Consider the following 68,480-nt stretch of genomic DNA (forward strand, 5'->3'; position numbering starts at 1 on the left):
GGGCGCCCGAGGCTCTTTGTGCAATGTCTGGCCCAACCGCTCCCAGTCTGCTAGCTTAAGGGTTCCGGCTTCAGGGTACCACGGGCATTGGGCACTCACCTCCTGTAGCAGGAGAGTGAGTTCTTGAGTGGGGCAGTCATGCTGAGCCTTACGCAGCAAATACTGTAGCTCATTGCGGTGTTGCACTTGCAAAGCAGAGAGGGAGCTTTCCATACTTACCACAATGAAAAATACTCACCAGGATCCGCGAAGCGGATGAGTGATGAGTCTGAAACCCTTGCCGGGCGAGGTGAGTGCTGAGGGCCCCACGTTTGGGCGCCAGTTGTTGTGGTTCAAATACAAGACAGCACAGAGCTTTAAGCAAGCAAACAGGCTGGTCTGCCAATGGACTGGTCCTGTCAGCTTTCCACCCTCTCCTTTATTCTTTCTCTCCCCCCGCGCATTACATTCTCCAACAGATAAAAGGAATACACTGGCTTTGTTTAACATTCTTATTTACCAATTTCTATCTACCGCATTCCTTGCTCTCGGGCCTTGAGCCCAGTCCTGGGAGGCTTCCCACGGTTCATGTCATCTGGGCGAGATTCCAAGGTTCATGTCCTTGAGAGGAGCTGTGTGTGCACAGCTCCTACACAACACTCCAGGTGTGCCCTGAATGTTGCTGAGTGCCTGAACCTTGTATGAATCCTACAAGGTTCCATGTCAAACTTAGCCAAAATGTGATGTTGAATGTTTCTGAATTAGGGGTGTGGGTGTGGAATCTTGTCCTGATTAGGAAACTCCAATTTTTTGAGGTTTCCATCCAGAGCTAGAATCATGGAAATGTAGGGCTGGAAGGGACCTCAAGAGGTCCTTTAGTTCAATTCTCTCTGCAGAGACAGGACCAAGTAAACCTAGATCATCCCTGACAAATGTTTGTGCAACTTTGTTCTTAAAACCTCTAATGGTGGGGATTCCACAGCCTCGTTGGAAACCTTTCCCCAGGCTTAACTATCTTTACACTTGGAAAGCTCTTCCAAATACCTAACCTAAATCTCCTTTGCTGCAGATTAAGCCTGTTTCTACTTGTCCTACCTTCAGTAGACACAAATGCCAGTTGATCTCCATCCTCTTTATAACTGCCCTTAACCTATTTGAAGACTGTTATGGATCCTTGCTTGTGCTCTTTTTCTAAAGATTACACATGCTCAGTTTTTAACCATGCTTCAGAGGTCAGGTATTCTAAACCTCTTATCATATTTGTTGCTCTCCCCTGGACTCTCTCCAATGTAGCCATATTTTTCCCCCCTTCCTAAGTCCAAAGTACTTCATTGGTTTCTATTGAATTTCATCTTTTTGATTTCAGACCAATTCTCCAATTTGGCAAGGTTGTTTTACATTCTAAAATTGTCCTTCAAGGAGTTAGAAACCCCGCTCAGCTTGGTGTCCTCTACAGATTTGTAAATGGATATTCTCTATTCCATGATCCAAGTCATTGATGAAAATTCTGACTAGTACCTGATCAGGACAGACCCCTGTGGTATCCTACCAGATAAACTTTTCCAGTTTGAGGGCTAACCTTTGAAATGTACCCCTTGAGTATGTTCTTTCGACTAATTTTGTACCCATATTATAGTAATTTTAATCTAGACCACATTTTCCTTGCTTCTGAGAATGTCATGTGGGACTGTCAAAAGCCTTACTAAAATTTTACACTGTTTCCCCCATCCTCTGGGTCAGTAGAATCATAGAATATCAGGGTTGGAAGGGACCTCAGAAGGTCATCTAGTCCAACCCCCTGCTCAAAGCAGGACCAATCCCCCAACTAAATCATCCCAGCCAGGGCTTTGTCAAGCCTGACCTTGAAAACCTCAAAGGAAGGAGATTCCACCACCTCCGTAGGTAACACATTGCAGTGCTTCACCACCCTCCTAGTGAAAAAGTTTTTCCTAATATTCAACCTAAATCTCCCTCACTGCAACTTGAGACCATTACTCCTCTTTCTGTCATCTGCTACCATTGAACAGTCTAGATCCATCCTCTTTGGAACCCCCTTTCAGGTAGTTGAAGGCTGTTATCAAATCCCCCCTCATTCTTCTCTTCTGCAAACTAAATAATCCCAGTTCCCTCAGCCCCTCCTCATTTTTGTTGCCCTTTGCTAGACTCTTTCCCATTTTTTCCACATCCTTCTTGTAGTGTGGGGCCCAAAACTGGACACACTACTCCAGATGGGGCCTCACCAATGCCAAATAGTGGGGAATGATCACGTCCCTCGATCTGCTGGCAATGCTCCTACTTATACAGCCCAAAATGCTGTTAGCCTTCTTGGCGACAAGGGCACACTGTTGACTCATATCCACCTTCTCATCCACTATAACCCCTAGGTCCTCTTCTGCAGAACTGCTGCCTAGCCACTTGGTCCCTAGTCTGTAGCGGTGCATGGGATCCTTCCGTCCTAAATGCAGGACTCTGCTCTTGTCCTTGTTGAACCTCATCAGATTTCTTTTTGGCCCAATCCTAGATAAATTGGAGGTCCCTCTGTATCCTATCCCTACCCTCACGCGTATCTACCACTCCTTCCAGTTTAGTGTCATCTGCAAACTTGCTGAGGATGCAATCCATGTCATCCTCCAGATCATTAATGAAGATATTGAACAAAACCGGCCCTAAGACTGACCCTTGGGGCACTCCGATTGATACCAGCTGCCAACAAGACATGGAGACATTGATCACTATCTGTTGAGCCTGATGATCTAGCCAGCTTTCTATCTGCCTTATAGTCCATTCATCCAGCCCATACTTCTTTAACTTGCTGGCAAGAATACTGTGGGAGACTGTATCAAAAGCTTTGCTAAAGTCAAGGAATAACATGTCCAGTAACCTTGTCAGAGGGGAAATTAAATTGGTTTGGCATGGCTTGTTCTTGACAAATCCATGTTGGTTATTACTTATTACCCTATTATCTTCTGTGTTTACAAACTCATTAATAACTTGTTCCAATATCTTTCCAGGTATCTAAGTTAGGCTGACTGATCTACAATTCCCCAAGTCCTTTACCTGTTTGGATTGATTCAGCTAGTTCCTTAAGTACCCTAGATGAATTTCATTAGGCCCTGCTGACTTGAATATATCTAACTTATCTAAATATTCTTTAAAATGTTCTTTTCCTATTGTGACCAGATGCTTAAAACAATTAACCTGTTCAATGAAGACTGAAGCAAAATAGGCATTAAACACCTCAACTTTCTAGCGGTCGTCATCGTTATCTCTCCTTCCCTGCTAAGCAGAGGACCTATACCTTCCTTTCTTTCTCTTGCTGCCCATGCGTTTTAAAACCTCTTCTTATTGTCTCTATATTCCCTTGTTAGGTGTAATTCATTTTCTGCCTTAGCTTTTCTGATTTTTGTTCATCCATGTACAATATTCTTTTATATACTCCTCCTTAGTTATTTGTCCATGGTTCCATTTTTTTTTAAAGGTCATTAAAGAGCTGCTGATGGAGCCATACTGGCCTCTTCCTATCTTTTCTCCACATTGGGATAGTTTACTGTTATGCCATTAATATTGTTTCTTTCAGAAACTTGCAGCTCTCCTGAATTCCTTCTTTCCCCCTCCCCCCTTCATATATTTTATTCCCTTGGGACCTTGCCCCTACCGCTTGAGTTGGGATGAAATGTGGAAGTAGCAAAACTTTATAGGACTGAAATTCCAATTTTTTGTCCTCTCTACACAAATCACTTAAACATCAAGTGACCGTACAACAGAACAGGTGATATCTATTCTTCATAAACTCTCTCTTTAGCTGTGTGACTTTCTGAAGTCTGAGTACCTGGAGGAGCAGGTGAAGGCCATCAAGCAGCTGGGAGACCATGTCACCAACCTGAAGCTCTTGGGAGTGCCCCAGAATGGCACCGGAGAGTACCTGTTCGACAAGCACACCCTGGGGGAGAGCAGCCGAACTTCACTCCAAGATACTACCTAGCTTGGTGACATCTATGTGCCCAGAGAAGATAAATTGACTGAACGCTAAACACTGTGAATAAAACATGGCTTTGAGTTGAACTCGATGTTTTTTTGGCCTTATTTTGTGAACTGGCTTACATGTATAGCTTTGCTGTACTTACAGGCAATAGAACTCAAAATACTGTCAGTGCTCTAACTACTACACATTAATAACATGCGTGCGCTTCTTGACTTTGCCTACTTCAGCAGGAATCTGAAACGTAACACTCAATCATAGTTGTAGGCTCAGTCACGTCTTGTCTTATCCCTCAACCACTACCCTAAACAGATTCAGAAACTACTGTTCGTACAAATGAGCTTATTTCCTTATAGTCACTTAATAACCAACTATCTCTATCTTCCACTCAAGTCTGCCACACTGTTGGCTCTCCAGGCAGTATTTCCACACCAGTGAGATTCCGTCTCCCCCATCACTGTAGGTAGTGGGTGAAAATCTCTTACCGCTAAGGCATAGGCGCCAACTCCGTGGATGCTCCGGGGCTGGAGCACCCACCGGGAAAAATTAGTGGGTGCTCTGCACCCACTGGCAGCCACATGCCCCACCCCACCTCACCTCCTCCTTTCCCTGAGCGGGCCGCATCCCCGCTCCTCAGCCTACCTCCCAGCACTTGCTGCTGCCAAACAGCTGTAGCAAGCTCCGGGAGGGAGGGGGAGAAGCGGGAACCTGGAATGGTCAGGGGAGGAGGTGGGGAAGAGGCAAGGTGGGGATTTGGGGAAGGGGTTGGAATGGGAGTGGGAGCACCCACTGGCACCAGTAGAAGTCAGCACCCTGTGCTATAAGATTCTGATTAAGCAGAATGATGCCATGTACTAGCTTGCCCAAGAAAGCAGTCTAGTGCCTCTCAAACAGAGCTTTCCAGGTAACCTCTCACAAGAGGACTGTTCTTCTGCCCCCTGACTTCTATAGGCAGCAGTTTGCAATTGGCAGAGATGTTATTTTGTCAGAAGCTATCTGGAAAGCTGTAGTTGATGGGAGGGAGGAACCCTTCCTAAGCACAGTTGTATCCTTCCTGTTTACAGGGCTCTGGCATTGGATTTCTGAGAACCATGGTTCCAGAGCTCCTTGAGAATGAAGCCAGGTACCACGCAAGGCTGAATGTGTTCAAAGGCCATCTCTTCAATGTTCTCTTAGCACTGAGCTCTCCTTTCTAAAAAGGCACCACAGAGCTGGTGAAAAGAAGAGTGAGAAATGGTCGAGTAACTGTATTTAAGGCATCCGATGAAGTGAGCTGTAGCTCACGAAAGCTTATGCTCAAATAAATTTGTTTGTCTCTAAGGTGCCACAAGTACTCCTTTTCTTTTAAAGATAATGCCGTTTAATGAGTAACTGCGATAGCTAAAAATCTGCACTTCTAACTCCTATTTGTAATCCTCCTGCAGCTTTGTGACTTTCTGGAGTCTGACTACCTGGAGGAGCAGGTGAAGGCCATCAAGCAGCTGGGAGACCACCTCACCAACCAGAAGCTCTTGGGAATGCCCCAGAATGGCATGGGAGAGTACCTGTTTGACAAGCGCACTCTGGGGGAGAGCAGCTGAACTTCATGGTGTAGAACCAGTCCACGGTGCTGGCTCACCAGTGCATAGATGTATTGCCTTATTTGCAATGTATGAAAATAAAACATGGTGTTCACCTGTGGCTCATCTGACTTTACTTACAGGGTGCTCTAATTAAATTTGTCAGTGTTGTGAGCCCCTGCCAACAGGGGCTGACATAGAAATGACTGTATGCTACATAATGTATGGATGGCTGTTGGCCATGCCTGGTTCATTACAAGCCCAAACTATACTTAAACTCTAAAATCCACTTTCTTGTGCCGCTGCCAGTGTATAATATCAAATCCTCCTGAAGTGACCCTATGTGCATAAATGGCAGCTGCATCCCACACCAGGCACATGGGCCATTTAAACGTGTAGTTTGAGGCCATTATTGCCCCACAAAGAGGGATAAGGAATATCCCTATTCAGGATATTCACCTGCTGCCATACAAGTGTTTCCTCTACCCATGTCCTTTGTAGCTATAAGCCTGGTGCTCTAAAGTCAATGCATTTGAATGATACGTCTCTGTGAGGATGACTACTAATAATAGTGCATCACGAGCTATTTGGGATAGTGGGGTGGGATAACTGGATACTGCTCTGGGTGTGTGTATGATAAAGGAAAAGCAGAACACCCCCTCTTCTGCTGAGGAGCTGCACTGTGAATGAGTGGGGTAGACGTCCAAGGCAAGAGTGAATAATACAAGAACACTGCCATCAATCATCTGATGTCAAACTGTAATTGTGTGAGTAGTGGACTGAGCTTCCCGATAGCTGAGGAATTGTGCCATTAGTATGACTAGGTTTAGAAATCCCCTGGTTGTGGGCGCACATGTGACCACCATAGAATCATAGAATATCAGGGTTGGAAGGGACCTCAGGAGATCATCTAGTCCAACCTCCTGCTCAAAGTCGGACCAATCTCCAATTAAATCATCCAACAGATTTTTGCCCCATATCCCTAAATGGCCCCCTCAAGGATTGAGCTCACAACCCTGGGTTTAGCAGGCCACTGCTCAAACCACTGAGCTATCCTTCCCCCCACTTACTTGAGGCTAGACCCACTTGCTGTTGCATATACTTGCTACTCAGCCTGAATCAGGAAATCTCTGTGCATGTGGGTGGGTCTCTGAGATCTCTCCTGCATAGACCATCCTCTCATTGGATACTAGATACATATATTGGCTATGGCTGCAACCTACTCACCTGCTTCAGGCTAGTATTGTATATACATGTCAGGAGGCAGAGGTGCAATCTTGCTCCTTTGTTCTGTGGCAGGATCACAGCTACAGAACTCCTTGCCGGGGTAAATGAGATAAAATAGTACTTTGAAAAAAAAACGGGGGGACGGGGGACGGGACGGACAAACACTCAGGGCATCTGTCCTCCAAAATAGGGGGAGGAGCAAGAGAGAGAGAGAAAAAGAAAACCTAGTTTCCATTTTTTAGGGTTTTTTTCTTGGCTTAGTAGGTACTATGGTGATAGGTGCCTTTGGAATAGCCTCTTTCTACCCAAAAAGAGCTGAATTTTGAATATGACATGAAATTATCTTTGTTGAGAAGTTAGAGATGGGGCTGATGCCATTTGGTTTATAGAAGGTGCAACTGAAGATTTAAAGAAAGTGACAGCTTGAAACCTGTTTGTCCTCAAATATCCTGCATGGAGTAATACAGCACCAGAGAGCTACATCTACGCAGAGGCTGTTAATAAACACAAGGTTATTGAAAGCTGGGCTCTGTGTAGTCTCGTATTCTAGCATAGTGATAACTGGAAGAGTAGCAGGGCCAAGTGGCTGTCAGTGTTGCTCTTTGCCTTTTCTACTGCCCCCGCCCCATGAGATCTGGTACCAGCAGCTGCGTTCAAGGTCACTGATTTTCTACAACTCATTGCTCAGTGTCAAGGTATATTTTGCGACTCCCAGTCTCTTTGAAGTTGCTTGACAAAGGGAATCCTGCTTTAAGTCTATGTTTAATTTGGGAGGAACAGATTTCCAAGATGGCTTAATATGTGAGATATTCTATGTAAATGGAGTATTGCCCTTACAGACTATTCAGGAACTCCATTCTTTGACTCCCACATCCCACCGCTGCCTGCATTATCCAAAGGGTCATCTGTTGCTTTCTTCTCTGATGCGGCTCTGGTATGCAGCAGGATCCATTCCAGATGCTAAGAGCTGCTTCCTAGGAATGAATGGAAGAGAAGACCTGTCAGTGTGTGCTTTTCAAATTTTGTTTTTAAATTTTGTGGTTAAGAAATATGGATGGCAGAGAGAGGGATTTCCCAGTGTCCCTGAACGTGTGACCCTTTGAGGAAAAACTGGATCCTGCAGCCAGGGGTACTGGAACAATTTTCACAGTGCGGGTGCTGAGAGCCATTGAACCAAACTGTAAACCCGGTGAATAATGGACTCCACATCAATCCAGAGGGTGCGGCAGCACCCTTAATTCCAGGACCTTTGCCTGCAGCTGGGTTTCTGAGAATTCAGTCATTCCTTGCAATGCTGTCAGACAGACTTGCTGCATTGACATTAGCTGGGAGGAACAGACCTCTGTAAAACACGTGGGATGCAGGGTATTCTGTTTTTGCATTGCCACAAGAATAGTTAGATGGCTGTTCTTGTTGGAATCATTGCCATTTTCACACATGTTGGCTGCTCCTGTCCATGTCCCCTGGGCTCCTCTTGTGTCCCTCCAGTTCCCTTAGGTCTCCACTGCTCTGCTTGAGCTGTCCTCTTCCGGTTATACTTTTGCTGTTATTATTTTTTCCTTTGTAGTGCCCATAATGAGCTGGGTGCTACACAAATATGAGGGAAGGCACAATCCCCGTTTACACTCCATTGTGATGCTCCAGCCTTTGCACTTTCCTACCACAGTCTCTCCTGGGAGAAACCCCAGCCTGTTAGAGACAGATCTGAACAGAGAGGGGATTTCAGAGTTCTCCATAGAACAGAACAGGGAGTTGCATTAAGCTGCATTTCAGACATCTGAGAGGCTTTGGCGTTCCTTGGGAAATGTCACAAGAAATGGGAAGCCATGTGCAGGCCAAGGAACATGTATCTAATCTCATGTGTATCTATTCTGTGTGGGCATTTATATAGCCTCTATTATCATAGTGACTCAGCAGCTATATAAACATTCCTCCAGACACCCCCTAACACCTCTGTCCTTTCCTTCCTCACAGGGTGTTATTGGATTTATTTGCTGAACTTGTCACTCTAGCTCAGGCTGCCATACACCAAATAGGTTGTCATGGTAACAGGTCAAGTCATATTACTGAATCATCCCTTCACCTGTGGGAAGTCAGGAACAACCCCACCCTGCTGCTCATTGGTTCCTTGATGCAAATGAGATTTCCATTGGGCAGCAGCAGCTGGCAATCACACCCACATGTGACTCTGAAGGGAATTAATAGCAACTGTGAAGGCATAGGCTGTGGTCTTGGCTTGGGAGGGGTTGTCTAGAGCTTGGTTCTAGAGTTTGTGGGTAGCTAAACTGCTGAATGGAGTCTCAAGTGTGCCAGAACTTCCATGCTGAGTGTGAGGCTGCTGTGAACAGCATGGTGAACCTGGAGCTGTATGCCAGCTATGTCTATCTGTCCCTGGTGAGTGTTTCTCTGGTGGTCCTGCAAATCCAGGACTTGGTGTGACTTTTTTTTTTGCATTGGGGGGTTCACATTCTCATGCTAAAATAAGCTTTAGAGGTTTCTCTTATTATCTGGGTTGAGTACCTTTTCCAAGTAGCTGTTCCTGAAGCAATTTTAGGCTAAAGTAAAAATTTCCCTTATAGGGGTCTATAGATCAGCTATTAAACTAGTAACCTTGGAGATGGAGTCTTCATCTTCAAGATCTAGAAGGTTCATTATGTTCATCTTTGATTCTTGAACCACTAATCCTGTCCTTCTATTAACTCTGTGGCTAGTGAAATATCTTCATGCTGGACAACTGCTTGCTCCTGAGCCATAGTTAAGTAATGTTTGCCTCTTCTTTATAACCATCAAAGATGGCTGGAAAATGATTCCATGTAAGAGGTGGGGAGAGATCCTTATCTATAACAGCACAAACAACTCTCAGATCTGTTAAGTGAATGAGGGAAAACTAGCAACTAGATTCTTTTGTCTAATGGTATTGCTTAAAGACTCTTTGCCTTCCACAGAAAGCTCTAAATTAAAACAGCTGTGAGTAGAGTTACACCCTAGAGTTAGCTGGCTGGCAAACTTTATACAGCTGGGATCTGGCAGAAAAAGGGGCATGCTCTTCTAGTCCTCTTTTCTATGTAGCGTTCCTACTTGTAAACTCAGTAATCAATACTGCACCTGTATAGCCCTGAAACACTATATGTTGTGTTTTGCCTTGAGAATGTCCAGCAGAAATGTGAGGCAGTGAGCTATGCAGATGAAGTAGAAAGGATTTAGGTTCCCTGTATGTTCTGGAGTATAGGGAGGGCTTTCCGAAGCCCTTCTCTTTGTGATGCTGATGTGGGTATCAAAGAACTATGGTCATAATTCTTTGTCTGGCTTCATCTGAAGGTGTATAGCTTGGTTCTTCCTGTAGTAGGTAAGCACAGTGAAGGTATGGGGAAGGATCTATCGCTACAGCTGAAGAGCTGCTGCCTAGAATAATGAAAGCCACATGAGAAGTCCCTTCACAGCAAGGAACTTCCTGTGGCATGATGCTTTATTACTGTCAAATGTCATTCATTTCCTGTCCTCCTCCCCAGTCCTACTACTTTGACCGTGATGATGTGGCCCTGAAGCACATGGCCCAGTTCCTGAAGGAGCAGTCCCATGAGGAGCGGGAGCATGCAGAGAAGTTCCTGAAATACCAGAACAAACGAGGGGGACGCATTGTCCTGCAGGACATCAAGGTGAGACAGTCAGTAATCACCCAAATGGGAGAGTAGAATGAAGGTTCTAGGACAGTAACTCAGCATTTCTTGCTGTGTGAACCTGATGCATAGGCTGGTAGTGGCATTTCTCGTCTGTAAAAGAGACCTAATCTACTACCTGATCAGCCCATTGTCCTGGTGCTCATTTGAAGAATAAGAAACTTTTACTGCCTGCTTCTTACCTAGCACGTATTGGGCTCTGTTTTCAAATGGACACTATTTTTTGTTTTGTTCTAACTTACTGTTTTCCAATGACTGAAGTCTCCTTTATGTGTGAGAAGACTGCACAGCTAGTGGCCCTTTGTTAATTCTAAAGTGTTTGTGTCAGGAAAAATGCTTTTGCTTAGAGAAAAAGCATTGAGAATAAAATTGCTGAATGACAAGCATATAGCAAGGAGCTAAGCAAATGTGCTAACTCCTAGATGAAGGAAGCAGGGATCTACTTCCAATAGTGCAAATGTTTCCATTCTGTTGCTGGTCTCCTACAGAGGCCAGAGCAGGATGAGTGGGGAAACAGCCTGGAGGCCTTGCAATGCGCCCTGCAGCTGGAGAAGACTGTGAACCAGGCCCTGCTGGACCTGCACAAGCTGGCTACTGAGAGGAATGACCCCCATGTGAGTGACTGGATAGTAAAGGAAATAGCAGTTACTATTTCCTTTCCTACAGAGAAGAGTAGGAGAGGCTCAGAATTTGAACACTGATTCACTTGAGGAGAAACTACAGGGTCTGTGGTGGGAAGGGGTAAAGAGGAAACATGCCATAAATCAAGAGCTGGAGAGACCCCTTCCTGGACTGCCTCTCACATTATTCTTTGCCCTTCACCACTGCTTGTTTTGCCTCTCCCTACACTTAAGGCTCTAATCTGCTGTATTATGCCTTGGATTATGGCCTGATCTTTCTTGATCTCTAATCTTAGATGGGATTGGGAATTTTTTTGCTCTGCATGAGGTTTATACAATGACTCTGCATGTTCCTTGCTACCACCTCCTAGGATTCCTTATTGGAAACCTCATCCAGGCTTGAGGTCAGTGGTGCTATTGCTCTGGACAAACGCAGAATACTGCTTTTTGTAGAATCATCCCTGAAAATGGGAGGTCTCATCTTGAGATTATGCCATGAAAAGTCTGAAGTGTGACTGACACTACTGGGCTACAAAAATCTGTAACCCAGCATAGTCCTCCTAACCCTCTGCTTTTCTCTTGCAGCTCTGTGACTTCCTGGAGTCTGAGTACCTGGAGGAGCAGGTGAAGACCATCAAGCAGCTGGGAGACCACCTCACCAACCTGAAGCGCCTGGGAGCACCCCAGAATGGCTTGGGAGAGTACCTGTTTGACAAGCTCACCCTGGAGGACAGCCGTTGAACTGGACTCGAGGGATATTGCTTATTTGATGACTCATCTGTATGCAGAGGAAATAAGAATTGAGCTATTTACTGTGAATAAAACATAGCTGTCAGTTGTAACCTGACTTTGCCCTTTCTTAGTCTGTTAAATTGGCTTCAGTAAGTCACTAATTACACTACACACGAACAGGAGCTGCACATCTAGTGAGTGCCTTAGCAATTATGGTGGATAAAATAACAGGCTTATCGGTTGTACCCACTACAGTATACATCTGGAAGGTAACACTCTCCATCCCAGCTGAGGTTCATTCCCACCCTTTGCTGTCTGAATTCATGAGTGGTCAGCTAAACAGATACAGCTTATTTTCAGGTGCAGTACTTTCTGCATCCTCTTAAAGTCACTTAAGAGAGAAGCTGGGTTTATGCCTACCACTCAAGGCTGTTATAGTGTTGACTCTCCAGCTAGTATCCCTACACCACTGAGGTACCGTCAAAGCATTGCTGCAGGTACTGAGGGAAAAGGTCTATTCCAGGATTCTGCTTAGGCAAAATAATGCCATGTAACATAACTTGCCCAGGCAAGCAGCTGAAAAGCATTTGGCTAGTACTGTCTCACAAGAGGTCTTCTGACATGGCTATATACAGCAGTTTGTTTAAAAAAAAAAAAAACAACCCTTCTTTGGTCTAAAACATAGACGTAATCTGCACTGGGCTCTGGTGCTAGCTTTATGAGAACTGCAGTGAGAGCTTCTTACCAGAGGAGCTCAAGTACACAGCAAGGCTCAATATTTTTCAGATGTCACCTCTTCCCCGCAACCTAGAACCAGGCACCGTACTGCTGGGCAAAGGCGAGGGTAGGTAGGTGGGGGAGACAGCCCATTAGCTGCTTAGCTTTCATTGCCATCTGTAGATGTGAGAGTGCACGCTAGACACGATAGCAGTAAACCAAATGCGGTGAGAACAGGAGGACTTGTGGCACCTTAGAGACTAACCAATTTATTTGAGTGTGAGCTTTCGTGAGCTACAGCTCACTGCATGGGATGCATAAAAGTGGAAAAAGCAGTCGCTCACGCTCAAATAAATTGGTTAGTCTCTAAGGTGCCACAAGTCCTCCTGTTATTTTTGCGAATACAGACTAACACGGCTGCTACTCTGAAACCTGTCAAATGCCATGGGCTCCCCTCCTCTTTAGTAAGGAACAGAGTTCAACACTTTTCTCCACTTATTAATAGGAAGCCACTCTTTCTCCCCTCTCTTATGCCACCTCACGAGAGTTTAGTGCCACCTTGGTTACTGAGGGAGGCCTAACACTTAGGTGCTGAAGGTTGGGCTCTATTCAGATGTTGGCTTCAGATAGGTAATAAACAGGAAAAAATGGCAGGGATGAGTTGTTGCCAGTTTTGTTCTGTTTCTATTGCTGCCCTTTACAGGAGAGACCTGTTGAGATAACTTGGTCTGCCTGGAAATCTGTTTCAGCACCTGAGCTGCACCTGCCTCAAGTTCTGCATCTGCAGTGTATTAGGCTGTCTTTGTGCAACACTGTGACTGCCATCCTGTGCGTGTTAGCTCTGTAAATAGGCACTGTTCATAATAAGCAGCTTGTCAAGCTAGCTGAATGTCAACAGGGTGACTGTTTGATATTACAAGCTAATCAGAAAATTCATGATTTGTTTTTCCTACTTCTAACAATTCAAAGGGGTCTCCTCTCATTTTACCCTCTGAGATGGTGAACGGAGCCAGGATCGGATTCTTCCCCCTGCTTGCTAAGATCCATTTATTAGAAGTGAAAGGCAGAGAATCAAAATCTGTGGAACAACTTAGAGAGACAGTAGCTCCTGCCACTGGCTCTCTTTAAATTTAGCCATTTGCGGACAGACCTGCTATATAGCCAGATGCTGGCATAAGGGGTGTGTGTTGGGGGGGAGGAGGCTGTATTATGTAGTGAATATGCAGCCAGAAACCATTTGGAATAAAAGGCAGCAAAGGAAGGTTGGAAATACTGTAATCTTTTACTGAAGAAAAATATTGGCTGTCAAATCATTGCAGGTGGGTCACAGGAGTCCTTTAGCCCAGGTTTGCCTGTTTCTTCAAAACACTTGCATATTTATGCTGCTCACCCCATCAACCGGAAATGTAATCATGAAACAACATGCTGCGGTTGGCCACTACAAACCCTCGATTGTCATTGACACCTTCCAGTGTAATACCGTATTATGAATTGTGTCCAGCTTTACCTTTGGCTTTCTGTTTCTGTGACCATTGTTGCCAACTCTCAGATGCCCCAGCTGCTATGCACCACGTGGCTGCTGGCTCCCCCCAGGCGCCTCACTCTCTCCTGGGGTCTCTGGGGCTCCAGGTTTTCCCCTTTGTTCAGGTTATATTTTTTGTTGTTGTTTATTCATTTCTGGTAATACCCTCAATGTGCTAGGTTCTGTAAAAACATAAAGAAAAGCACAGTCCTTGCTGCTGTGACCTTCCTGATCTTGACTTTTCCTCCCATGCCCTATCTTATGATAAACCTCAAGGTCCTTTCCATGTTCTCCATAGAACACCAGCTGTGCTAGGTAACATTTCAGATAGCAGAAGGGCTCATGCCCCCCTTTGGAGATGTCGTAGGAAAGATGTGAGCATTTTGTCTAATTTAAGGTATATCCCTAAGCTAAGTATTTAGGTACTTATCTGGCCACTATCATCATCAGTGTCTGTCCTCCAAACACCCCCCACTACTCCTCTTTTCCCTTCCTTACAGAGCTATTGGGAAACTGGATGTGTCTGTTGAACTTTCCTCATTTGTCTTCCCTATCTGGCCAGCCTAGGCTTCAGGGTCATTCTGCTAATTGGCCAGGTCACGTTACCTGTGGAAACTGAGAAACAGCCTCACCTACAGCCCCACCTGGTTCCTTGGTGAGGAAGGGTGTTTCCATTGGGCAGCCACAGCTGTCATTCACACCCATACCTGGCTTTGAACACTATTAATAGCAGCTAGAGGGGAAACAGGTGTTTGTGGGTGAGGAGTTGTGGGTTTTGCGTAGTAGTGCCTGAAGAGAAGTTGCTCTAAGCTTTAGCTTATTGATCACACTATACTGCAAAAACTTTTCAAGCAGAGGAATGGAGTCCCAGGTGCGCCAAAATTTCCATGCTGACTGTGAGGCTGCTGTGAACCACCTGGTGAACCTGGAGCTGTATGCCAGCTATGTCTATCTGTCCATGGTGAGTGTTGCCTCTGTTCTTCAGAGGCTAAGGCTGTTAGAAAGCAGACAGAAATGTCCTTTATAGACCTATTAAGGTAACTGTTTGTAACTGAGTAAATGAACCATGGTGAATTAAAAAAAAAAAAAAAAGACTTACAAAACTATGTAACAAATAGGGAAAAAGTGACTATGGCCTCTCCTGAGAACTGAGAGGCACCCATTAGTGTTAAGTCATGGGTATAAGGTGGCAAGAACAGGCCATTGCCCATGCAGCAAATCTATTACAGACAAAGGAAGAGCTACCAACACTCACTCACAATCTGAGGTCCCTATGTCAACACTATCAGGAGTATGATAGTAATGCTTCTTGGTAGGGTAAGTGGGGAGGCCTTCATTTGCATATGTATGTACTCCACCGTCAATAGGTAAGAGATGCTTGAGTTTCTGTGTATAGCCTTCTTCACAGAGGAAGAGTGAGATGGGATCTCTTTCCTCAGAGTGAGGTTCTCTATTGCACATTAGAAGAAACTGTTTTTCTGTTAAGTTTTTATCCTTATCACATGACAATGTCTTTGTTAATATTTTACACTTTCCTTAGTCTTATTACTTTGACCGTGATGATGTGGCCCTGAGGCATGTGGTCCAGTTCCTGACAGAGCGGTCCCAGGAGGAGAGGGAGCATGCAGAGAAGTTCCTGATATACCAGAACAAGCGAGGGGGGCGCATTGTCCTGCAGGACATCAAGGTGAGAAACAAATCCAAGGGGAGGTTCTGAGGGATCACATGGCTGCCCTAAATTCTGCTGCCAAGTAACTTTTTTCCGTAGCATAAACATGACTCACTGGCCCTGCAAGAATAAAATGTAGAGTAGTAGGGCTTAATGAATGGGACTCGGGCAACCTGGGTTCTATTCCTGGTTTTGTTATTCCCAGGGTGGGTGACCTTGAGCAAGTCACTACTTCTTGTGCCTCAATTTCCCCATCTGTGAAATGGGGATAACTTCCTTGTAATGTGCTTTGAGATCTGTTAAGTACTGCATAAGTTAGGTATTCTCATCTATTGAGGGTGCTCTCTCTGAGGCCTATGGATCAGGAGCACAAGATGTGTACCTTTTGTCCATGTATCTGTAAAACTCTCTGTAATTCTAGCCCTAGCCTTCATTCACTGTGGTCTACACCACCCCTTGTACTAGAGATTTGTATGAGCACTCTAGCTGGTATTCTAATAATTCACAGAACTTTGTCCATCCTCTTCCCTTTCCTGCTTCCACACAATCTCTTCCCCTTCCCCTGTGTTTTAGCTACAGTTTGCTTTCCCTATACTTGAGGGTAGGGTGGGGAAACCTTTTTTAATACAACATATGCCAGTGAATTAAGACTTTAGCTATATACTGATTATCCAATAGCATTGAGGACTATTTGGATCATTGGGAGATCAGATAATCAAGGGGGCATGAGCCATTCAGCAGCAGGGTGGCCTTGCATGCAGCTGGGGATTAGTTGTGGTCCTCACAGTCCTGGTTAAGGGTCTCTGCTCTCTTGTCTGAACCTATGCATTATCCAAATTCCTTTCTAGTCACCAGCATAAGACAGATGGGGGAACAAGGAAGGGATCTGGATAATGTAGAGGTGCAGATAATAGCATTTTGGATAAATGAGAATGCAATTGGAGAGGCAGGACCAGACTGAATATTACTCTCTTGCACAGAAGCCAGAGCGGGATGAGTGGGGGAACAGCCTGGAGGCCCTGCAGTGTGCCCTGCAGCTGGAGAAGACTGTGAACCAGGCCCTGCTGGACCTGCACAAGCTGGCTACAGAGCAGAATGACCCTCATGTGAGTAAAGAGAAGCGAATAGCTCTTCATGAGTGGTGGTAGTTTCAATACTACGTTGACATGGTCTAGAATCCTCATTAGCTGGCCTCTGCAGATCCCAGACCTCTCTAAAACTAGGGAGTGTCTGACTTCTGTGGTCAGGGCATCAAAAGTGAATTGGTCTAACATACCCATGATAGAAGGTCTCCCTCTACACCCTCTGGTTCTTATGGATACAAATAAGCAAATAGCAACTATCCCAACCTACTGTAAAAGAATAAGCCAGACAATGTTTTGGGAGGGCAGGGTCACAAGATCAAGTCAGGAAATGACTGGTCCCTATAGCTACAAATTAAGGGAGGGTGACAAAGCTGTCTTGTATAGCTATTTCCCATACAAAATCCCTAGGATGGGGTGGGGGAAGCCATAGATCAAGGTTTCTCCTCTTCTATGGTCCAAGCTACTATAATCTATCCAGGTACTTGAGTAAGCCGCCACTGTAGCATGAGTGCCTACTTGTTGGCTTGTCTCAGTAGGTAGGCACTAAATGTCTGCAGAATGCCCTCTTGAGCCTCCCTCCCCAGACTTTCAGGGACTAGCATGAGAAGAGCATCTGGGGGACTGAGAAAGTTTGACTACAACTAGCTGTCTATGGCATTGCAGCTTGGTGCATAGCTGGCAACTCCATAAAACCATGCTGTGCTGTATATCTGAGCAGGAGGAAGTCCATTCTAGCCCTCCCTGTTTCCCTGCAGCTCTGTGACTTCCTGGAGACTGAGTACCTGGAGGAGCAGGTGAAGACCATCAAGCAGCTGGGAGACCACCTCACCAACCTGAAGCGCCTGGAAGTGCCCCAGAACAGCATGGGAGAGTACCTGTTCGACAAGCTCACCCTGGGGGAGAGCAGCTGAGCTCCAAGCTCTGAAGCTGTCAAGAGTGCAGCCCTGATCTCTTGTCTATTACAGCTGCTTGTGAGTTACAATATCTGCATGGCCTCAAAATAAAATGTGCTATTTGTCCAGCAACTTGGTTTCTACTTTTATTTGTTCTAGTCTCATTCCTGTAGGAAGATTCTCATGAACAGGGAGCATTTTGGGAGTCATGGAGTATTACTCCCGACAAGATAGTGTCATGGTTGCTGGGTAGACTTGCTAAAAAGCTTGGAGAAGAAGGAAACATTGTCTCATCCTTGCCACACAAGAGGCAGGCATCAAAACAAACAGAGATGATGCATCACTAAGACTTCAGGTACAGTTTCTTATGGAAATAGCCATAAGACAGGCTTACGTTTTCCTGCCTAAAGCACACATAGGCCAGCATACTGCACTGAATCAATTACAGAACTAAATCATTAAACCATATTGGGATAGCCTCCTATTGTCTTGTTTTGCCCTGCTGTGCCCCCCCGCCCCAGGGTGCTTTTGGTAGCATCTTCAATGAGGGTCTTCACTTTCCACTCTAAGTCTAGAGTGGAAAAGCAAACTCCTAAATATGGTACCAATTTAGGACAAGCTAGAGAACAGAGTTGCTATTTGATGTTTTTTTGCCTACATCCCAGTTAGTTGGCTTCTGCAGCACTGAAGATGACCAAAGCCATGTAACAAGGAGCTGAAATTGAGCCTGGCTCATTCAGCAACAGAACTGGGGATGGGGGAAGTGTCATTAAAATATCCTTTGTTCTTTAGTGTGGATATGAGCAAGTTAAACCTTCAGTCTTCTGGAAGCTTGTAGGCTCAGACATGTGGGTAGTCTAAGCTTTCTATGGAGGCCATTCTCTTTGAATTACTCACTGTCTGCATTCTGGAAGCAGAGAATAAACACTACAATCCTACAGTAAGATTGCTAGAACAAGGCATAACCTAGCCAGAGACTGGGGAACAGGTAATGCACGCATACACACCTTGGGCCTAGTGTATGTGTCATGGGCTTCTCCCATCCACCCCATATTGACTTCATCTCTAGTCTACTCTGTGTGCTATGTCACACAGCTGAAACTCAACCTCTCCTCTATAGACAATTCAAATGCTTCCAGCAGTCCGCATGTGGGCAACTTAACAGACAATAGCCATCAAGCAGGTGGATGATTTGGCTTCTGACAGAAGCCTGTGCTCATTCTGAGAGGGGTATTGTTATCATTGACATAGCTCAACATCAAGTGTTAGTGAGCACCTTGGGTAGGAGGGATGATCTAGTTGAGAAGACACAGGACTGGGACTCGATTCAGCTGTAGAATTCCTTTATGACCTTGGTCAAGTTACTTAACCTGCCATGTGCCTTAGCTCCCCTTTGGTGAAATGGGTATAGTAATTCCCTAGCTTAGAGGGGTACCTTTCATCTGCTCAGAGGGCTCCTAGCTCATGTTCAGCATGCATATGGGTCTGTTAGACAGACAGAGATATAAAGTGGCTAATAGTCAATTAACCTAGGTGACATTGAGCTCTTCTCCATTGCTGTTTCGGAGGCAGAAGCTATGACAGGGTGTGAAAGAATGGGGCATGGAGGATGAAGGCTACCTGGCTGAGACTCAACCTAAGCATGACTCTAAGAATGGAAGTATGGCACATCTGCTTGCTATGGTAGAAAATATCATCATATTGATCTTATTTTTCTTCTCCCTGTCATTTTGTTGGATCTGCAGCTATATTTTTAGGTGGGAAGATGGCATAGGAGGCCAACTTTTTGTATGACCTATTGCTACAGTAGTAGGGTGAGGGAGATTCAGTTTTAATATGCACTTTAGGCATAAATTTGAATAAATGAATGACAACACAGGAGGTTCCTTTTAGCTTGTTGTATGGTATTAAATATGGTGCTAGTTACACAAGGTTGAAAATTGCGTGCAATTATTAAACAGACAACTCTTTGGGAACAAGCAGCAGGGACAAGCCAGTTAATGTCTTTGCTATAATGCATAACGTTCCCACCTGAGCAATTTCATATACTTTCCTCCTTCTGTATAGGCTCAGGTTGTACTGGTACCTAAACGTTCTTTCAATGAGCTTCTTCTCTGTGGAGTGTGCACACACGGCCAGTTTCCTACCTGCCAGAGCTTGTCTCCTAGAATTGAAAAGGTTTGATAAGAAGACCAGGTATAACAATTACTTGGTTTACGTTTGTGGTTTATGTGCATGTGCACTCTGGACAAGGTGCCTGCATGGATTACAGTGATAATACATCTCCGTTGCTGGAACAAGCCACATTCTGCAAAACTGAGAAAGGTTTGAGGGAAAGTGGACCCTTTGGATTTCTGGCCAGACAATATTTTCAGCTGTTTCCTATGAGACAGCCCTGCTCTGCTAACAAGAGACAAATACCTGAGTGGAGAGTGTGGCTTTAAATGAGCTGGGAATGTCAATTACTGATTATTGACAGAACTGGGTCCTTTCCCCAAAGCAATAAATACATTTTAATAAGGGTTGTGTATGTGTGTGCGTTACAAGATCAGCTGGAAGGAGGGAGGCATAGACGCTAACATTTCTTCCTATTCGGCACAGAGTATATTTTGCCCCATTGGTGAATAAATAAGAGAGCTGGGTGTGTGGGAATCTCCCAGGTCAATGTGGAGAACCACAAACAGAAATGGACATGTACCTATTGACACCCTGTTTTCACTGACTGTAAGTGCAATGAATCAGCTGTCTAGTTTAATGTCTTTGTCTCTGTCACTGTTAATCTGATATATCCATGCTCCAGCCTCTGCTATGGCAGATGGTGGGATTCAATAGAGAGAGATGAATGCTTTGGGGGAGAATTCCTACAGTAGGCCAACCTTCTAGTATGTAAAGACCTCTGAAATACCTCAGTAGGGATTAGAGCAACGGTTCTCAAGCTTTTGTACTGGTGACCCCTTTCGCACAGCAAGCCTCTGAATGTGATCCCCCTGATAAATTAAAAACACTTTTTTTATATTTAACACTATTATAAATGCTGGAGGTGAAGTGTGGATTGGGATGGAGGTTGACAGCTCAGGAGACCCTCCCTTTCTCATGTAATAACCTCGCTACCCCCTGAGGGGTCACAACCCCCAGTCTGAGAACCCCTGGATTAGAGTAAGTGACATTTGGACATGATACATTTGGTACCTATCTATCACCCCCCACCCTATTTTCTGTGTCTTCTGATCCCTACAGGGCAGTGTGAGAAACCAGATTTGTTTGTACACAGTGGGACACAAAATAACTTGTACCAGGAAACAAAACAAGCCCAACCCTGGGCTGAATGTCCAGTTGCCGGAGCATTCTATATCACGAACCCTCTCCCCAGCTCTTGTCAGAGGTGTGGTTTTAACTGGAGATGTCATATGGCTGACACCCATTCACTGGTGAAATTCATTAACACACTCATCTGCAATGGCTTGGTGAAGAAGGGACTTTCTAATGGGCAGCAGCTGCCAGTCACAGCCACACCCTATTCTGAACAGTATTAATGCCAGCTGTGCCTAGGAAAGGTCTATATCTGCCTTGTGCTTCTGCTCAGATTGTGTTTGTTATTGTTACAGATTTTTGCTATAGCCCCTTTCTTGTTCAATCCCACAGGTAGTGATGGAGTCCTAGGTGCATCAGAACTTTTATTCGGAGTGTGAGGCTGCAATTAACTGCATGGCGAATATGGAGCTGTATGCTAGCTATGTCTATTTGTCCATGGTGAGTGCCTGTCTTACAAAAACACTGTGCTATTTCATTGTATGTTAGCCCTCAGGTGTTAGTAGAAATCTAAGGCTGTTGAGTTTTTAAAGCCATCTATGAGAAATCCCAGTTGTGTAGAATGTCCTTAGAAACTACAGTGTTACATATACTTGTAAAGATGAGTTTTTGTGATTATGCAACTACTAGTGTGGAGCTAATAGGAAGCTTGGGGGAAATTATGAGAGGCCTGAAATGGGGAAAGAGATGTTTAGCTCTCACTATTTGAAGAGTGACCTAGATTAAAGATATCACTAAGCTCAAGTACCAATGCAATGTGTTAAGGTGAGTTCAGTTTCTGGTTGTCCAACACAGGAAGCTGGTGATACTTAAGAGGGACATTTTTAAGGCAAATCTTCTGAAACCTGTAAATCCCACTGATAGTCATTTCTGGGACTCAACTGCCAGAGGCACAAGTACTTCAGAAAACTCTGTCCTTAAGCTCCTTGTGTCTCAGTTCCTTACTTCTTTACATGTAAAATGTTATTCTATGTAGGTCTTATGCAGCTGCATATCAAATTCTCTGAGGCACGAAGGTGTTTTGATATACCGTACATCCCGTAATGAAGCCCTGATCTCAGCTGGGGCCTCCTGGTGCCACCACAATCCAAATAGCCTAAATCATCACCACTGCTTTCCCTGTCTCCCTAGTCCTACTACTTTGACCGTGATGATGTTGCCCTGAGGCACATGGCCCAGTTCCTGAAGGAGTAGTCCTATGAGGAAAGGGAGCATGCAGAGAGGTTTCTGACCTACCAAAACAAGCGAGGGGGGGGGGGGCGCGTTGTCCTTCAGGACATCAAGGTGAGCAACTAAGTCACTAACCATGCATGGTGGGAGGTCAGTGGAATGGAGTCTCTAGTAGGAATGGAGTTCTCCAGCTATGTGAAGAGAAAATGAGGCGGCTGTAGAGATGGGACTCTTAAGAGGCATTTCCCATAGAGCTTTGCTACATAAGCAAGTCAAATTTGAAGTCTAAGGACCTAACTTGACCTTATTATTTAGTGCCATAGGAGTAAAACTGTTTCCAGAGCACAGGATTTAAATTCCTAACCGCTCTACTTAAATGTCTGAGCTGTGAATGGTAGGCTTGGGGTTAGCAGTGAAGTAATATAGCCGTGCTATTGATCAGTGGTAATGGATGATGCATGCTGACTAGAAAACACTTAAGCCTTGAGAGATTAGTATTGGCGGGCATGACCAAAGGAAATGTGTGATTTTATTTTTTAAATACTTTGCCACATTAGGTTGTTAGTTCAAAGTGGGCTTTCATTGAAAAGTGATTGAAATGGAAACTCTTAAGGTATGGCTTTTGACAAAACACTTGTGAGAATGGTCTTTCTAGCAAAAGACCAAGCCCAACTTAGAATAGCTATTATCCTGATGCCTAATGTCTTTGGGCCCTAGAAATTGGGCAGAGCTGAGTCCTCCCCATTCCAGATAAGTGCCCTAGCCAGCAGGCTACAGGCTATTCTGGGTTGGGTCTCTCCCTTTGGGTTTTATGAAATTTCAAATGGTCAGTTTCATACAAGTGCAGAACTGGAAAGTTTGAAGAGATGGGAAAACTGTTTCCTGCCCAGCTCTCATAATCATCTGCTCCATGCCTGTATGTAAGTCATTCTTCTGAGAATGTTGAGGGTCTATTATGCTATCCTGGCTAATATTACAGAAGCCAGAACAGGATGAGTGGGGGAACAGCCTGGAGGCCCTGCAGTGCGCCCTGCAGCTGGAGAAGACTGTGAACCAAGCCCTGCTGGACCTGCACAAGCTGGCTATGGAGAAGAATGACCCTCATGTGAGTATGGTCAGGACTAGCATATGTACTATCCTCTGCTTTGGATGTGCTGCCCAGTGTGGGAGGGTGAGTCCTTGGCTTTCAATCCAGGTAGCAGTACTCTAGTGAAGCACGTCTGAAACCTGCATACATATCTGCTCTTGTTAGTTTGTTGATGTTATAAGTGGAATGTGCTACAAATATCTGTCTAATGTCCTGTCTCCTAATCTGTGCACAAATGACTGAGTAGCCTCTTTTACTAGCGATATTGTCATGCTGGTAACAGTAGCTCTGTTCAATCAGTTTCGCTTCCATGTGCCTGATGAGTGATCACATCTGCTCAAGTGAAGCAGATTCATGGCCCTGAAACCTGTGAAGCAAATCCATACTCCCAGAATCTAAACAGTCTTCAGGGAGGCCTGTTCAAAACTGCACAGCACTGGAGGCTTCACGCTAACTAGCAGTGAAAGCATCTCTTGGTGTAACTATGTATGTCCACCACTGGCTCACTAAATCCACAGTATTGAATATTGGAGCGCAAAAGTGTATCTAATACCCTAAACCTCCTATCTGCTTCTGCAGTTATGTGACTTCCTGGAGTCTGAGTACCTGGAGGAGCAGGTGAAGGCCATCAAGCAGCTGGGAGACCACCTCACCAACCTGAAGCGCCTGGAAGTGCCTCAGAATGGCATGGGAGAGTACCTGCTTGATAAGCACACTCTGGGGGAGAGCAGCTGAACGACCCACTTCGGGCTCTCTTCCAGAGGAGAGAAGCTGTATCAATGACCATCTAAATTAATGAGTTAGTCAATTTTATTCTCAGAAAGTCTGTATTGTGCTGTTGAATTGGGGTGGGGATGAAGGAGGCCACAGGCATCTTGCTGACAAATAATTGACTATGGAATGAACATAGTAAACTGAGAGCAGATCGTCAGGTGGGGAGGGGATGGTACAGGAGTGCATGGTCTAAGGATATTCCTCAGACATCCTATGCTCATGGGTGAAGTGTCCCCTGAGGAATTGCATAAAGATGCTGACCTCTTTCATGGCAAACTGTGCCATCCTCTAACCCAAGTTTATGCCTGAAGGATTTAATTTTCCCTTTGCTCTTCTAGCAGAAAGCCCTGTCCACCTACGACAAGGCTCAGATGTTAGGTCAGCATATGCTGAGGCTGGATGGGAGTGAGTGGTAGGTTGCATCATACAGAAATGGGTTTTGTGCTTCATGTAATATCCTAACCAGGGCTGTGCTGTAGCTGGTGTCTCTAAAACTGGAGAGGACAGTGAAATCTCTAAGGTGGGGTGGGGTGGGGTGGGAGCTGACTTAGTCTCTGTCAGAGTTTGAATCCCATCATGATGTAATTCAACTAGTCAATGAAGTGTGATCTATTTAGCAGTTTTGAAAACCTAAATTATTGCTGAGATGTATGGGCCTACAGGAACAAGTGACTCTAGGGGGATAGTGGAGGCCTAACCAAGAGCAACACTTAACTTAAAAACCTAAACCTAGAGTGAAAAAGGGGCAATAAATCAAAGGACTGCACTATATGGGGGTGGAGGGAAGCTTGAACTAGTTAGTTAATGTACAGGAGAAACTTTGCACTTGTTCTCCATGTGGACACTATTATATTAGTACAAAGTGTGTTAAGCAAACCCTGCTTGTCTAAATGAACACTTAATTTGGGGTAAGGTCTGTGTAATGTGGGTGTAGATTAAAATGCACTACGGCATGTCTAGTTTCTAGCCATAAGGACAACCCACACTTGAGGTGGGGCATACTAGTGTGGGGTAGACTTATACCCCATCTTGCTACAAACAATGGGCTTATCTGCATGAGCACTTAAATAAACTTAATGTGACGTGAGTCCAGGCAGAGAGTCGGTGCAGAGCAGCTAGTACGCTTTAAACTCCTGCATCTGCATCCTTCACACTAATTTTGTCTCGGAGTAGACAAGGTCCCAGTCTACTTGTCAACCAATCTTTGTCTTGCAGCCCTCCCTCCTCAACTGAGAGTACCACATTCTTGAGCCTTAATCTCTTAGGGTTGGGTGACAGAAGTCCTGACCTTTATAGGGACAGCCCTGATTTTTTTGGGCCTTTTTCTTACATAGGCTCCTATTTTTTCCCTCCCACCCCCATCCTGATTTTTCACATTTGCTGTCTGGTCACCCTACTTAGGGTTAGGTGGGAGAAGAACAAAAGTGAAGTTCTGCTTACAGCATCCTCTAGGTGCTGTATTAGACATGATGTACTTCATATCACAACTCATCTTGCCACCCATATGCTTCTAATAACTGTAATATACACACTATATTACACAAGGGAAACTTAACTTTTTTTTAAAAAAAAAACAACTGCCCTTGTTATGGAATCTGAGAGAAACTAACTTTGTGGCACTCGCCCTGCAGAGCTAGTGCCCTCTACGAGTATGCCACCACTTGGATTTACAGGCTGGTGGTGTGATTTACAGCTTGAGGTGACATACCTCTTGGAGCTAGCCTGTTAAAAATAGAATGTAGCTGCAGCAGAGCAAATGGTGCAGGGGGAGGACTAGCTGCTGTAAGTGTGTACATGTCCAAGACACAAGGTATGTACTTGGGGTGGCTAGCCGCTCTGGCTGCTTGACCTGCTGTGGCTACTTTCTATTTTTAGTGTGCTTATGCAATGAGAACTAGTGCGAGGGTGTCTTTTTGAGCTAGGAATCACACCACCAACTTGGGGTGACCATATGTCCCACTTTGGCTGGGACAGTCCCTTTTTTAAGCCCTGTCCTGGATGTCCTGACTACTTTTGGCAAAAGTGGGCATTTGTCCCATTTGCTCTCGGCAACTTGATCAGCCCCATGCGGTGTCCTGTTTTCCCTTTGGGAAACATGGTCACCCTACTAAAAGTGTATACGTACCCAGAGATTTAAATCCTTTCAGGGCAAGGCAACTCCACTAAGCATGCTGTGTTGTGTTGTGTTTCATGTCCGTGTTTCTTCTGTGATGATGCTACTTTATACAGAAACAAAATGAATGGAAAAGCCCAGGGGGATTCCCATCTGCCTGGCTTGGCCATTGCTTTGTGCTGCCCACCCAGCCTGTATATCTGTGGACTAATAATGTTTCCTGATGGAGTTGCTCCATGGCTCAATAAGAAGCTGTTCCCTCTCAGGGAGCTACACAATATGGCGTTCATACTCTCTAGCAGTAAAGAAAATATCCGTGCAGTTCCAGAAGCCAGGATGGTTGGGCTAGAAGGCTGGGATAAGATGAAGATTTCTACCTTCCTAAAGCACCAGTGTCTATGTGATCTTTAAATAACTCACTCATACCTGACTCTAGATGGGCATGGCTTGTTTGCAGAAAACTAAACATAGTCCTTTAAAAAAGAGATACTGAATAAAACTGCCAGCTTCTTCCAACACAAGTGCCTAGCATTTCTATAGGCTGATATGTGAGTTGGGGCAACTCATTTAATTTCACTCTGCTTCTGTTAACATTCACCCCACTTGTAAAATAGATATCTGTCCATTTAGCATAGACACTGTCTCTTACTAAAGTGCCACAGGTACTCCTTTTCTTTTTGCAAATACAGAGTAACACGGCTGTTACTCTGAAACCTGTCTTACTAAATAGTGTCTAATACAAAGGGCTATTAATTTAGGAAGGGGCCTATGTAATTAACATGCAGAAGCTTTCTCTCTGCAGCCCATGATAGTAAACATTGTTTACGCTGTTTTCCCCCAGTCCTACTACTTTGACCGTGATGATGTGGCCCTGAGGCACATGGCCAAGTGCCTTAAGGAGCAGTCACATGAGCAGAAGGAGCATGCAGAGTTGTTTCTGACATACCAGAACAAGAAAGCTGGATGCATTGTCCTGCAGGATATCGGCGTGAGAAACAAAAAGCCAGTGAACAACTGCAGCTTCTAGGGAAGGCTTGTCTTTGTGTACCAGGAAAAGACAATGCATGGAGGGAATGTGTGGGCTAGCTATCTCAGAATTTCTCTTCTCTTATGATTGGTCTAATTGCTCATATATAATTTTCTTGGCACCTAACTTGCTTACCTCCTTAGAGTAATAAGTGTTTGTGGAGCAGAGAACTTAAGATATAAATAGCTCCACTTAAATATGTCCAGAGGTTCTGAATGGTTGGTTTTGGGTTAGTGGTCAAGTAGTAATACGGCTATCAGTCCATCTGTCCTGACTAGCAATAACAGAAGCCTAGGAAACTCCTAAATATTGGGAGGCTAGTGCTGGCAGAAATGAGTGGATGAGGATTGACTTGGGATTTCCCCCATCCTTGAGTTTTACTCAGTCTTAACCCTTCCTCCACTCCATGCAAGTATATGCAGTATCTAAGATGACTGAAGGCCTTATTCACTTTCCTGGCTGGTATTACAGAAGCCAGAGCAGGATGAATGGGGGAACAGCCCAGAGGCTCTGCAATGTGCCCTGCAGCTGGAGGAAGCAGTGAACCAGGTCCTAGTGGACCTCCTCAAGCTGGCTACTGAGAAGAATGACCCTCATGTGAGTATGGCCAGGACTAATGTGAGCAATTCCTTCATTGAATGCCCTGCCCTGTATGGGAGGGATGAGCCCTTGTCTTCTCCAGAATTCTGTTTCCTGGGTTGAAAGCCATGTTATTTTCTGACATGATTGCCTGTCCTTGCATTTATACATGTTATAAATGGAATGTCAAACTGGATTCTGTGATACGTTGCTTGTCTCCCAACTTGTGCACAAATAAGTGACTAGTATCTCCTTGATCTGAGACATAGTCATGTTGATAGTGGGGACTCTACCAGCTTCTTGGCTTGGAAGCTCAGTGGGCAGAAGTCACTTATCTTCTATTCCAGTGAGTGACTGATTCCCTTTCAAATAAGGTGCATAGAGGTAATGGGACACTTATTGTCCAGGAATCTATGAAGCCAATTCCCCTGTTTTATTTCCATCTAAATACTCCAGTGCTATAGTTTTGGGAGCCCCCTGTAGAGATTTCACACCATGCAGTGATAAAAGAGCAACTGAAGTCAATCTTGATATGTCTAACACTAGCTTCACAGAGCTACATATTGAGAACAGGTTGGAATCAATGCACCCTAATCATCCTGTTAGCTTCTGCAGCTCTGTGACTTCCTGGAGTCTGACTACCTGCAGGAGTAGGTGAAGGCCATCAAGCAGCTGAGAGACCATGTCACCAACCTGAAGCACCTGGAAGTGTCCCAGAATAACATGGGAGAGTACCAGTTTGGCACCTGAGAGCAGCTGAACTGCAGATTGGAAATTGTTATCCAGAATATAAACTCTATATGAATGGCTATCCAATGCTGAGAATAAGCTACAATATATCATCTCTGTGGTGCTGTTTCAATGGAGTCTCTGACAAATGATTTACTAGTATGGAATCTCTGAAAAATGATTTACTGTATGGGAAAATACTACACTGAGCATGGGGGAGAAGATATTATTGGAAGGGTGTGATGTATACAGCCCACATTCCATACTGCTGGGTTAAGCTGTTCCTTTGAACTGGCAATTGGTATTAAATTGTCCCAAGCTTGTACCTGAAGGATCTACCTCTTCTTTTTGGGAGGGGGACAAAGGAAGCCCTAGGTGGTCCTACTCAGTGCAAGGGGACAGAGGCTGGGTCAGATTATGAGGTGGGGAGGGTTGGAGGAGTGAGATTAGCCCATCTGTGACTTGTCATATACAGCAGAGAAACAAATATAGAGATGAATGAAACAGCTCTATTTTAGCTGGTATTAATCAGTGAAGAAATAAAATATCAAAGAGGTGGCAGGTGAATCAAATTCTGTCCAGTGTTTCAAATTCAGTCAAACTGTAACTCCATGAAAAGCAATGAAGTGGTCTCTATTCTACAGCATCTTTCTGTCTGCCTCCAAAAGGGCTCTGAAGCTGCTTTAGCCCTACTCTAGCATCCCAAACAACTAACTTGAAGGGGCAGGGCATATCTAACCAAGAACAACACCTAATTCTGCTAGATAGCATGAATAGCCCTGTGACACTCTGTTCTAATATCTAGATTCTTCTTCATATTCTCTTGCCTATCATACTCTCCAGAATAACTGCAGCTATAGCAGTGTATGAGGGTAATGGTGGACTGATGCTAATTTTATGCAGTAGAAGAGACCCCTGTGACACATGGCTAAATCTTGGATGAACCTTATTGAATTCAGCTGGACAGCACTGGAGTTCATTGTATTAAAAAAGCAAATGTTCACATAGTAGGGTTTGATTTTATGTACCACCTCTAAAAGGAAGGGGGGAGGGGAAGTGCTAATATAATTTCTCCAGTTATCAGCCATTTGCAGCTTTGGCCTGGGGAGGGATCCATTCTCCAGAGGATTATCTCTTCATCCTTTCTGCAAAGCTTCACGCTAGATTCTCTAGAGCCCAGCAGACCAAGAAAAGACAGTGAGATAAATACCCTGCATTTAGACTGCTTCATTCTAATGCAGTAAATACACAGAGCCTGGTCCATGGAGGGACGCAATCCTCAGGGAAGGGTTGGAAGAGCTGACACTGACCAGGGTCCTTCTGCATTGTGTGTGTGGGCAATCAAATAAGGTTAGTAACATGAGTGTGGTTTCTTTTAATTTACTGTTTTCGCTAATGTTTTTTCTATAAGAATAAATAAGCTTGTGTAGAAAGAGCTGTGTGATAGCTTAATTGTGGGCAGTTACCTTGTTAGTTTCTGAAAGAAAAAGCAAATGGGTCTGCTGAGGAAGACTTGTCTTGCTGGGACTACACAGTGAAGATGGGGAACTGTTCAGCCTAGAAATACCCCAGTGAACAGGGAGAGGGATGCAACTCTCCACTCAAGAAAGGCAAAGTCTGGGGAGCTGGAAGCCTGAGAGCAGGTGCTCTTGCTGGACCACAAAGGGGGAACACCGGTGCCATTGCCCTGAACTGAGGCACCCTGCCTTCTCAGTTTCTTTTACCACTTGTTGCTGGAGCCCTATCTCTCTCTTCTGTGGGCCCTCCCGCTCTTCCCCAGCTAAGGTCCAACTCTCCGACCTTGCTGGGCCTGGTGGGAAAAGTACTGCTCACGGCATCCCTGAGGTGCTAGAGGGGACACAAGGTACTTCATAACAGTTCTGGCCATGCAGCCCAAATGCATCCAGCAATTTCAATGTGTACATTAAGTTACACAAAGAAAACTCAACTTTAAAAAAATCTGCCATGGAGCCTCCTTAGATGACTGTACTTTCTGGCACGGCACTGCAGAAAAGATGTTACCCCCCACTGTGTCCTGACTCCTGGGGCAAAGCAACTCTTCCAAGCACTACTGGGAGTAACTTGCTTTTGTATATCACATCTGTGTTTCTGCCATGATGGCTTTATATCATGTCCATATATCATGGAGGGATAGCTCAGTGGTTTGAACATTGGCCTGCTAAACCCATGGTTGTGAGTTCAATCCTTGAGGGGGCTATTTAGGGATTTGGGGGAAAAATTGGGGGATTGGTCCTGCTTTGAGCAGGGGGTTGGACTCGATGACCTCCTGAGGTCCCTTCCAACCCTGATATTCTATGTATAAATAAAGTGGATGGGAACTCCAGGGAGGTTTCCTATCAGTCTGTGCTTGGACATTTGCTCCCACTGCCCATCCAGCCTGTATCGTGGCAGATGCTTCCTGCTGGACTTGTTCCCTGGGGCAATGAGAAGCTGTTCCCTTTCAGAGGGGAATAAAGAATATGAACTCCATATTCTCCAGCGCTAGACAGGATAGTTGCACAATCACAGAAGTTTGAAAAGCTGGTCAAAAAGCCTGGGATGAGATGAAGATTCCTGCCAGCTTAACGCAACACGACCTAACCCACTTCCTGGAATGTAACAGGACAACACTGCCTAAATGACCTTTAAATAACTCACTCATAGCTGAGACTAGATAGGCATAGCTTGTCTGAATAAAAAGTAAACATTGGTCCTTTACTGAAGAGAGTCCGAATAAAAGTATTACCCTCATGCCAGCTATTAAATACGCAGCCACATATGCAAGATTAGCAAAAAGAAAAGGAGTACTTGTGGCACCTTAGAGACTAACCAATTTATTTGAGCATGAGCTTTCGTGAGCTACAGCTCACTTCATCGGATGCATATTCAGCACATAACAGCACATTCAGCCCATTTGCTGGTTCTTGATCAATCCTCTCCAGTGGAAAGAAGGTGCAGAAAGAGCAAGTGACGCAATGATACCTGGTGGGTTCAAGCTGCCATGTTGACCTCGTGAGAGATATCAGAGCTGTTTAATCACTAGAAGCATGGCCTGGCATATCTGTAGCTGGAGTTACTTCTTGATGCATTCAAGAATCCCAGGGTCTGTTAGGACAGAAAGTGCAGCATGGACATTTCATGATAAACGGGGACTGTGACATAGAAACAATGGGAAGAATCGGCACAGATACGGTTCTCACCTCTGTCTGTCTTTCAGGTTCCATAGCCAATCTCACATACCCCAAACCCATGTGATTCATGCCAGTCAGTCAATGACATCTTCTGCTTTCCATTCTTCTACCCCTTGAAACAAACATTTGTGTATAAGAAAACAGATTTGATCCAAAATTCATAGCAATCACAGGCAAAAGCACAGAAAGAGAAAACACTAAACCATCCACGTCCATATACAAGCAGCCCCATTACTGTAAGGTGTTTCATAGTTCCATGGAATTTTCTAATCTTGCATGTTTCAGAGTAACAGCCACGTTAGTCTGTATTCGCAAAAAGAAAAGGAGTACTTGTGGCACCTTAGAGACTAACCAATTTATTTGAGCATGAGCTTTCGTGAGCTACAGCTCACTTCATCGGATGCATACCGTGGAAACTGCAGCAGACTTTATATACATACAGAGATCATGAAACAATACCTCCTCCCACCCCAATGTCCTGCTGGTAATAGCTTATCTAAAGTGATCATCAAGTTGGGCCATTTCCAGCACAAATCCAGGTTTTCTCACCCTCCACCCCCCCCCCCTCCACAAACTCACTCTCCTGCTGGTAATAGCCCATCCAAAGTGACAACTCTCTACACAATGTGCATGATAATCAAGTTGGGCCATTTCCTGCACAAATCCAGGTTCTCTCACCCCCTCACCCCCCTCCAAAAAACACACACACAAACTCACTCTCCTGCTGGTAATAGCTCATCCAAAGTGACCACTCTCCCTACAATGTGCATGATAATCAAGGTGGGCCATTTCCAGCACAAATCCAGGTTTTCTCACCCCCCACCCCCATACACACACAAACTCACTCCCCTGCTGGTAATAGCTCATCCAAAGTGACCACTCTCCCTACAATGTGCATGGTAATCAAGGTGGGCCATGTCCAGCACAAATCCAGGCTTTCTCACCCCCCCGCCCCCGCCTTTTTTCCCAGGGACACAAACACACACACATAAACTCACTCTCCTGCTGACAATAGCTCATCCAAACTGACCACTCTCCAAGTTTAAATCCAAGTTTAACCAGAACGTCTGGGGGGGGGGGGGCGGTAGGAAAAAACAAGGGGAAATAGGCTACCTTGCATAATGACTTAGCCACTCCCAGTCTCTATTTAAGCCTAAATTAATAGTATCCAATTTGCAAATGAATTTCAATTCAGCAGTTTCGCTGGAGTCTGGATTTGAAGTTTTTTTGTTTTAAGATAGTGACCTTCATGTCTGTGATTGCATGAAAAAAAAAGGGGGGGGGGTGAGAAAGCCTGGATTTGTGCTGGACATGGCCCACCTTGATTACCATGCACATTGTAGGGAGAGTGGTCACTTTGGATGAGCTATTACCAGCAGGAGAGTGAGTTTGTGTGTGTATGGGGGTGGGGGGTGAGAAAACCTGGATTTGTGCTGGAAATGGCCCACCTTGATTATCATGCACATTGTAGGGAGAGTGGTCACTTTGGATGAGCTATTACCAGCAGGAGAGTGAGTTTGTGTGTGTGTTTTTTGGAGGGGGGTGAGGGGGTGAGAGAACCTGGATTTGTGCAGGAAATGGCCCAACTTGATTATCATGCACATTGTGTAGAGAGTTGTCACTTTGGATGGGCTATTACCAGCAGGAGAGTGAGTTTGTGGAGGGGGGGGTGGAGTGGAGGGTGAGAAAACCTGGATTTGTGCTGGAAATGGCCCAACTTGATGATCACTTTAGATAAGCTATTACCAGCAGGACATTGGGGTGGGAGGAGGTATTGTTTCATGATCTCTGTGTGTATATAAAGTCTGCTGCAGTTTCCACGGTATGCATCCGATGAAGTGAGCTGTAGCTCACGAAAGCTCATGCTCAAATAAATTGGTTAGTCTCTAAGGTGCCACAAGTACTCCTTTTCTTTTTGCGAATACAGACTAACGTGGCTGTTACTCTGAAACATGCAAGATTAGAAAATTCCATGGAACTATGAAACACCTTACAGTAATGGGGCTGCTTGTATATGGACGTGGATGGTTTAGTGTTTTCTCTTTCTGTGCTTTTGCCTGTGATTGCTATGAATTTTGGATCAAATCTGTTTTCTTATACACAAATGTTTGTTTCAAGGGGTAGAAGAATGGAAAGCAGAAGATGTCATTGACTGACTGGCATGAATCACATGGGTTTGGGGTATGTGAGATTGGCTATGGAACCTGAAAGACAGACAGAGGTGAGAACCGTATCTGTGCCGATTCTTCCCATTGTTTCTATGTCACAGTCCCCATTTATCATGAAATGTCCATGCTGCACTTTCTGTCCTAACAGACCCTGGGATTCTTGAATGCATCAAGAAGTAACTCCAGCTACAGATATGCCAGGCCATGCTTCTAGTGATTAAACAGCTCTGATATCTCTCACGAGGTCAACATGGCAGCTTGAACCCACCAGGTATCATTGCGTCACTTGCTCTTTCTGCACCTTCTTTCCACTGGAGAGGATTGATCAAGAACCAGCAAATGGGCTGAATGTGCTGTTCTGGGAGCCTCTATATAGAATCATAGGATATCAGGGTTGGAAGGGACCTCAGGAGGTCATCTAGTCCAATCCCCTGCTCGAAGCAGGACCAATCCCCAATTTTTGCCCCAGATCCCAAATGGCCCCCTCAGGGAATGAACTCACAACCCTGGGTTTAGTAGGCCAATGCTCAAACCACTGAGCTACCCCTCCCCCCCAAATTCTCATATTTCCTCCTTTTTCCTCCAGGGAGTATAATGGCAACAGGAGAGTTCATGTTGGTGAGCCAGCCACTCACCAGTGCAAATTCTGTGAGGGTCACACCTACCATGCTGATTGGTGTCTTGGGGAGGAAGGGAACTTCCCTTGGGCAGTAGTACCTGTAAATCACAGTAAAGCCTCCTCTGAGCAGTATTTATATCAGCTGTGCTAAGAGAAAAATTCTGTTTCTAGGCTGTGTGTTTGTGCTAGCAGTCTTTGAACAGAGTGGGCTCTGTTGATATTTGTTATTGTTAAGCAGGGCTAGACCTCATAGATTTAGAAATGGAGTCCCAAGTGCGTCAGAACTTCCATGTTGAGTGTGAGGCTGCTGTGAACCGCATGGTAAATATGGAGCTGTACGCTAGCTATGTCTTCCTGTCCATGGTAAATGTGTGGTGATTTTTTTTTTTTAATAAACACACATTCTTGTCTCATTATGCTCTAAGAGAGATGGGCTTCTTTTTCTAAAAGGCTTTTCCTTTTTCTTTTCTAAGTCTACTTTCCAAGTCCTAATTTCTAATGAATTCCAGTTGAGGATAGTATGTTGTTTGTGGGGCTACAGAGCCCTATCTGTATAAATCTGAGTTGACTATAGAAAGACTAATGTGTTGTCTGCAGAATGATGTCATTTAGAGAGTTTATTCTTACAGGATTGAATGCAGGGAACTTAATACAGCTATCTGAGTGGGACTCAGCAAGTCTGGCTTTGATTCCTAGCTCTACCCTAAGCTCCCCTGTGATCTCTGGCCTGCCACCTAGTTCCCCTCTGTTTCCATTCCCTGTTCATCAAAGGGGATGAATGCTCCTTGACTGCACAGCCTGAAGCTCAAAGAGTGTTTCTTGCCAAGTACAGTGCCTTCCAACACAGTGGGCTGAAAACCGAGGTTAGGGTCTCTAGGTTGCTATTCTAGTCCAGATAAAATGTTAGAATCTTCTGTCTCTCTAGCCCAAGTCAGTAAACGTTGCATTTGCTATTCTTCAGTCCTACTACTTTGACTGTGATGCTGTGGCCCTGAGGCATATGGCTGAGTTCTTGAAAGAGCAGTCCCATGAGGAGAGGGAGCATGCTGAGAAACTCCTGAAATATCAGAATAAGCGAGGGGGGCTCATTGTCCTGCAGGACATCAAGGTAGCAACAAAGTAACATTGTGTCCCTAGAAGGGCTCCCATAAACTGGACTTCAGAGAATGGGGTTAGTAGCTGTGCTTGGGGTGTAGTACTAATTCTCTTCTCTAGGAGTAAGCGATAGGCCTTGCTCAGGCATTTCTAAGAGTGAACCCTGTAGCAAATTAGGGAGAGTTGCATGGTTCAGGAGCACCAGACCTTGGCCATCTTATGGTAAAGGGTGAGTATGGACATGGGTTGATATACATGAGCCTGTGTTAGCTAAAAGCACAGAACAGGCTTGCTTACCTGTGACCTGACCATCTACTCCCTCACTTCACAAGCAACAACTTTGTGTTGTATTTATAGAACATGAAAATCCAGGGATGCCTAGTGCTGTTAGCAGTGGGGTGGAAAGCTGCCTTGGTTGTGAAACTACAGCTCTACAGTGAGCACCCTGAGGTGTTTTGTTCTCCAACAGAATCCAGAGCGGGATGAGTGGGGGAATAGCCTGGAGGCCCTGCAGCTGGAGAAGACTCTGAACCTGGACCTGCACAAGCTGGCTACTGAGAAAAATGACCCCCACGTGAGCGTGGTAGTGGAGAGAGTGAAGGCAGTAACTACATGCAGTGCTGCTTTGACAGAGGTTTGGAGGGGGGTGGGGTTTGCTTCTCCATCTGAAGCAGCCCTGAAACTGGGGATGTTTGTGGTAGGTAACAATGCATAGATCCAACATCATACGTTCTCAGAATGTTTAATTTCCTACCTTGGGCACAAAGTAGCCAGGCTTTGAACCTGTACAAGATGCCCAGTGGAGAAATGACCTTCACCTGAGTGTGGTCAGGAGAATCATGCGCACGTACCCTCTGGCTTGGAATACAGCATGTGCTCCTGCCCTCACCACTCAATGTGTAAAAGACAGTGAGTGGCATGTCAAATATTGCAGCATAGAAAGAGATTTGTTCTTGCTAGTCCTGTGTATAAAGGGGAGACTTCTTAAACATGGAGAGGGTAAGGTGCTTACCTGTCCTTTGTGTCCCTTGAAAACTACTCCTCAAAGGGCCTCTCTAGCCCTTCCCAACCCCAGGGGAAAATGCCAGGTTGATGAGAAGCTGCGCTAGCTTCTGAATTTCTGCAACTATAGGGTTTTCATACCCTGGTCAGTAGTGAATACCCCCATTCTCAAGTGACATGGACCATTTACTGCACATGAAATTTGAGATAATCTCGTTACCAATAGCACTGTTCTCTAGCTATTTCTACCTGTACAGTGGCTTCTACACCACGTACAGTACTAGAGACTCTGAACTGTCCTATAGTTCATTGCTTCAACACCATTTCTCGGCACAATGCCCAAAATGGGGGTCACTAAATGCCCTATTGCATATGAGAGAGCAAGAGTGAGTCCATATACCCTAACCATCCTCTCTCCTCCTACAGCTGTGTGATTTCCTGGAGTCTGACTACCTGGAGGAGCAGGTGAAGGCCATTAAGCAGCTGGGAGACCACCTCACCAACCTGAAGCGCCTGGAAGTGCCTCAGAATGGCATGGGAGAGTACCTGTTTGACAAACACACCCTGGGGGAGAGCAGCTGAATGGCACAGCAGAGGCTTAGAATGCATTATGCTTTCCTGGAACCTTGTATCCAGGGCAAAGAATAGTTTGACAAATCCTTAAATGCTGAGAATAAAATTCTCTAATCCCTGAGCCTGGACTTGTCTTTGAATAACATAAGCCACTTAGTGTGAGCTTTTCCCCATAAGAAACAATCTGTGTTGGAGGCTATATTTCATGACTTGTAAAGTCTGATTATGCCAGGGGAGAAATTAGGGCTTGATTACATCACCCTAGTGGCAATCATGAAACTCTCTGCAATAGAGAAACCACCACACAATCTGGCTGTACTACAGTGGGTTTAAAGAGGTGATAGACTTACAAATGTAGCCAGGGGGTGAGAACTGAGCTGCCAGTACCTCCAGGTTGGTGCCAATAACCCAGCATCTTATAGACCTATCTAATTGTAAAAATTCCATGTGTAGTGTATGCATTTTTTTCTTTCCTCTGAATGCTTCACTAAAAACCAGCCTGAAGTCTTAGTTCTCTAAGTGGCTTGATTTACCCTGTAACAGTACACTTCACCATCTTAACTTTTATTCTGAATGCTCCTGCATGTCCTTACAGAATCAAAAAAAGGAAGCTGGGGATTGAAGGCAACATAACATGCACCTGTCTACTTCCCTTGTTTGTTCTGATATTTCTGGACCCTCTCAGCTGGCTCCCTGCCCTTATGAGGGAAACTGGGCCCCGTGCCTCAGGACCATGTCCTCACAATCAAAATAATAAGACATGGGGAAAGGACAGGAGCTCTGTGGAAACAGTGTTCGTTAGCTTGGGATGCAGAGACAGATTCTTATGTGTTAATTACATTAGAAGAACAAGAGAAGCCCAAACTTAGGTTAGGAGCCCATTATCTTTGACAGTTATTATCTGTTGCTAGAGCATTCATAATGAGATAAATGTAGGGGAGACTTGTCATCTCTCTATCATCAAAAAATAAATCTTGCTACTCAAATGTAAACAAGCTTCCATTGTTAAAATAATGCATGAGTCTAGTGCCTCAGCATGAGAGGGATGCAAGGGGCACTTGTTGGGAATATATCAGCATAATGCTGAGCAATGGAGAATAATAAAAGCAGTGCCTGGCATGTGGCAAGGATGAAGTAAATGTTGTGGGAAGCAGAGTGGTTGTAAGGGCCTTGAAGTTTCCAAGCAGAGGATGGGGCAGCCATGACTACACCTGAGACAATAGAAGCTTACCTGATGATGCTTCAACTTCTTGGCTCATAATAAGCTTTCAAAGCATTCGGTTGTGCTGCAGGCTCATATGGCAGGATATGACCCACTACCCCCTCTGTAACAGGAGAGGATTGGCCTGAACAGAATGTGTGACCTCATAAGTTGAATGACCAGTACCTCTTCTGGCTAGGCCCTTTGGACTCTTTAACAGATAATCAATATAAGCGTTTTTTCCCCGTACTGTAATTGGTGAGTCTGCTTAGCTCTTCAGGAATGAAACCAGAATGACTCAACTAATCTGATCCTGTTCCACATCAAAAACTGGGAAGATGTGTGTTCTTTAAGCAGTTATATCAGGTGTCTCAAAGCTCACTGTAGCGGCAATGTGGCAGAGGGACTAGCGCTGAAGGAAACATCCACAGGTATATCATACTTTTGATTTGCACAAAGTGATGGATGAGACAACGTGATCTATGCTTTCTTGTCCCTAACTTGACAGCAAGGTTTACTTACCTGTATTAAGGTGAGATAACGATTAGCCCTGGAAATGTTTCATGGCATAATGAGTTTCAGAAGTAAGCCTGCTACCCAAACATCCTCTGGGCAGGGTGATAGAGCAGGGGGCTAAAAAAAGCTGGAAGAACAACTTTGGCTACCTGGTTCTGGCTGATTAGGGGTCGGGTAATAAGGAAAATCTGTCCCAGCTCTGGCTGTTGTGGTTCTACTTAAAAGAGCATCAGGACTTCTGTAAAGTACACGGCAGTGTGCAGGCTGGGGTGTGTGAATTTCAGAACACCCCAAAGTGTTGAGTGCTAACTGCCCTGTTTGGATGCTGCCAGTGTGACCTAAAAGGTACCTAATTGATGTGAATACAGTCCTGCTTGAAAGAGGATTGTTAATGTGAACTAAATTCCTTTTATTCACTCCAGTACTGTCCACGTGGGGGCAGTTAGCATGCGGGTGTGCTCTATAATTCACCTTACTCCCCCATAATATGCACTGCTGTGCGCTTTAGACAGTGGCACATGCTTTCCTTGCTTGTGAACAGACTGTCTGCCTTGCAGCATTAAATCCTAGTGTGAGTGCTGCTGGGGGTAAGATGAAGACAAGTCACAGACTGCACATCTAAATAGTAGTATCCATCTGAACATCAAGAATTAGAAACGAGCCTTCTGCTGAATGACGGGAACTTGCTGTGTTAGTTGTGGTGCTCGGAGATAATAGTGGATTTCAGCTACAGCTCTAAAGAGATGGGTCTCCAAGGCAGCCTAACAATCACAGGTGTCATGCAAAGCTTCTGGCATCCAAGAAGCTCTGACAATCAAAAGCAGAATTCCTAGAGCTCATTAAGCCATATGCACGGTAGGCATTATGGCCCCAGAGTCCTCATTCCAGCTGCTTCTCTTCAGAGCAGGGGCTTGAGGGGAATCACACTTGTTTGCTGCTTTCTCCACAGTAGCTCAAATCTCCTGGTCAGTGGAAACAAAAACACCAGGGAGGGAGGGATCTGACCATGCTAGTGGAGGAAAACAGCCACAAAGCTCAGCAACTCTACATTGTTTCAGAGCAGCAGGTGCCCAATTGCCGAGTCACGCTGTGCTGATTGGGTCCTTGATGGGGAAGGGATTTCCATTGGGTGGCAGAAGCTACCCTTCACACCCACACCATGCTCCAGACAGTATTAAAACCAGCTGTGAGGTGAACACTTTCTATGTCTTCTCTGGGGTGGGTTATTTCAGTAGGGTGGGGGCAGGGCTTGGTGAGCGTTCAGCTTTTGTTAGCCTTTCTTTTGTGAAGTGCTGTGATGGAGTCTCAGGTACGCCAGAACTTCCACCGGGAGGGTGAGGCTGCTATCAACTGCATTGTGAATTTGGAGCTGCGTGCTAGCTATGTCTTCATGTCCATGGTGAGTCAGAGGCTTTCTTAAGAACTTTTTTTCTGTTTTCTGCTTCAACTGTTACTCCAAATACTACAACAAAGTCCTGTGAAACTTTTTTGAGGTAGCTGAGGCTTTTTGATAATAGAATTATAAATGCTTACTCAGAGATTGTAGTAACTCACCTGGTTGCTTTGGCAGAGATGGAGTTGAACAAGAGCCCTGGGGAAATCTGAGAGTACAATAGAGAATGCTTCAGAGGTGGGACTAAAACTCTGCTAACTCTATACTATTGCTATTGGATTACACATGTATGTGGCATTTAAGGACTCTGTGGACTGAGTTCTACACTAGCAAAGATCTTTAATATCTCACTGCCTGGCTGGGTGTATCAATCTTGTACTTCTTCCCAGTCTTGCTACTTTGACCGTGATGATGTGGCCCTGAGGCACATTGCTCAGTTCCTGATGGAGCAGTCCTATGAGCATAAGGAGCATGCAGAGAAGTTCCTGCAATACCAGAACAAGCGAGGGGGACGCATTGTCCTGCAGGATGTAGAGGTGAGGGGGTGGGGAACACGATCTCTTCAGTGTAGTCTCTGATCTATAAGATGCCCTGGGGAGGGACTACTGAACTCAAAGCTCCTGTACTGTGGGGAAAAGGTTCAAATTCTGCTTGGCACCATACACTTCTGCTTTGTGTAACAACTTCCCATAGATGGATACACTCTATCAAGTCAGGTCGGTGATGAGCTCTACCTGTTTACTATGCAGGGTGTAACCTATGGACTGGGGACTAGAATGGGCTTGTGATCCCTCTTCTATCTAGCCACAGGCATGAGAGGTATAGTGAGGGAATAAGCTTGGAGAGCTGCTGCTTAGTACTAACCTGTCCTAGTGGGTGAGCTCAATTAGCTGTAAATGTCTTGAAATCACATAAAATGTGCCTCTTTCAGAGTTGCAGTATTGGTGTTGACTTCTAGTAGCAAAGGGAATAATGACCTACGTTGCAAAGGGACTATTGGCATACTGGCCATAACAATACTAGAGAAAAGAAGAGCAGCAGGGCAGATTTCCTCACTAGGGCCTAAAAGTTCTCAGAGCTAGAGCAGGTATGGGTTGTGACTAACCTTCTTGGTGGCTATTTAACAGAAGCCAGAGCGGGACAAGTGGGGGAACAGCCTGGAGGTCCTGCAGCATGCTCTGCAGCTGGAGAAGACCTTGAACCATGCCCTGCTGGACCTGCACAAGGTGGCTACAGAGCAGAATGATCCTCATGTGAGTATAAGTTGGCAGGAGAAACGGGGGCTGCAGTCAGCAAAGTTCAGAATGGAAGTTAATGGAAACTCAGATCAAAAATATCTTCCTGGTTTGGGGGGAAAACAGGGCTTTGGTAAAGGGACACTTTTTTTTTTCCAGGAAAGTTACAACTGTTAAGATTTGACAACTTCAAAACTATCTTTTTACCTTCTGAACCACTTTATTTCAAACATTTTTTTTTTTGTCTTCTCTCCCTTTCTGGCCACACAGTGTGACAGAATGAAGTGTTTAAGTTCCCTAGTTTTCTTCCTTCACTTTCCACTCCAACTTCTAAAATAGCTTCCAGCTCTCCAGAAGCTATTTTCCCTCCCTCCTTTGAGACCACAGAGGGGCACTAATTGGGGTGGGAATTAATATGGGGTTATACCTGTAGCAGATTGAAAGGGTGGCTTTAGCCCCTAAGTGAGGGCCTAGTTCATGCCACTATATGTAGCAGTGTTTTCCGCCTCTTTACTACACTCAGTCTGAGCCCTGAAATAAATGCTTTCTGAATTAAGTAGCAAAATATCAATGGCCAGCAATTCTCATGGATAGGCTCTAGCTACTGCAAAACATTCTCTCATCGTCACAGTTGTTCCTCATTAGAGTGAAAGTGGCCCAAGGAGTTCCTGGACCTAGCTGGAAAGGAATAACAGGAGGGGAGCCCTCCTGAAAAAGGCAATGGCTAGCTAAATGGAAAGCCCTAAACTGAGGGGGCAAACATGTACAAGTCAATGCAGTATAAAACCGGCAGAAAGGTGAGCATGGAGAACTAAAATGGGAGGTAGCAAAACATTTATTTAGAAATAGTGTAATGTCTGTACCCATGTCCTTTACAGTGATCTTAACCTCCTGCCATGCAATAAATGAGTGACACACTCTAGGATATTTCCTGCCTACGTTGTACAGAATGTTCCTGGTTGAATGCAAAGACTATCACCAGTATGAAATCCTGTAATACTTCTCCATTGTATGTATTGTTTAATGATGACTTGGGGTGGATGTAGGGGATCTGATTCCATGTAAACCGCCATTGAGGTGTTACACTTTTATGCTTCAAACCTTAAGAAAGAGCAACCTTTCTTCTTAGTCCCAGGATCCTCCAGGTCACTCATTCGGCCAGCTCATACATAGCATGTACAGTTAGTAAGTTAAGATTTGTGAGACTAAATGTCAAGTAATCCGCCATCTCTCTACTAAGCACATAGGAGCTGGAATGAGTCTTCCTGTTGTCACTTTCTGCAGCTCTGTGACTTCCTGGAGTCTGACTACCTGGAGGAGCAGGTGAAGGCCATCAAGCAGCTGGGAGACCACCTCACCAACCTGAAGCGCCTGGGAGCACCCCAGAACGGCATGGGAGAGTACCTGTTTGACAAGCTCACCCTGGGGCACAGCAGCTGAAGTCTGCACTGGGAGCTGCAATGTCCAATTGAATATATTACCCTTCCCATTAACCAATACATCTTTTGATTGGTTAAGTGCTGACAATAAAACTTAATCTAGGATCTGTGTGGTGTGATTTTTTTAGTGTATGCAATGGGATTTTGGACACATGGTGACCACCTGTCCTGGAACAAACAGGAAAGAATGATAGGATTCATCTAGTAGACTGAACTGGCTATTTTGGGTGCTAAGAAAAGGCATTTGAAGTGGGTAGAGGCAACATACAGTAATTCCCAGGGTCTGTGCACCAGGGAGAGAAGCCTTTCCTCTGCTAGCAACACATTCCTCAACACATTTCAAATCTTCTACCTGAAACTCAACTTCAGAGGGCCCAAAGCTAGACATCTGGGTAAAGTTAAGAGTGATCTGGACCTCCTGTTCTAAGGCTCTATTCTTATTTCTTCCTTCTATTCTTACCTCCCTCCAGCTCATGTGACCACTTCTCTTCCAAATAATTTTCTAATTATGTTGAGAGAGGGGCTGACAAATTAGTTATCCTCCAAATGGAGCGTTTCTCACTGATGACAAACCCTTCGGCCTCTACCCAGAACTAACTACAGGGGATTCTCCTGTTGCTGAACTACTTCAACTCTCCTTCCCTTCCTCCAACTAGGGCTGGAATATATGTGGAGGCATTTGAACAAAATCAGTAGTGGGTGACCCCAATATGTGTTTCTTGCACAGGTGCACTGAAGCATTTTCACCTCCACAGGGAGGAAAATGGGCGGGGGGGGGGGAGGGATGAGTGGCTGTTTCTGCATAGGGATAATGGAAAAGGTGACCCAGTGTCTCTTATTATATTAGAGAAGAAAATTGTGACTTGCAGGAAGGAGTGAAATGGAGATCATGCAGGGCTTCCAATTGTGGTTGCTTGACATTAGAGGGTTACAATACTACTTGTATTGTCACCTGACGATGACAATGACTAATGTGTATATAACTTCACCCATTTGTTCCTGAAGACATCTTAATTCCTCCTCCTGAGCTGTTGTATGTATCTTCAGCAACTGGCAGATATATAACTCTGAAGCTATGCTAGTTCACACCAGCTGAGGTTCTGGCCTCCTGCAAGTTCTTTACAGTTGGTAGTAGAAATTTCATCTTTGCTAAGACTTGGTTAAGCTTATCTTGTAAAAGCAATAATTGGAGCTGGCCAGGAAAGGGCATTTCCATCCTGTGTGGAATTTTGGGTCTTTGAAAAGTTCTTCTGTGCTGAATGTAAACCAACTTAGGATGTGTTTTCTTGTCTTCTACAGTCCATCGGGGGCTTTCCAGTCCTCTTCCTCTTCTGTAGTTGAGAATCAGTTCTGTCTTGTCTTATACTATTTTGGCTAAACATCTTCCTTCCAGTTGCTTTGCTGCAGCAGAATTCTCTATGGTGTCTGGAGACCATGAAATGGGAGATGAGGAACTAAGATGGTGATATGCTTAAGAATAAGCCCCTTCTACGGCAGCTGTGTCTGACTTCTTTGGGAATGTGGACAAGTTGCTTACTATCTCCTTGCCTCGGTGAACAGCCTTCAAACTAGAGAACTTTGTTCTCAACTGTGGTTGTGAGAAGGGATGTTCACTAATGATACTAGTTAGCTCAAACATACAAGTGCCAACATGCAAAAGCCTGAGCGTTTTCCTCTAGGAGGACAGAGGGACAAAGATCCCATAACTTAGCATGACAGCATAGCTCACCATTGTAGGTTATGTGTACTGAAATGCAATGGTGCCTATCCTAGATGGAACAAACCCATCTTCTAACCTTTCTTTCCTTTTCTGGCTGCAGCTGTGTGACTATCTGGAGGAGCAGGTAAAGGCTATCAAGCAGCTGGGAGACCACCTCACCAACCTGAAGCACCTGGGAGTGCCCCAGAATGGCATGGGAGAGTACCTGTTTGACAAGCTCACCTTTAGGCCTTCACAGACAAGGTGTAGCAACCTAGGGCCAAGTGCTAACAATAAAACGTTCTATGCATCCAGTATCCTGTATCTTTGATTTGGTCAAGATGACAATTCCTCTTCTGCACGCTCTGTGCAGATGAGATGACTGTTATTCTGGGCCATGGCAGTAGGATCCTACTGAGGGAGAGTAGCTGAACAATGCACATGGGAGACTCTCCTTTACTAGCATAGTAAAGCTGGGTTGATGGTCATCCAAGTGCTGAGAATAAAATGTATTAACCTGTTGAAATCTCTAAGGTGTCTTTCTTTCTGGGGGGTGTGGGATGGGAATCACAGGGAACATGGTGGAGGTTGAGGAAGGCTGCTATTGGAAAGGCTTAGCCTAGATATACATCCCATGTGTGCTCTCCTGGGGGAGGGCTCGGCGGTTGTATTATGTCTAATGTAATTTCTTTCTGGGTATTGTAGGAAATCGACCAACTACACTAACTCACGCCTAGTGTGATATCCTTTATGCCAGGTCTAGGGCTAAAGGCTCTACAATGTCACTTTGTGGGTTGAAGGACAGAACTTCCATCCAGTCCCACATTCAGCTGTGTAGAAGCTGGGGGTAAGAGGAGTGTGCTAATGAGTAGTATTGCTATCTGACACATGGAAGAGGTGGGGGGGAAACCAAAGAGCTGGCTTAGAGAAGTGACTGGAGATAGTGCACCCCCTGGCAGGGGGACCTTGGCTTACAATTCTTATTGCTCAGCTTCCACTGGGAAGGGAAAATCTGGTGACGTAACTAGAACGAGTCACAGATCAATGAAGGGAAATCTATTAATGCCCTGATTTCAGAACTGTTGTGAAGCCACTTTCTGCTCAATGCTGTACCCTCAACACCAGTGCCTTCTAGGACATTGGATGGTGCTAACCAACTGCATCATAGAATCATAGAATATCAGGGTTGGAAGGGACCTCAGGAGGTCATCTAGTCCAACCCCCTGCTCAAAAGCAGGATCCATCCCCAATTAAATCATCCCAGCCAGGGCTTTGTCAAGCCTGACCTTAAAACCTTCTAAGGAAGGAGATTCCACCACCTCCCTAGGCAACACATTCCAGTGTTTCACCACCCTCCTAGTGAAAAAGTTTTTTCTAATATCCAACCTAAACCTCCCCCACTGCAACTTGAAAGACCACTCTGTCTTTTTCTGGAACTAGCATGATCCTCCCTAGCAATATAGCCACGAGCACTGAGGTTGCTGATTTTTGTGATGCTGTGTGAAAATAAAAACAAGTGACTAAATACAGCTTCTGGAAAAATGTTCAATACACTCAGGCACTGAACCGGGGTGTGTGTGTGTGGAGGGGAATGAAAACTTGCAATTTGTGTGAAACAAGGGTCAAAGAATAAGCACTCATCAAACTGTTTTATGCAACTTTTCTTTTGTTTACATTCACACTAAAGCTTCCTAAAAAAGTGAAAAGGATAAAGCTGAAACAATGTGTTTTGAACCTTCAGAATGAATTGTTTCAATAATGTCCCATTCAAATATGAAGGAAATTGATATCTTCCCAATATCTACCCCTTGCTTTTGTCCAATCAGGATTTTGTAACTGAAAAATTAAGTTACAAGAGGTGGGACCTTCTCTAGGTCTAAAGCTAGATTGCTGGGGAAGGACTATTAGTACTTCTGTCTGCTTGTGTGTAGGCATCAGGACCATATCGTCCTTGGTTTCTTAGCATTCAGGAGTGGAGGGGAGCTGACCACCGAGGGAGAAGCATCTCTTGATGCATCCCTATCTCCTATGTCTGACATGAGGGATGTGGCAACAGTCCTGCCCTGCCAACTCATGCTTCCAGCAGCTAAAATGAATGCTCCTGAGGAAAAATTAACCAAATTTTCTGTCAGTCTTGTTGCCTCTGCTCTTAAGGTTCCTTGCTGAATTTGCTTTGGGACACTTCCTAGCAGACCCCACAGAGTTTTCAGTCCTCTGTGTCGTGACTGCAGGGGAAAAGCAACTCTGGCAGCCCTGTTGGTGATAACTTGGGCACCAGTTTGCACTGGCCAGCAGGCCTGTCTTTTTGCAGAGAAAGAGGTTTCCTGTTGGAGGGGCTCCATAGTTCAGTCAGAAACTGTTCCCTTTCCCGGGGCGATAGAGAGGATGAATTGCAGCTTTTTTAGCACCAGGCAAAAATAGCTGTGTTTTTGCAAAGGTCTGGGGAGCTTGGCAAGATGGCTGTGAGGGGGATATTTGTGTTGCCAAAACACCGGTGCCTAAATCACTAATGCATGTCTCATCAGAATAAGATATTCAAAAGCACTTAAGTGCCATTTTGGAAAGTGACTTAGGAGCTCATGTCCCAGTGCTTTTCAGTGATTCTCACACTTTTGAGTGCCTCAGTCACTCTTGGAGGTGGGACTTGGGTGCTTTTGAAAACTTATTCCATAGTGTCTAAGTAAACAGCATGACAGTAAAACTATTAGTTTCCTACATGGTTCTAAATTTACAGCTAGTTACCCAAGGCTAGGAAATGCCAAGGAAGTGAGCAAATAAAACAATCAGCTAAGTAACTTGTTCAAGGAGAGTCCATAACCCCCACCCTCCTCCTACTGTGGCTGTAATTACAACAGATAATGTTATCTTGATGAGCCAGCCTCTCAGCTGTGAACATTATGACAGTCCCACCTACAATGCTGACTGGTGCCTTGCTGAGGAAGGGAATTTCCATTGGTCAGCATCAGCTGCCCATCACAAGCATTCCCTACTCTGAACAGTATTAATGCCACCTGTCTTCAAGTGCAAGTTCTGCTTGCCTTTGGGGGTGTGTATTCCTCTTAGCTTAGGTGCTTTCAGATTTTTTTCCTTAGCTGTTACAACTGTATTCTCTAGGTCTTGAAATGGAATCCCAGGTGTGTCAGAACTTCCATGCTGAGTGTGAGGCTGCTGTGAACCGCCTGGTGAACCTGGAGCTCTATGCTAGCTATGTCTATCTGTCTATGGTGAGTATGCTAGTTCTGGGTGTTCCTTTCCTCTCCTAGCTAATGAGAGTGAAAATATGGAACAAATACTGTGTGTGATCTTGGTGGTGACATCTCTGTGCTAGTGAGGAAATGAGTAGTATTTTGGTGGTGTGTTGGGACAAACACAGTTGTAGTTGTAATGGGCAGGTGTTGTTGTACTGAGGGAGGAGTGTCTTGGAATGTGCCCCTGTGGGGAAGGGGGAGACTGATTGTGAGCACTACTTCAGATTGCACAAAGAGTAATCTAGAAGCTTTGACTTCCCTTGTATTGCAGTTAGTTAGGCAGAGATAATTGCATTTTACCTGGCTAAAGGATGAAGGAGACAAGCAGGCTTGTGCCCACATATGGGGGTTTAAGTAGCTTTTTGATATTTACCTGTAGTAAACATCTGATGCATTGCTTTTGCTGTTCTCTTCTATCTCTAGTCCTACTACTTTGAACGGGATGATGTGGCCTTGAGGCACATGGCCCAGTTCTTGAAGGTACAGTCTCATGAGCAGAAGGAACATGCAGAGAAGTTCCTGACTTATCAAAACAAGCGAGGTGGGAGCGTTGTCCTGCAGGATATCAAGGTGACCACTAAGGGCACTTGCTGTTCTGTCTTGCTTTATAGTCCCTGCATCTTGTCACCCTGTCTGGAATGGCAAATAACCATGAGTGCCTGCCTCAGGGCAGACCCCCCCCCCCTCCCAACTGGTGGTGTGGTCTAGAAGTAGATTTTACCAGCCCAGTACTTAATGTGACCTCCCAGACTACTACAGTAGCCTATAATGGAGTCACAGACTGGAGCATCCAAGTGGACTATCTTGCTATCTAGGCAAGCTGGACTGGTGAATGGTCACTTACACCCACTATCTCGGCATCCAGTCCCAAGAAACCCATCACTCACCTGGGTTGACTTGTACCCTAGATCTCACGCCAAACAATACAAGTAGCCAAGTCTATAGTAACATTTTTAAATTTCTCTTCTTGGTTGATCTGCTTTAACCTTTCAACATGTACAGGTGAGTCCCAGTCTAGAATTCCTAATGGTAACAGATGTTATCATTCTCCAGTTTTCCAAAAGTCTCTCAGGGCTACTTAGAAATAATTCTGGGGATCTCAGTCCTCTCATTCAATTATTCTGCTCTGTTAGACTCCAGATAACCAGGAGATAAAGGTTTTTTCCCTTGTGTCCATACCTGTAGCTGCTAGCAGAAAACAAGCTGATAGCATCATTACCACTACACGGGCTCTTGCTGGGAGAGGCATGCATTTAGAGTCTTTGATATCTGATTATACCACACAACGATCACTTGCCTTCAAATGCACAAGAGTTAGTACTTGCCTGTGAAAACTCTTCATTTGCATTCCACAAAGGATTCTTTATTTAGTTACAGGGGTGTATAACATGTAAATGTTTGCTGTTCATCTAACGTGATACATATAAGTGAGAACAAGGCAGGTAATATACTGCTAGTTTTCATGAAGTTTACATTCTTTGATCTATACTGATACCCAAATGAACTGGCCTGATTTCCAGCAGTGACTTTGAGGTCTCAGCTGACAACTAGGCTTTGGTTAGAGTTGGCACTTGGCTTACCAGCATCACATCTCTGATGCTTACTACTACTACTGTCTATTAGACAAGTGTAGGTGAGATTTTTTTTTCCAGCCCACACTTCACCTCTTAAATGAAGGAAGCCAACTCTCCATGCAGTAGACACTATCTCCTAGCTGCAGTGGGAGTCAACAAGTGAGCTTAGCATTGCTTTGTTTGGGTTTGTACAGAGGCCAGAGCGGGATGAGTGGGGGAACAGCCTGGAGGCCCTGCAGTGTGCCCTGCAGCTGGAGAAGACTCTGAACCAGGCCCTGCTGGACCTACACAAGCTGGCTACTGAGAAGAATGACCCTCATGTGAGTATAATGGCAGACAAATACAACGCAGTTGGAGGAGATGTTTGGGAGCACTTGTTCCTCTAGGGAAGTTTGGCTTCCTCTCCTGTTTCTGGGATATGGGGGAGATGCTGTGTTCAGTCTTCTTATCTGCCCCGAGGTGGCCTTCTCTTGCAGGAGAGCCCTCTACTCTTTTTGCCTCCAGGCTTCTGTGTCTCCCTCTCCTTGGAACGGGGGGTGGGGGGAGTAGTTGGAAGATCTGGGCAGGGAGAGGGATTTATGGTTACAGTTGTCAAGTCTGTCTTACTGCATCTATGTCTTAGATTGTTGGTAATGCTGGCAATGATGCTTCCCATTCTTTGACTACAGAGCTTCCTTGCTCAAGGGTGTGAGAAGCAATATTAACAATTTTGGAGTTCACATAAACCTGACAAGTAGTGGTTTCACACCCTACTGATGTGTGCCAGGGAGAGATGGTTGATCCGTAGCTCATTGCGACTCTTACTTGCAGCTAAAACTCTGCACTGAAATGTAATGGTACATAATTGAACTGGAATAAATAGTCCTCTTCCTTCCCTTGCTTGGCTGCAGCTCTGTGACTTCCTGGAGTCTGACTACCTGGAGGAGCAGGTGAAGGTCATCAAGCAGCTGGGAGACCATGTCACCAACCTGAAGCGCCTGGGAGTGCCCCAGAATGGCATGGGAGAGTACCTGTTTGACAAGCTCACCCTGGGGGAGAGAAGCTGAACGGCACACTGCCAGCTGAGAGTGCCATGCAGACCTCTACACTTCACAGCCAAATAGACAAGGTCTAGCAACCTAGAGTCAAGTGCTGACAATAAAACATTCTATGCATCCAATATCCTGTGTCTTTTATGTGGTCAAGATGACCATTCCTCTTCAGCACACTCTGTGTGCAGAAGGAATGACTGCTATTTTGGGGCAATGGCAGTAGAATCCTACTTACCACTGCTTCTGATAGCAAGAGCAGGGTGTGATGTGCTCTCCTGCCTCAATTTTGAGATTACCAAAGCTTCTATATTCCATGTTGCTGTACAATGGTGTCTCTGACAACCTCCTACCACAGATGTCACTAGCCCAGTAGCTACTGCTCTTAGCTGGAATGACAGGGGGAGGAACCCAGTTAAAATCTCAGCTTTGCCTGAATCAGAGCTGGGCCTCGAACTGTGACTTCTCACACCCTAGGTTAATGTAGTAACAGTTGGACTATGCTGGGCTTAGTCTCCCTTGCTGGCTTTTATCAAATAGGAGAAATTTCTCCTTGAAGCCGGTACTAACATTGACTTTAGTCTAAAACCACACTGAGAGGGCCTCCTGCTGGTTGTGTAGTGCCATGGGACTCTTCTCCCACTACTTCCCCTCTTTAGAAGGTCTCTTAAATAACCTCATATTGCATGAAGGGAGCTGGTCAATGACTTCACCCCCCCTAGATGACCCTTCATGGGGGGAGTAAGTCCCTCTTCCAGCCTGAACCTTTTGCTAAAGAGCTCTCCTTCCCTATTGATATGTGCCAACTGGAGTAGCAGCTCTCTAGAGCTAAGAGGCTGTCCAGAAAGGCCAGGAGAAGGACACTGCATGGCTGTTTGTTCTTTCTCAGGGGAATAGGAAAATCCACCCCATGACAACCTTCACTCTCCCCAGGAGTCAAGAAGGCAGTAAACTTTCCTGCCATTCATCCCCGCCCAGTGTTAGACAATGTTGTGGAAACCTGCCCTGTGGGGGGAGTAGGGGTAAACAAATGTAGAGTTAGTGTAACCAATAGCTCATTTTATGGCATGTTATTCATTAAATGACTGAGGGAGCCTGCTGTGGGCTGAGTCAAGTTAATGTGACTTACTTTCATATTGCTAAACATGGGGGAGTTGGGTTCACTTATTTGCTCGTGTTTGGATGTGCCCAGTGTCCCACAACTTTGTGCCTAGTTATCTTTTGCCGGCTCTAGTAGCAAGAGGGGTGGGAGAAATAAGAAGCAGCTACGGGATGCCATGGGGACTGTGGTACTACAGGTCACAGGCAGTGGAGAGTCTTACCCCTAAACAGTAAACAAACAAAAAAGGGCAGGTATGCAGCAGATGTAATTCCATGCAGTTCTCCTGAAGTTCTGTCCCAAGATAGTTAAGTTTTCACTTTTAATTTTATTCTGGGAGGAGAGAATATTTGGCCCTTGCCAATTGTTTGATTTGTCCTATTTAGTAGGGCAAGAGCATTAATGGTTAGATAGCCCCATTCAGCCAGTGAAAGTCTAAAGGTCTTCCCCATGCTATGGAGAAGTGCCAAGCTGATCACCATATTTGGGGGCAGGAAGGAATTTTCCTCCAGGGCAGATTGGAAGAGGCCCTGCGAGTTTTTTGACTTCCTCTGTAGCATGAGTCACTTGCTGGAGGATTCTCTGCACCTTGAAGTCTTTAAACCATGATTTGAGGACTTCAGTAGCTCAGACATAGGTGAGAAGTTTATTGCAGGAGGGGAGGGATGAGATTCTGTGGCCTGCGTTGTGCAGGAGGTCAGACTAGATGATCATGATGGTCCCTTCTGACCTTAATATCTATGAATCTACTAAAATGCTGCTCTCCAGCAGGTGAAAGCCAACAGGCACCCATCAGCAGCACTAGCTGTCAGTTTTGAAGACAGGCTAGAGGCTGTATAATTGTGACAAGGGACAAAGTAGGGAGAACTTAAGAGGCATGGAATGTAATATGGCCCAAGCTGGACACAGCCCTGCTCTTTTAAAAAGGACTTTTCCCTCTGTCATGACTTCTGCAGAGAAGTGCCCCTAGTACCAAGGCTTATGTCTCTCTTCACTGGCACCTCATGGACAACACTTGAATGGTTTCACTAGCTGTAGCAGGGGAGGTGGGGGGCACATCTTGTAATCCAGTGACACTAAAAGGGACTAAACCAAAGGGAGGGTAGGGGTGGAGAAGAAGCAAACTGCCCCAGGAGAAATAAGGGGCAAACTAGCCCATCTTTTTTCCTCACTTCAAGACAATTGCTTGAAAGAGTTTCTTTATCAACTATTATTTGTATTCTGCAGCAGCCAGAGGCCAAAAGCCAGGACGTTCCAGCTGAGCCCAGCTCTTTTAGACAGAAGTGAGGTGCCTGAGGGACAGAGTTTGGTTAATATTTTCAATGGGTATCAATTTAAATAAGTCTTCAATAAAAGGCAGAAAAAGAATGCCATGCCGCCTTTTCTTGGACCCCCTACATCTTCTTTTCATGACAGCAGGGGTGTTTGTCACAGAGGTACAGAAGCCAAAATTTTTTTTCTTTCAGATACTAAATCACAGAAGTGACCTCACCTGCTGCTTCTATTGAGCCACATGAGCTGCCCATCTCACGCCCCTGCAAACGTGTATGCCATGACAATTCCTGGTGGAACCTCAATCATCGGTCGCTTCCCTAATTCTGGTGTCTGCAAAGGCAATAGTGTGAAATATCTCCTGCCATCAAGCGGGTGTTCCTGTCCCAGCAACCTCTCTGTGTCCTGTGTTTCCCACTCTCCTTGTGACTCCCACATGTCCATACTGCAGTGCTGGGCTACACTTGGGATCCAAAAGAGAAGTCTGATTACACAGAGAAGGGACTGACAGATGCATAAAAGTCACATGTTTCATGCCAAGCCTCTCACACCCAAGTGCAGAATTAAAAAAAACATTAACTCGTGCACAATAGGCATCATTGCCCCAGACTCCTGATGAAACTTTCATCTCTTCAGAGCAGTTCTTGGTGGGGAAATCTGACTTATTGGCTGTTTTCTCCACCTCAGAGCTAATGCCTCAGTTATCCGACACAAAGGAACCAGGGAGCGACCTCACTGTTTGGAGAATATCTACAAACCCCAGCTCCTTTAGCTGGGCTCAGAGCAAGAGACGAAATGTTGCTAAATGAACCTCTCCCTAGTGGAAATGCTGCTATAGCCACGCCCACAATGTTAACTAGCTCCTTGCTGGAGAAGGGAATTTCCACTGGCCAACAGCAGCTGCCAATCATGCCTACAGCCTTTCTGACCATTATTAAGAGCAGCTGTGCTGGGCAGGGGACTAGTTCCTCTCTTTTTTGTGGGTGGAGGTTCTGTTTTCACAGAGCTTGTGTAGAACTGTGTGTCATTCTTATCTAAGCTTTTGTTGGACTGGCAAAGATGGAGTCTCAGGTGTGCCAGAACTTCCACCTGGACTGTGAGGCTGCTGTTAATCGCATGGTGAACTTGGAGTTGTATGCCAGCTATGTTTACCTCTCCATGGTAAGTGCTTCTATTTCTCCTGCTGTTCTCCGTTTGAAGGTAAGTGTGGCCTATGGTTGCAAACGGGCATTGCTGGAGAGCTTTCTTGCTCAGGTGTAATGTCTGTAGAATTTGTTTTCCTAGTCTGGAAAACACTGAGTGCTTCTGCTGAATGGCCTACTCTTATTCTTTCAAAGCAATGAAATGCTGATGTAAGCTGCAGCTATATTTCAAAAGGGATTGTGTTCCTTTTCCTCTAGAGACTTCCAGTCTCTGGATGATGGCTGCTGCTACAGAAATTCTCCCCTATTCAGAAAAAAAACACCATAGGTTTGTATTTATGAAGGTTCTACATGCATCTCTTCCAGGCAGTCTCTCCTTTGCAGTGTACTGAGCTGCAAACTGAAGGTCAGATATGATGGTAACTGATTCAGTGGCAAGGATCTCCACATGAAACACATAGTAGTTGGAAGTTGCTCTTCCTACAGGCTGGCAGTAGTAAGAATAGGGCTTCTCCAGAGTTGCTCTAATCTCAGGGGGTGTGTATTGCACTGGTGTAATTCCATTGCTCTGAGTGTGTGTCAGTCTGAGCACTATCCAAGATCCCTAAATTGCCTGCTATTGGGTCTGGTGTAGCCATATTTTAAAAATACTGTTGTCACTAATGGTTTGTTTTTTCTCCCTAGTCTTTCTACTTTGACCGTGATGATGTGGCCCTGAGGCACATGGCCCAGTTCCTGAAGGAGCAGTCCCATGAGGAGAGGGAGCATGCAGAGAAATTTCTGACCTACCAGAACAAGCGAGGGGGACGCATTGTCCTACAGGATATCAAGGTGAGAAACTATATAATACGGGCTTCCTTCCAAAAAATTCACAAATACTAATGAGCCCTATGGATTTGGGTTGGGGATGGGAGGGGAAAACAACTAGAGGCATCAGAGGCTGGGGTTGTCATTTCTTAGACAACATTAATTATCTATGTGCTAATCCTTTCCCCAAAGGTATAACGTGGACAGCTCTCATAAATCTACTTAATACAGATGCATGTAGTTATACAATCTTGGTATCCTGCTTGGTCCTTTACCTTTTTTTGTATATTAACGTCCCTTACTTAAAGCTCTAGTTCCTATTTCTGTAGGAAGCATCTTTTTGGTCTACTCAATGGGTACTACTTCCTTGCATACCAGGGCATGGGGAAGGAGAAGTGTCAGGGTGAGTAGGCAGTGGGTCACCATGTACCTTCAGTGAGTGGTGAAGTTGGTTTGGACTGAATGTTGCTTGGTTTCTTGGTCAACGCTGAACAGAAGCCAGAGCGGGATGAGTGGGGGAACAGCCTGGAGGCTCTGCAATGTGCCTTGCAGCTGGAGAAGACCGTGAACCAGGCCCTGCTTGACCTGCATAAGCTGGCCACAGAGAAGAATGACCCCCATGTGAGTATAAGGTAGTAGGAAGAAAGGGAATAAGTTGGCAACTGCATGGGAAGAATTTCTTGGTGATTGGCCAGTAGGCCAATCCTTTCGTAAAAAGGAAGAAATGTTCTGAGGCACCAGAGCTAGAGTGCAAACGTTCCCAAACTGTGGTTGGTAGACCACTGGGGTCACGTGAGCTTGATGTTGCATCCATTCACTTTACTACAATATTTTGAGATTGTACATGAATCAGAAATCTAGAAGCCACTGCTGTATACTACTTCCCACTTCTGTGCCTTGTCCACTCATGTCTTTTAAGGAAGCTGCCTCTCTCAGCTGGGAACTCTGACCAACAAATCTTCCCGATGGAAAAACAGGGTGGTTAGGTTTTTTGTTAACACTTTTTAAGTTGTCAAACCTTCAGAAAAAACATAACTGTATTTGTCTTGGCTTTCCCCACTTGCTTCAAATGGGGGGGGGGGAAGAACCAATAGCATGGGAACCTAGACAGCATCCCTCTCTTATACTCTAACTCCTTCAAAGCTCTTTGACTCTGAAAAAGGAGTGACAAAAGAAGTGTTTGGGAGTTGGACATGTGCTTTAGGTGAGAGGTTGCTGGGGAGCAATTCACTGAGGTATGAACTGATCAGCTAAAGCAACCCCTTCTAAGGAGGGCCTAGTTCAGGGGTGGCTAACCTGTGGCTCTAGAGCTGCATGCGGCTCTTCAGAAGTTAATATGCAGCTCCTTATATAGGCACCGACACCAGGGCTGGAGCTACAGGTGCCAACTTTCCAATGCCCCCGGGGGTGCTCACTACTCAACCCCTGGCTCTGCCCCAGGTCCTGCCACTACTCCACTTCTTTCTGCCCCCTCCCTTGAGCTTGCCATGCCCTGGCTCCTCCCCAGAGCCTTCTGAATGCTACAAAACAGCTGAGGGGGAGGTGTGGGGCTGCTGGTGGGTGGGAGGTGCTGGGAGCAGGATGGGGGATCTGATAGGGGGGTTGCTGACCTATTACTGTGGCTCTTTGGCGATGTACATTGATAAATTCTGTCTCCTTCTCAGGTTCAGGTTGGCCACCCCTGGCCTAGTTCATGCCACTGCTTTATATAGCAGCACACGCTCTCTGTACTTGGCTCAGCTAAGATGAGCCTTGAAAGGAGGCACTTCTGAACTGGGCAGGGAAATCCTAATGACCACAAGCTATCATGGGTCAAGGTCCTCCTATTGCCAAATGTTCTGATAGGGCTATACTTGTTCCCCAGTGGATTAACTGGGGCCATAGGAATCTCTGGACCTAAGAGAGAGGGTGAGAAAGGGAATGATTGGGGGGGGGGGGGCGCCTTCCTGGAAGAGCGTTACTGCTAACTAAATGAAGCAACTTAGACTAGAGTGTGAACATTTAAACTTTAGTGCAGTATAAAACCAGCAGAAAGGGCAGTATTGAATTGAAATGAGTCAGCAAAACACATGCTGTCAGAACTGAGATGTCTAGATGTCTCTGTATTCCTTGTGCCTGCTAACAAGACCTTAACCTGTGGTGAATGGCATCAGCTATTGGCTATTTCTAGCCATACAGTATAGAATGTTGCTGGATGAAGTAAAAAACCATCACCAGTATGAAGCTCTTTCCCAGCTAACATTCTCTAGGCTAAAGCCCAAAATGCATGGGGGTAGCTATAGATTTAAGGGGTGGGTGGGAATTTGGACTGTAGGTAAATGTTACACTTGAATGACTGCTCCACCATAATCTTTCTCCTGGCTGAAACTTGAAAGAAGAACACCCATTCTTTCTAGTCCCAGGACTCTTCCAGTTAAAGGTAGTGGATTTCAAATATTTGCATTCAGTCCTTTGTTACCTGCACACATCATGATGTATGACCATCAAGATCTGTTCCTGATCTGAGAGATTGAAACTAAATGTCCATTTACCTTGCAGCTTTGTGACTTCCTGGAGTCTGACTACCTGGAGGAGCAGGTGAAGGCCATCAAGCAGCTGGGAGACCATGTCACCAACCTGAAGCGCCTGGGAGTGCCCCAGAATGGCATGGGAGAGTACCTATTTGACAAGCTCACCCTGGGGGGGAGCAGCTGAACTAGTTACTTCTATGGCTTCTTGTCATGCTGGCTGTTATGAATCTGAATAAAACTTGACTTTCAGTTGCAATCTGGTATCTGCCCCATTTGTATGAGGGGGAGGGGGGATTTGGCCCTTAGCAGAGGGTGCAGGAATTCAGATGGAAAAGGCAGGATGAGGAATTGTGTTCCCCTTGCTAGCAATCATGCAGTGTAGATCTAAACTTGGGTGGTGCTTTGAGTAGTGTATGCTCTACAGTGGGTAAAGCAGGTGTAAAGGAGAAAAGACTGGGTCTTGATGTAAGAAGTGGTTTAGAAAACTAACCCTCCCTAGACTTGCCCTGGCACGGATATTGGCAAAACCAGGCCCTCTAAAAGCCATCTCATGCATTTAGTTAAAATTGCAACAGCATTCAAACCATGTTAGGCACTCTTTCAACATACTTCCTACAGAGCCCTAGGTTCAATTCCAGTATCTCTAAGCAACAAGAAGAGCTGGCCCAGTAATACTACACATGTCCTTGAATTTCCTCCCTCTCCTAGCCTAACCTGCTTTTAGATTAGAGGCAATCCTTTTAAAACCCTTGATTCAACCTCTGAGGTTTGGTATCCTATACTTACTCTGGAGTAATAAGTACTTGAATAACACAGGGGTGGGGGAACCCATGTGGATGGGGTAAGAATCATCATATTAATTCCAAGTCACTTTTCCACATTACTTAATGATTTCCAAGAGCATATTTTAGGAGTAGAAACTCCTCTACCTCCTAAGTTATGACCTATGACCAGGTTGTTGCTCCAACAAAATGACTTTTTCCAACAGAGGCTAGCATGTCTCTCTCAAAACACCCCTCATAATGGCAGTAAATGTGGACCTCTTTTCTTCCATCTCTGCACATCAAGTGGAGTATATAGATTTGTTTGCTCCTGAAATCAGGCTACAGTTTTGTCTGGCAGCTTGGGAATCATAGTGGGGAGAGTGGTGAATGGGAATTAAGACTGCTTAGTGTCTGAAAATTGTTAATGTAATCATTTCAGCTTTGCATGGTGACAACCACTGTAAGCAAAACTTCAATTGCTCTTCCCAAATACCTGCTTGAGGTGGCCCTATAACATGGGGGGTCACATGAATATTCATGACAGAGCGCTAATAGGTGAATAGCGACCTTGGCTTTGAGAAGTATGGTAGGATAATATAGGGGTTCTTCCTGGTTTTCCTTCAGAGGAGTGTGTGTATAAATTTAAAAAAAAAAAAAGTGAGGGGGTAAGAAGACCTCACGAATTTCACAGTAGTCCCCCAATTGTTCCAGCTGCTTGTATGAGTTTCCCTTTCCCACACATGTCCACTCTTGAAAACTATTACTGGAGCAAGACCCTTTCTTCTGTCTCCCTAGTCTTCATTTGTATGAATGAGGTAGGTAGAGAATCAAGAGGTATAACATACTTGTTCTTAATGCAGGTGGGCTAAGACATTTCTGTGAAGACATCATGGGATCTTGGAAAAAGATTTAGATTAACCCAAAGAAACAGAGCAGGACCTGAGCAAAATGTAAGGCAGACTGTGTCTGAACTTCCTGAAAATCAATTTTGTGATGTCATCTGAGCCAATACCATGTACTAAGAGAGCAGAGTGTCAACGTGATGATTTTGTTTTGTATGATTTGTGTGTGTGGTGAAATAACTTAAAGAAAAAAAATGGATCAAGGGATGATTTTTAGCAGACCAGCAAATACATTGCAATTAAAGGACAACTGCATGATATGCCCACTGTGACACTGGCAGAGTAAGTGACAACTCAGGTTGAAACCCCAGGCCAATTCATTTGTGTATTAGTATAGAGCAAAGTGATGATTGTTAAATGTACAAGAGTGTATTTGGTGTTTTAATGTCATGAAAACTAATGGGATGTTACTTGTATTGTTTTCATTCATCTATATCCTGTTGCAATGTAGTAGCAAACATTTACATTTTGTAAATGTAAATTAATCACCCATCCAGTGAGAAAGAAGCCTTGTGGAATGCAAATGAAGAACTTTAATAGAAAAATGTGAACTCCAAGGCAAGTGGTCATTGTGTGTGTGGAGTGAAGGTTAAAAACTCAAACTGCATTCCTCACTCTCCATCATTAAAGGAAAATCCCATGAGGGTAGTGACACTGTCAGCTTGTTTTCTGCGAGCTATAAGTATGGATTCAAGGAAGGATCCTGCATCTCTGGATTGTTTGGACTCTTACAGGGAAGTGAACTATATGCAAAGCGCAGATCCCCAGAGACAATCTGGGTACTCTGAAAAGACTTTTGGGAAACTGGGTTTATTACATCACTGCCACCATTTAGAATTTTAGGCTGTGATTCACCTGTACATATAGGTTACCTGCTTTAATCTCTCAATAACTCTCATTTCCTTTTCTTAACTAATAAACATTTAGGTAGTTTACTAAACTATATTTAGTATATATATTTATATTTATATATAGTTTACTAAACTATATAAACTATTTACTATAGAATTGCCTGCCAGCATTGTCTTTGGTGTAAGATCTAGAGTGCCAATTTATCTGGGGTAAGTGACTGGTCTCTTGGGACTAGAAGCAACCTAACTGATGTGATTTTTGGTGTAACTAATCATTTTATCATAACGTCCAGTTTGTTTGGGGGGCAAGATAGACTGGAGAATCGAAGGGGACTGCCTGGGATTCTATGGAAAAGACTGTTCTAGTGATCAAGGAGTTCACATTTGTTACTGGCTTGGTGAAATCTAATTATAGAACAAGCCACGAGCTTGGGGTGTCTGCCTGGAGGTAGGCACTCACAGTTGTGAGCCACTCCTGACCGTGATATCCACCACATAATCTGAAGGTAATGTCTACTAAAGTAATGCGTTTACCCTGCATTTACCCATCTTTCCGCTTCCAGTTTTGGCCTTTCACTATTCCCAAACACTGGGAAAAGCCATAGTGTTTTACCTTTTGCAAAACTTTGTCAGTCCAGGTTTGGAATTGGGACACATTTTATCGGGGCCCCAATGTGAGGTTACAATTTTCTGGTATTAGCCCAAGTGTAAGTTACAGTAACAAATGGTGAATGTCCTATACCAAAATCCATCCCGCTCCCCCCACAGCATAAAGGGGGACAATATAAATATTAGCTTTCATTAGAAAAATTCAGACAAAACATTTTTGTCTGAATTTGCTGATTTGTCTAAGTGGAAATGTTTTGTGGAGATCGTTCAGTTTCAGTGAAGCTCTGATGTAACCCAGGCAGTGGTACAACATAACCCAGGCCACTTTCTTGGCAGCTCAGTGGCCTGCGAGGCTGGCTCAAAGTCAGGGACCTCAGGGTTTCTGGGGTCTATGGTTCTAGGGCAGCCCACTAAGGGGGCTGCTCCAGAGCTGGGACTGTGATTTGCTTTTACTTCATAACAGATGACAAAGTTGTAGCACAATTGATGTAATACTTATAACTTCACATGCTCAAAGCATAGCATGTTCAAAGCATTTTACCTAATTATCCTTGATGTACCCCTGGTGGAGTTCAGTCCATTTTATCCCCATTTTATAGATGACAAGCTGTGGAGTGCCTTGCACAAGGCCAGACTTCTACAGACACTCCTGAGTTTAACCTTATGCACATGAGCTGTCCAACCAAAGTCAATAGAAATATTTAAGTGCTGCGAGTTAAGCATGAGCCTGAGTGTTTGCAAGATTGAGGGTATAGTGAATCAGGCCCTGATCCTATAATGAACTCCCTATTATTATTTTTATTTAATTGCATCGGTGCCCACAATGTGCTAGGACATTTGCACAGTCCCTATGCAGAGGCGCTCACGGTCTAAGGGATTATCTGTTTTAGAATGAGTCAGTGTTGGAACCCAGGAGTTCATGACTCCCCTTGCAAGGTTCATTCTGGTAGGCCACACTAGCCCTGTGACATTTTAGCACTACATGTACACACAGCTTAACAAATGCAGAGCAAAAGCCAATAAAGGAAGATATTGTTTCCTAAATATTTAAATTGCAATGATTATAAGTGTGGCATAGCTTGTTCTTTCCAGTTTCCCACATAGTGAAGGGGGAAGGTCACCCCTTACCATGTCTTGGCTATGAGTCATCTCAGAGTGCTGAAATAATATTGAGTATTTACATGGCATTTTCCAACTTCAAAGCTAATTAAATCAGTCAGCTCCCTTTTGAATCAGGCAAATAGCATGATTATTCATCTTTTGCAGATGGGAAAAATAAGGCAGAAAGGTGAAATGATTTGCCTATAGCTGCAGAGAGAGTCAGTGTAATGTGGGATTAGAACACAGGAATGGTTGGTTTCTAATGTCACACTCAGAGTACTAGACTACAGAGCAGAGAGTGCTGTATGTTGTTTTAGGCGTATGCCTCAGGCAAGGTGTGGGCTTCTAATAGATCCTAAAGATGGTTCCTGGTGCCATTCAATATGCACTGATAAACTGTGTACACTTTAGGCACACGACTACTGGAGCTACTAGAAGTGACTGTGAGGTACCAACAGCTAAATATTACAGTGACTGGTGATATAGAGGCACATTAGAAGTTGATTGATATAATCTGTATATCTTTACTCAATTTTCTCCTCATTTTACGCTTACTGTATCATACTCTTCACAGTCAAACAAAGGGAAGGAGCCAAAAGGCACCTACCTGGGCTGTTCCAAGAAAGTGTGTCCATTACCCGTGGAAACTGCTGGGCTGGCTCATTGCTGAATAATGCTGTCACCTGTGGAATATCTGTCAGACACTGTCCAGGAGGCTAATTGGGGTGGAAGAAAGAATTCTATTAGCTAGAAGTAGCTGCCACACCCTTGTCTGAGCAGGATTAATAGTAACTGTGTGAGGCAAGATTTTTACATTTGTTCTGAGTTGTGTTTGTGCTTTCGTAGAGTTTACTCAGAACCTCACTAGGTTGCTGAACTATTAAAGATACTGTAGTGCTGTGTCTCCCGAATGGAGTCCCAGGTGCGCCAGAGCTTCCCTGCTGAATGTGAGGCTGCTGTGAACTGCATGGTAAACAAGGAGCTGTATGTCAGCTGCGTACATCAGTCCATGGTGAGTGTTTGTGTTTCTTAGCCTTTTCTTAGAGGTCTAAGGCTTTAATTTAGAAATGCTTGTGGACTTTTATTTTTTGGTGGTGGTGTTTTTGTTTGTTTGTTTGGTGGAGGGGAGAAGAACTACTGGCTGATATCTTATCCAGAGACTATAGTAATGCATTAAGTTGGAGGTACAAATACTACTGTGAAAATAATGGGGAGTTATTCAGGATGCTGTGGCTACAGAATGGCTTGGGCTAAAGGCCTATGTGTGGGGGACAGAAACTTGAGGATTTTGAAGCACTGCTGCAGAAGCAGCAGGAAGGAAGGTGCTCTCATAGGAGTTAAGAGCTAGTTACTTTGTAGGAGATATATATGTATATAAGAGGCTTTCAGCTATTGGTGGCTCCTTAACCACCCCCAGGTGTGATGTATAATCTCACTACTCTCACTTCTTGTATTTCCTCAGTCCTGCTATTTTGACGGTGCTGTTGTGGTTCTGAGGTACGTGACCCAGTTCCTGAAGGAGAAGTCCTATGAGGCAAAGGAACATACAGAGAGGGTTTTGTCACCCCACAACAAACGAGGGGGGCGTGTTGTCCTGCAGGAAGGACATCAAGGTACAAAACAAATCCATTCATGTATCCAGGAAAGGGATTATTGAAACCATATTCAGAGCTTATCTGAAAGCACTGAATCTATAATGTGAGGTTATTACTGATTTATTTATGAGCTGTTTCAATAATTTCAGTGTTTCTCCTTTTCTCTGAGTGGAGAGAAGCCTCTATTTAGTTAATCCATCTGTTAATACATATTCTGTAACTTGGAACTGGAACACTAAGGGGTGCTGTGGATCTGCATTTAAAAATTGTGTGGGAAGCCTGTACATCTTTTTCCTGCAATATGCTTAGCTGTAGTCCGTGATCTTGCTGCTTCCTCTACAATAGTATTGATAAACACAAATAGAGTTAATTCTGTTCTAAAGGCTCCTGTATACTCAGGGCTGCCTGAAGAAAGGCTGCTAGCAGTAAAGTGGACAACTTCACCCAATACTGGTGGGCTGAGGGACCTTATGGCAGACTCAGCAGGCATAGCTGTTCAGATGAGCCTCAAAATACAAACTCAGTCTGCCTGATGCATCTTAAATCATTCCTCACTGCTATGTTTTTTCACTTATGTTTGTGCCATACCACTACTCCCCCTTTCCTGGAGGAGGTGGCAGCCTGCTCCTTTGTATTACTTCTGCAGTCTGCCTTGTGTGGCAGGGGAAGGGAGAGTGGGTGAGTGGAATACTTCAAGGGAGCTCTCAGCGCTGTTCCCTCCTCCTGAGAACAGAGGACTAATCTAAGTGCCCCTTGTTACTTTCCTTGGAGCCTACCTATTTCTCCTGCAAAGTATATGAGTCCCCCTGCAGAGTCCCTATGATCCTCATGAAGGTGAGGTCTACTAGTGCATATATATATATATAAATAATATGCATTTTTGGTTTGTTTTTTCCTCATGCAGAAGCCAGAGCGGGATGAGTGGGGGAACAGCCTGGAGGCCCTGCAATGTGACCTGCAGCTGGAGAAGACTGTGAACCAGGCCCTGTTGGACCTGCAGAAGCTGGCTATGGAGAAGAGTGATTCCTGTGTGAGTAATCATGCCGCTGCCCTCAAATCCTGCTTGTGGAGATGTTAAGGCATTTGTGAACTCAAAGTTTAATGCTCCATGTTCGCCTAACTCTCTGGCTGAGTGGACACAAGGAAAAACATTAATCAATGTTGAGCCATAGCAGTGGCTTAGTGCCTTCTAAGCTAGGCATATGGTGCCTGTAACTTATCCTGTCCTTAATAGCCCTCATGATTGCTAGCAACTGAACTGAGAGCATGAGCTTTGCTAGATCCCCAAGCTACCTGTCATGGATTAATTGGCACCTACTATAAGCGATTGCTGGGTCTTAAGTAGATTGCAGAGGATAGTCTAGTTACCTTGCTGGTTTGATATGGTAAAAGGACAGTAGCTTCCTTTTTGATTCAGGGACTGTTGTGTATAAGCCAATCACTGAAGCTAATAAACAAGCTTCTGGAGAGTGTAGTTGAACTGAACTTATCCCTGGTGTAACTTTGCTAAAAAATATGCTAACTAGGGGCCATTCGGGACCACTATATAAACCTGGGAACCAACGTTATCCCACCTAAAATGTTGGCCATGTTTACACAGCAATGGAAAATGCTGCTTTCTGAAAAACAAAAGTCAGCATCTTGTTAATTGCTAATAAGAAACAGAAAATACTAGTCCTCTGCAAACTTCCCCTAAATCCATACAAAAACTACTTTAACTCTTACGAAATGATTCGGGTCCTACCAAATTTGTGGTCCATTTTGGTCAATTTCATGGTCATAGGATTTTAAAAATCATAAATTTCATGATTTCAGCTATTTAAAGCTGAAATTTCATGGTGTTGTAATTGTAGGGGTCCTAACACAAAAAAGGTAGGGGTGTGTGTGCTTGGGGCGGGGGGTTTGCAGTACTGCTACCCTTACTTCCGCCTTCATAGTTGAGCAGTTGGAGAGCGGTGGCTGCTGGCCGGGAGCCCAGCTCTGAAGGCAGAGCCGCTGCCAGCAGCAGCGCAGAAGTAAGGGTGCCATGGTATTCTCCTCCTCACTTTGCCACCGCTGCTGGTGAAGCACTGTCTTCAGAGCTGGGCACCTGACCAACAGCTGCTGGTCTCCAGCCGCCCAGTTTTGAAGGCAGCACAGAAGCAAGGGTGACAATACTGCGATTTCCCCTTAAAATAACCTTTTGTGACCCCCCCCCCCAACTCGCTCTTTGGTTCAGGAACCCCAATCTGAGAAATGCTGTTCTTCCCCCGTGAAATCTGGATAGTATTGGTTAAAGCACACAAGACTAGATTTCACGGCCCAGGATGGGGGGGGGGGGTTCATGGCCACGAATTTGGTATGGCCCTAATAATCTGTCCCCTTGCTTGCACTGTCTGTGTAGCAAATAAGGAAGGCTCTAAACTTTGTGCCGTGAACACTTGGAAACATCGCTATTATCAGATTTGACCATAAGAATGACCTAAGTGGATTAGGCCAATGGTCCATCTACCGCAGTATTCTGTCTCTGACAGCAGAGTTTCTCAGATGATTGAGAGGGAATGAACAAAACAGGGCAACTTTGTGTCATCTGTCCCTTGTTGTCCAGTCCCAGCTTATGGTAGTTGGAGGTCTAGGGACACCGTGGCTAGGTGTCATGCTTTACCATAGCAGGCAGTTAAATGTGCTAAACCAACAGTAATGTGAAGCAGAAGTGAGTCCATCTCTTCTTTCCTGCAGCTCTGTGACTTCCCAGACTCTGAGTACCTGGAGAAGCAGGTGAAGGCCATCAAGCAACTGGGAGACCACCTCACCAACCTGAAGCACCTGGGAGTGCCCCAGAATGCCATGGGAGAGTACCTGTTTGACAAGCTCACCCTGGGGGAGAGCAGCTGAACTCTTCACTACTTTTATCCTTCAGTAAGAACCCTGGACCTCTCCTCTAGAAGACAGCAAAAGATCCATTGCCTAACCCCTCAGTATGGTGAATAAAATTTGGCTTCAAGCTATTACTTGGTTTCCTCATTGTTAAATTTAATATACGATGAAAAGTCTAACCGGCTGTTACAGGGCCTAAAACAGTGTCATTGACTCTTCCTCCTGCACTTCCCACATGCAAAAGTCCAGTTGTGACAAATACACTCTAAAGCATATGGCCATGGCCACTGTAAGAGGCAATATAACGAGCAAAGACATTTTGGGTCTGCTGTGCTACAACACCATTTTCGGTCCTGTTCACCACAGCAGGAGTTGCCTAGTACCAAAGCAAAGAGGCTTGGTGTAGTGTCTGCTAGGCAGTAGGGAAAATGAGTAGAACGTGTTATGTTCCTCAAATAGTAGGAGGCATGGGGGGATGCTTTAGGGAGTGCCCAGTTAGATATGCTGGAGGTCCAGCCAGTCTAAGTCTCTTCTCTCAGCTGCTAGTGCTGCTAAGACTGACTAGATGGCCATGCTGAATGGCTTAGCTTAGGTAGCAAGGGATACCCCAGAAAAGATTTGATACTAATAGAATGAAAATCTTCTGTGGGTGTACATGAACAGCAGGACTCTGCATATTGATTCATGGTGAGCAACGAAGCCTGAAGTAAAATATAAGGCTTGATCAGATTTCCCAAATTTAGACCCTATTTTGAGTGGAAGGAGGGAAGCTAATGAATAATGGGATTCTTTTATGGGGAAAGGGGAATCAAAGTGCAATGTTTAATTAAATTAACTAGATGTGCCGCAGGTCAGTCTTCCTGGATGGTTTTTAGATGGAAATTACCTTTTCACATTTAATCCAGGTTTCATTTTCTGACTACTTGAAACTGTGATGGGGATGGGTTGGAGGGGGAGAACCAGTTTACTTTAGAGCCACTTTCGTGCCTGGGGCTTTCTCCCCAGGCTTTCTCCTCCCCATACAAAAAAACCCACCTTGAAATGAAACAAATACACTTGCACAATACCCTGTAAAATGGTTCCCCCTTTTTAGAAGGGTGATGGGGAATCAAGTTTCCTAGGAGTTACTTATAAGCTCAAGAAGTCCAAAAAGACTGACATCTGATACAGTGCATGTCATGACTGCATAATGCAGTACTGTCTAAAACCTCATGGTAGTTTGAGTGCTAATCCCTCTAACTCCGGCCAAAGAGCAGCATTCCCCTGGCTTTTTTGCTCTCTGTTCTGAAGTTGACAATGGAACACTTCCTCATCCTGTCTCCTGGTGACTTGACTATAATGATCAGAAAACACTGGGTACGTCAAACTTGTCCTGTCCACATATGGACAGAGATTGGACACTCTTGCCAAAATAACATTCTTGACCAGCTCTACTCTGACTGCAGGAGCATATCTCCATAGTAGCCTTGGCCTGAACCCTGCTCTCTGTGGAGTGTCACTATGGCAACAGGCCTTCCATCTCTCCGATATAGCTGCATGCACAGCCAGAGGGGAAACGCACAAATGGTGGTGTCCCGATCCAGGCTGCAGAGAAACTGAGATGCCTAATAACTATAATCTCTCAGCTTAATGTCCTAAATGTGGGCCACTTAATCCTCACTTCTCCAGCCCCCATCCCTTGCTTTAGTCTGTGTTGGTCTTATGACCATGTTTGTATAGGCTGATTAGTGTTTGCCATAGTGATGCTTCCGTTCAGGTGCCTTCCTACAAAACCCAAATGCTTCCTGGTGAAATAATATAACCATTCCAGCTGCTGGTGGGGAACGGTTGATAAGCAGCATAGTGTGGGCATTTTCATAGGTGGTGGAAACTATGCACTGTTGTGCACTGTGTAAGTAGCTAGCAAATGGAGTTTATTAACTTGCAGTGAGACTAAAGACTTGTTCTGGCTGTCTCACTTTTATTTTGTGGGCCCTTTTCTCTATGCACAATCCATTCCCATCCACTACCCAAACATGCAGCACTAACTAATCCAAACAAAGGGATTTCTATGGGCTGGACAGTAATAGCTCGTCAGGCCATAGCTGCCCCTACAGAACCCAGGTTCAAGGGTTTTCTCTGACTATGAAGCTACTGACAATGGCAGACGGGATTTTGTCTGTTCCATAGTGAGTGGTTCTTTTTCCTACTCTTCAGGCTTTGCAATGAAAGCCCCCCAACAGTTCTCTTCCCCACCCTCGGTTATATCTGCTGGGGTCAGAATTACAAACCTTTAATCAAACGTAACAAAATGTCACTTGTGTAACACTTGATAGCATATTGTGAACGTTAAACTTGAGGGCAACTACTCGTGGGCTCTTAGGAAGAACCATTCCCACAGCCTTGAATGTCAACAATGCTGGAGTTATGGAACAAATCTTGCTGGAGTATATCAATGACAGGAGATTGGTTAGGAAGGCTGGAGACTTATATTATTTATGGTAAAAAGAAAAGGAGTACTTGTGGCACCTTAGAGACTAACCAATTTATTTGAGCATGAGCTTT

General features: G+C 44.8%; 8 protein-coding genes and 1 pseudogene across 9 annotated transcripts in view; all 9 read left to right on the forward strand.

Moving 5' to 3' along the window:
• LOC125620604 (ferritin heavy chain A-like) overlaps positions 1–5,538 on the forward strand; it is a 16,799-nt gene extending 11,261 nt beyond the window's left edge. The window contains exon 4 of the mRNA XM_048816526.2: positions 5,383–5,538. Coding sequence (XP_048672483.2) covers positions 5,383–5,538 — 156 coding nt within the window. The remainder of the gene's footprint in view (positions 1–5,382) is intronic.
• Positions 5,539–8,939: 3,401 nt separating this feature from the next.
• On the forward strand, positions 8,940–11,888 carry LOC125620599 (ferritin heavy chain A-like). Its single transcript, XM_048816519.2, has 4 exons — positions 8,940–9,138; positions 10,254–10,400; positions 10,910–11,035; positions 11,627–11,888. The coding sequence occupies exons 1-4, from the start codon at positions 9,037–9,039 to the stop codon at positions 11,780–11,782; spliced, it is 531 nt and encodes a 176-aa protein (XP_048672476.2). The 5' UTR covers positions 8,940–9,036; the 3' UTR covers positions 11,783–11,888.
• Positions 11,889–14,871: 2,983 nt separating this feature from the next.
• Positions 14,872–17,677, forward strand: LOC125620603 (ferritin heavy chain A-like). Its single transcript, XM_048816525.1, has 4 exons — positions 14,872–14,973; positions 15,553–15,699; positions 16,662–16,787; positions 17,522–17,677. Exons 1-4 carry the CDS (start codon positions 14,872–14,874, stop codon positions 17,675–17,677), a joined length of 531 nt encoding a protein of 176 aa, XP_048672482.1.
• Positions 17,678–21,307: 3,630 nt separating this feature from the next.
• On the forward strand, positions 21,308–23,960 carry LOC125620606 (ferritin heavy chain A-like; annotated as a pseudogene).
• A 5,696-nt stretch (positions 23,961–29,656) lies between these two features.
• LOC125620605 (ferritin heavy chain A-like) lies at positions 29,657–37,216 on the forward strand. Of its 2 annotated transcripts, XM_048816527.1 has the most exons (4): positions 34,687–34,788; positions 35,387–35,533; positions 35,990–36,094; positions 36,949–37,216. In XM_048816527.1, exons 1-4 carry the CDS (start codon positions 34,687–34,689, stop codon positions 37,102–37,104), a joined length of 510 nt encoding a protein of 169 aa, XP_048672484.1. In that variant the 3' UTR covers positions 37,105–37,216. The 2 variants fall into 2 exon arrangements, 1 of the variants encoding a protein (XP_048672484.1); XR_012664500.1 differs by lacking the exons at positions 34,687–34,788; positions 35,387–35,533 and adding an exon at positions 29,657–29,797 and having other exon boundaries at positions 35,990–36,217; positions 36,949–37,035.
• A 2,845-nt stretch (positions 37,217–40,061) lies between these two features.
• LOC125620608 (ferritin heavy chain A-like) lies at positions 40,062–42,918 on the forward strand. The gene is made up of 4 exons (XM_048816529.2): positions 40,062–40,211; positions 40,595–40,741; positions 41,333–41,458; positions 42,725–42,918. The coding sequence occupies exons 1-4, from the start codon at positions 40,110–40,112 to the stop codon at positions 42,878–42,880; spliced, it is 531 nt and encodes a 176-aa protein (XP_048672486.1). The 5' UTR covers positions 40,062–40,109; the 3' UTR covers positions 42,881–42,918.
• Positions 42,919–47,700: 4,782 nt separating this feature from the next.
• LOC125620601 (ferritin heavy chain A-like) lies at positions 47,701–50,446 on the forward strand. Its single transcript, XM_048816521.2, has 4 exons — positions 47,701–47,802; positions 48,250–48,396; positions 49,595–49,720; positions 50,291–50,446. Exons 1-4 carry the CDS (start codon positions 47,701–47,703, stop codon positions 50,444–50,446), a joined length of 531 nt encoding a protein of 176 aa, XP_048672478.2.
• A 3,409-nt stretch (positions 50,447–53,855) lies between these two features.
• Positions 53,856–57,442, forward strand: LOC125620607 (ferritin heavy chain A-like). The gene is made up of 4 exons (XM_048816528.2): positions 53,856–53,960; positions 54,626–54,772; positions 55,244–55,369; positions 57,287–57,442. The coding sequence occupies exons 1-4, from the start codon at positions 53,859–53,861 to the stop codon at positions 57,440–57,442; spliced, it is 531 nt and encodes a 176-aa protein (XP_048672485.1). The 5' UTR covers positions 53,856–53,858.
• A 4,850-nt stretch (positions 57,443–62,292) lies between these two features.
• Positions 62,293–66,067, forward strand: LOC125620609 (ferritin heavy chain A-like). The gene is made up of 4 exons (XM_048816530.2): positions 62,293–62,497; positions 62,948–63,087; positions 63,978–64,110; positions 65,799–66,067. Exons 1-4 carry the CDS (start codon positions 62,396–62,398, stop codon positions 65,952–65,954), a joined length of 531 nt encoding a protein of 176 aa, XP_048672487.1. The 5' UTR covers positions 62,293–62,395; the 3' UTR covers positions 65,955–66,067.
• The last annotated feature ends 2,413 nt before the right edge of the window (positions 66,068–68,480 follow it).

This window comes from Caretta caretta, chromosome 12, assembly GCF_965140235.1.
Source record: "Caretta caretta isolate rCarCar2 chromosome 12, rCarCar1.hap1, whole genome shotgun sequence".
In the NCBI taxonomy this organism is placed as follows: domain Eukaryota; kingdom Metazoa; phylum Chordata; order Testudines; family Cheloniidae; genus Caretta; species Caretta caretta.

Coding starts and splice junctions, on each gene's coding strand:
- LOC125620599 (XM_048816519.2), top strand. CDS start 9,037: ATGGAGTCTCAAGTGTGCCAGAACTTCCATGCTGAGTGTGAGGCTGCT. Junction 9,139..10,253: donor GCTATGTCTATCTGTCCCTG/GTGAGTGTTTCT, acceptor CCTCCTCCCCAG/TCCTACTACTTTGACCGTGA. Junction 11,036..11,626: donor CTGAGAGGAATGACCCCCAT/GTGAGTGACTGG, acceptor TTTCTCTTGCAG/CTCTGTGACTTCCTGGAGTC.
- LOC125620603 (XM_048816525.1), top strand. CDS start 14,872: ATGGAGTCCCAGGTGCGCCAAAATTTCCATGCTGACTGTGAGGCTGCT. Junction 14,974..15,552: donor GCTATGTCTATCTGTCCATG/GTGAGTGTTGCC, acceptor CACTTTCCTTAG/TCTTATTACTTTGACCGTGA. Junction 15,700..16,661: donor TTGTCCTGCAGGACATCAAG/GTGAGAAACAAA, acceptor TCTCTTGCACAG/AAGCCAGAGCGGGATGAGTG.
- LOC125620605 (XM_048816527.1), top strand. CDS start 34,687: ATGGAGTCCCAAGTGCGTCAGAACTTCCATGTTGAGTGTGAGGCTGCT. Junction 34,789..35,386: donor GCTATGTCTTCCTGTCCATG/GTAAATGTGTGG, acceptor GCTATTCTTCAG/TCCTACTACTTTGACTGTGA. Junction 36,095..36,948: donor CTGAGAAAAATGACCCCCAC/GTGAGCGTGGTA, acceptor CTCCTCCTACAG/CTGTGTGATTTCCTGGAGTC.
- LOC125620608 (XM_048816529.2), top strand. CDS start 40,110: ATGGAGTCTCAGGTACGCCAGAACTTCCACCGGGAGGGTGAGGCTGCT. Junction 40,742..41,332: donor TTGTCCTGCAGGATGTAGAG/GTGAGGGGGTGG, acceptor GCTATTTAACAG/AAGCCAGAGCGGGACAAGTG. Junction 41,459..42,724: donor CAGAGCAGAATGATCCTCAT/GTGAGTATAAGT, acceptor CACTTTCTGCAG/CTCTGTGACTTCCTGGAGTC.
- LOC125620601 (XM_048816521.2), top strand. CDS start 47,701: ATGGAATCCCAGGTGTGTCAGAACTTCCATGCTGAGTGTGAGGCTGCT. Junction 47,803..48,249: donor GCTATGTCTATCTGTCTATG/GTGAGTATGCTA, acceptor TTCTATCTCTAG/TCCTACTACTTTGAACGGGA. Junction 48,397..49,594: donor TTGTCCTGCAGGATATCAAG/GTGACCACTAAG, acceptor GGGTTTGTACAG/AGGCCAGAGCGGGATGAGTG.
- LOC125620607 (XM_048816528.2), top strand. CDS start 53,859: ATGGAGTCTCAGGTGTGCCAGAACTTCCACCTGGACTGTGAGGCTGCT. Junction 53,961..54,625: donor GCTATGTTTACCTCTCCATG/GTAAGTGCTTCT, acceptor TTTTCTCCCTAG/TCTTTCTACTTTGACCGTGA. Junction 54,773..55,243: donor TTGTCCTACAGGATATCAAG/GTGAGAAACTAT, acceptor AACGCTGAACAG/AAGCCAGAGCGGGATGAGTG.
- LOC125620609 (XM_048816530.2), top strand. CDS start 62,396: ATGGAGTCCCAGGTGCGCCAGAGCTTCCCTGCTGAATGTGAGGCTGCT. Junction 62,498..62,947: donor GCTGCGTACATCAGTCCATG/GTGAGTGTTTGT, acceptor GTATTTCCTCAG/TCCTGCTATTTTGACGGTGC. Junction 63,088..63,977: donor GGGCGTGTTGTCCTGCAGGA/AGGACATCAAGG, acceptor TTGTTTTTTCCT/CATGCAGAAGCCAGAGCGGG.